At 47.4% G+C, this 71,256-nt stretch overlaps 2 protein-coding genes and 1 long non-coding RNA gene across 4 annotated transcripts; 2 read left to right on the top strand and 1 right to left on the bottom strand.

Moving 5' to 3' along the window:
* The first annotated feature begins 16,719 nt into the window (after nt 1–16,719).
* Nucleotides 16,720–24,507, top strand: LOC127493097 (uncharacterized). Of its 2 annotated transcripts, XR_007923074.2 has the most exons (3): nt 16,720–17,128; nt 18,838–19,201; nt 22,746–24,507. It is a non-coding gene; the product is annotated as an uncharacterized lncRNA (long non-coding RNA). The 2 variants fall into 2 exon arrangements; XR_011389052.1 differs by lacking the exon at nt 22,746–24,507 and having other exon boundaries at nt 18,838–19,203.
* Nucleotides 24,508–30,162: 5,655 nt separating this feature from the next.
* On the bottom strand, nt 30,163–56,318 carry EDN1 (endothelin 1; the record flags this gene model as incomplete). Its single annotated transcript, NM_001101696.1, is given in 6 exon segments — nt 30,163–30,207; nt 51,195–51,919; nt 52,860–52,973; nt 53,120–53,278; nt 54,486–54,654; nt 56,142–56,318. Coding segments are annotated over 5 exon segments (609 nt in total). The 5' UTR covers nt 56,206–56,318.
* LOC127493278 (uncharacterized) lies at nt 56,259–58,656 on the top strand. The gene is made up of 4 exons (XM_070074943.1): nt 56,259–56,569; nt 56,654–56,798; nt 57,595–57,706; nt 57,992–58,656. The coding sequence occupies exons 1-4, from the start codon at nt 56,259–56,261 to the stop codon at nt 58,513–58,515; spliced, it is 1,092 nt and encodes a 363-aa protein (XP_069931044.1). The 3' UTR covers nt 58,516–58,656.
* The last annotated feature ends 12,600 nt before the right edge of the window (nt 58,657–71,256 follow it).

The following is a 71,256-nucleotide window of genomic DNA, read 5'->3' on the forward strand; positions in this document are numbered from 1 at the left end:
GAGATAGAGAGACAGAGACAGAGAGAATGATCTTCCTTCCATTGGTTCACTCCCCAAATGGCCGCTACGGGCGGCGCTGCGCTGATCCAAAGCCAGGAGCCAGGCACCTCCTCCTGGTCTCCCATGTGGGTGCAGGGGCCCAAGCACCTGGGCCATCCTCCACTGTCCTCCCGGGCCATAGCAGAGAGCTGGACTGGAAGGGGAGCAGCCAGGACTAGAACCTGGCACCCATATGGGATACCAGCGCCGCAGGCGGAAGATTAACCAAGTGAGCCACGACGCCATCCCCTGCCATGTTATTTTCTAAACATATTGTTGCAAACCATAGTTGTTCAGGATAAATCAGCAGGTGGGATTCTGTCACTGGTACAGCTGGGAGCCCTACTGCTAAGGCCCTTGTCTCCTCGTGAGCAAGGACTCCAAATGACAGAGATTGGCAATAAGCAACATAGTGAAGTTTAATGACGGAGTGCACCTGACAGGCAGGGGAGGCAGCTCGACAAGAAGCCCCGTGACCCATCTGCCCATCGAATGGGGTTTTTAATGGGTGTGGGTGAATTTTTTCCCGCCATTTTTCCACTATCCCCCTTCTTCTGGGATGTAGCTGGACAGAAGGCTTCCTGGGCACAAGATTCCCCCAGGCAGTGTTGTTGCACAGTGTAATGGGACAGAAAAGTGCCCGGTGCTGGGCCAGGAAGACTGCCCTGGGATGTCTTAGGATGGGGGGGGGGGTCAGGACACCCCTCCCCTGGACTGTTAGTGGACAGGAAGGTTCCAGGTGTGGGACCCCTACAGTGTTGTCCTGTGTGACTTTTGATGTGCAATTGCTAGGCTGTCTTCAATTCTTGTTTCTGAGGCATCGCTGGATAGGAAACACAGCCGCTGGGACACAAACTGGCGCCCATAAGGGCTGTAAGCATCACAGGTGTTGGCTTAACCCACTATGGCGCAAGGCTGGCCCCCGAAGCTGGATGATGCACAAGGAAAAGAGGTTTGTTTAGCTTCCAGTTTTGAAGGCTGAAAGCCCAAGATGGGGGAACTTCATTTGCTCAGCCTCTGGTGAGAACATCACAATGGGTGATAACAACATGGTGAGAACCTCACGGCAGATGACATCATCATGGTGACAGCATGTGTGGAAGAGTTCACATGGCCAGACAGGAAGCCAAAGGAACTCAGCGAGAGAAAACTCATTCTTCTGTAACAACCCACTCTTGCAGGAACCAGCTCCGGCAGCATTAATCCCTTTGGAGGCTGGGACACTCCTGGTGGCGCCACATTTCCTTCCATTGGGCATCACTCCTTGATGAATACACCACGCTGATGTCACTACACTGGAGAACCAAGCTTCAGGAATGGGAATCTTTGGAGAACACAAAAGAAAATAAGACAGAAATAAAGCCAGTTGATAGAGATCTTAAGTACCAACTATAGGTTTTAAGATTTTTTATTTATTTGGAAGGCAGAGCACAGAGAGAGAGACAGACACAGAGAGAGACAGAGATCTTCCACCCACTGGTTCCCTCCCCAAAGACTCACAACACCGGCTGCTAGGCCAGACTGAAGACAGGAGCCAGGAACTCAAGATGGGTCTCCCGTGGGAGCGCCGCGGACCCCAGCACTGGAGCCATCACTGTTGCCTTCTCAGGCACATTGACAGGAAGCTGGATCAGAAGCAGTGCAGGTGCATTCAAACAGGCACTCCTCTGCGGGATGTGTGTGTCACAACAGCAGTGAAACCCACCACACCACAGCGTCCCCCCCTGGACTGTTCGTAATGGAATGACTGACGCACTGCCAATAGCACTTACGGAAGCTTGTGCTGGCAGCTATTGGAGAGACAGACAGATAGACTGGATGTGGGTGAGCTGACTAGGAGCTGCCTCTGCAGTCTGCCTATGAACCTGATTTGGGGGATTGATAGATGACCGTGATCAAGAGAAGGTGAATGCGTGCAGGTGTAATCAAAATTACACCAGAAATGCTGCATTAGACATAGAAACGGAAATAACCACTTGAGGGAGAAGCCGATGGTTTTAATTGTTTGGAGCAGGCATGGTAAATGTCTGGTATTTAGGCACCAAAAAGACTGAACCGTGAAGGAGGAAACAGGTGGATAATTGCACAGCATTTCCTGCCTTGGGATATTTCGAATCAGTCAAGCTAAAGCCGAGACTATTTTATCCCCACTTGTTATCTTCTAGATATTTTTAATAACCTTTTAATATGTCTTCAAGGAGACATAGGAAAAAGATGATTGGGATGCCTCTGTGGAACCTGGGGCCACATTATCAGCCAGGTAGAGGGGTCTTTGCAACACTAAGGTTTGGCTGAGACCTTGTCACAACTGTGTGACAATCCCTGATTCGGAGCCAGCCATTGAGAGCAGTAGAATCCCTCCAAACTGCACATCAGATTTCAATAACATCAAAAGTTAGACAGCAGATGATCATGTTTCTTTAAAAGGTTCCATGGGGCCGGTGCTGTGGCATAGCTGGTAAAGCCCACCACCTGCAGTGTCAGCATCCCATATGGGCACCGGTTTGAATCCCAGCTGCTCCACTTCTGATCCAGCTCTCAGCTGTGGCTGGGAAAGCAGTAGAAGACAGCCCAAGTCCTTAGGCCCCTGCACCCACGTGGGAGACTCGGGAGAAGCTCCTGGCTTCGGGTCGGCACAGCTCCGGCCGTTGTGGCCTTCTAGGGAGTGAAGCAGCAGATGGAAGATCTCTCTCTCTCTCTCTCTCTCTCTCTCTCTCTCTCCCTCTGATTCAGCCTCTCTGTAACTCTTCCTTTCAAATAAAAATAAATAAATCTTCAAAAAAAAAGGTTCCAGGTGTTTAACATCTTATGTGTAGATGTGCCGACAAAGATGAACACACCCATTCTGCAGGTGAGAAATTCTGCCATCATCCCATACCCTGCACAGCTGGACTTCATAATTGTCCAGACACATAACTGGTGCTCTGCTTTTCCTGAATGATCAGATAGTGGACATTGCTGGAGGCAGCACAGCAGAACGGAAGGGGTAATCACAAGGTCTGGCATGCCCATTCTCAGACAGGGAGAGTGGGCGGGGAAGCCCTCCTCTCGGGGCTCTGAGCAGTGGACCGTGCACGTCACAGGGCTGCAGCCCGAGCAGCTTCACCACGCTTTAGAGGGAACAAGGGAACATAGCATTCCTGTGCGGCAAAGAAGATGGCACAGGAGAACCACGGCCTTTCCTGCCAGGAATGTCTCCAGTTCATTGTTCAGGTCATTGATGTCGCTGGAGTATATATACCACTTGTCATTCTCCAGACAACAAAAAAGAAAGACACAACCCCTCACACAGAGAGAAAATAAGTAAAAGAATCCAAACAGAACAAGTAATGGTCTCTGTAATAAAGGATTTCAAATACATCATGTTACCCTGTGATGGCTTAAAGAGAGATCAAGGGCAGCCGGCCTCTGTATCCAGGGGTTCCATATTTACTGGTTCTGTATTCGTGGATTCAGCCAACTGTAGATTTTGTGGCCTGGAGTGAGGCCTTGGATGGCTGTGCCTGTATTAAACATGTGCAGACTCTTTTTCTTGTCATTATTCCCTAAAGATACCATATAACACCTATTTAATAGCATTTACATGGTACTAGATATGATAAGCAATCCGCAGGTGATTTAAAGCACGTGGGAGAATGTACACAGGTTATGTGCAAATGCTACACTTTTATATAAGGAACTTGAGTATCCACAGATGTTGGGTTTCACTGGGTGGGGAAGGGGTCCTGGGAGCAAGCCTCTGTGTGTATCGAGAGGTGACCATGTTTTTCCTGTAATATAATTGAGCCCACGCTGTAGATGTTAAAAAGAAGAATGATGTATAGGCACTAAGAAATGACTATTGTGTATTTTATTGGGACATAGTGTTTCCCTCTTTCTCTGTCTCTTTCAGCTACTCCATAATAAATGCGGGACATAAATGCAAGGTGAGGACGTTCAGAAACGTTCACTTTGCCAGGATAATGTCATAGCCAGGCACTAACTTCTACATGGAAATCTACATGGGTCAACCACATGGAATAAATGATACTGATAACCTGTGTTCACAATAGGTGATGAATTCCGTATTTGAACTCAGAACATGCAGCATAGAAACGTGCAAAAGGAATCATTTGGGGTATACTTTGTCTTGCGTAAGTCAATCTTAGACTCTAGTTGGTCACACACATCTGTTACAGTTGAGACAATATTAGAAGACCTGGCAAAAATATAGGCTTCCAGAGGACATCCTGTGAGGGCTTCCCAGTCAGAGGTGACATAACTGAAGTTGGATTGGCCCCACAGGATGTTGTAGAAGAGAAGAGGGGCTTCTGGGCTCGCGCCTCTCAGGGGGCATCATTTCCAGGATCTCAGTTCATGTTCAGATCATCTCCACCTTCGCCACACGCATGCTCAAATTCTGAGGTTCAGAGCATGAAATTGGGGCATCCGTCCCCAGTGCCATAAGAGGGTGCCAGTTACAGTTCTGCTGGAGGGCAGGAAACATGATCTTGATCCATACGGGTGACTCGGTTAGGATTTCTGCTAAACCAGGAATGTTTCCACGGCCTGGGAAAGACCAGGCTGGAAATACAAGCAGTCTTCAAAAATCTCATGGAAATATTCATCAGTCTTCGTGGAAAATATGCATGAAGTTCAATTTCTTTGCTATGAACTTAAGTACCCTAGATCATCTGAGGTTCACTGTCAAAGTGACTACCCTTACTAATCTGATATGAGATGTGTGCAGCAATGACCAGGAATGGATGTACGATGGTGGCATTCTCAGAAGAAAAAATATATATATATAGAAATGGCCTTTTAAGTGGCATTGCGGGAGAACAAGAGATTGAGATGGAGCAAAGAGATGGTGACCGTGCAGACCAGGGCAGGGGGGGGGGGGGGTGCAGAGAGCTTGGTTCCAGAGGAGCTTTACAGAGGATGAAAGACAAAAGTCATCAGTAGACTGTGTTCAGAGGATCGTTAGTGCAGAAGAACTGCCAGATAAATCACAGGGCCCACTTGCCAATCAGGATCATAACTATGGTCTCTACGACAACAGAGGATCACGGAGAAATGACAACAAAGCTTGCTCACGGGCACACTCAGGTAAGCACACACTCTTTGTTCCCGGGGATCCGTCTTTGTTTCTTCCTCCTGCAGAAAGATTATTTAAGTAAAGGTGGAGAGGAATGCGCCCTCTGAGCTGGAAGTTACAACAGAAGTCTTTTCTCGCAGTGGTATTCTTGACATTCCTTGTGTTGTCGTGGAATGCGTTTGGGGGTGGCTAGACTGTGTGGGAGTGCATCATTTCTTAAGTACAGGAATCCTTCAGCAAACAGAGATGGTGGAGGCAATTTATGCTAAGGGCTTTAGGGATACGAGTCAATGCTTACTGAAACTACCTCTGCAACTTAGGCTAAAAGAACCATAAAAGCAAAAATGAGTGACCAAACCCACTTTACAGGCAGTGTTGTGCAAGTCTTTCACATAGAATAATACACTGGGCAGGTTCCAGTGCTTGCTCATAAAGTTAAGGTGGGGAGCAATGTTCTAGCTCACTCTTCACCAGAAGGGCCCAATGGGCTATTACTAGTAATTCAGAGATACTCGAAACCCTTATCAGAGTCCAGAATAGCTCCCTGACTTAGAAGTTCATGAGTTCTGATCCCACTTCCTGCTGTTCAAATGCACGACTGTTCCAACTCGCCAAACCTATCTATACCCAAAGCCAATCTCATCCGCAGCCACAAATTCTTTCGTTGACTCACTTAACAAATATTTATTGTGCCTCCAGTGTGAGCTAGGCTCTCGGTTATGCTTTGAGGGTGTAGAGATGAAAGGACACAGAATCCAGGGTGGGAGGGACGTGTAAATTGACAATTAAGTGTAGTGTGGTGGCATGCTGTGATGGAGGAGTGCCCAAGGAGACCACACAGGGAGGGGGCACCTCACTCAGCTGCAGGACGCAGGGCAGCTGGGAAAGAGCATTCCTGGCAGAGAGCTCTACAGGTGGAAACACCCACAGGTAAGACCGGAACCCAGTCCTCAGAGACAGAGACATTCAGGACGTAAACTGCAAGTGGAAGGGAAATGAGTGACAGTGTCATCAGGCTTAGGGGGTGTTAATGACCTTGACGAAGCTTGCGATAGTCCAATCTGGAAAGTCTTTGAATTAAGGAACAAGGTTCTGTTCATACGGAATTGCTTCTCTACAGAGAAACAGTTCCTGAGCCTGGTTAGCCACTGGTCGCAGCATCCAAGTTTATGGCCAGCCTTTTCAGCAGGAAGGTGGGCTACGACACTTAAAAAAATGAGGAGCAGAAGAAGCAAAAAGGACCTTAACCCCAAACAACTCCCTTAGGACCAGCTGTGTGCAGAGGTGTTGTAGCGCCGGAAAGCCCTCGCCCCTCGCCACAAGCTCCCAAAGTGCCCTTCTTTTTTTTTTTTTTTACAGGCAGAGTGGACAGTGAGAGAGAGAGACAGAGAAAAAGGTCTTCCTTTGCCGTTGGTTCACCCTCCAATGGCCACCGCGGCCGGTGCACAGCGGCCGGCGCACCGCGCTGATGCAATGGCAGGAGCTAGGTGCTTCTCCTGGTCTCCCATGGGGTGCAGGGCCCAAGTACTCGGGCCATCCTCCACTGCACTCCCTGGCCACAGCAGAGAGCTGGCCTGGAAGAGGGGCAACCGGGACAGAATCCGGCGCCCCGACCGGGACTAGAACCTGGTGTGCCGGCGCCGCAAGGCGGAGGATTAGCCTAGTGAGCCGCGGCGCCGGCCCCAAAGTGCCCTTCTGAGAGGAATGGCCACTCAGGTGGTTCCAAAAGGCCATGCCTGTTCCACAACGCGCAGACACAGGCCAAGATCATCAGCAATGCTTCCCTGGCTTCTTCCTGCCGGGCGCGCGGTCTGAACGCCACGACGCGAGACTGCAGCAGGCACACACAGCAGTGGGGGATCCTGGTCAGCAGATGCAAGAGACGGCCAGAGAACGTGCGATTCCCAGTCTCCTAAGGGACCCTGAGGCCAGTCCTCCAAAGGCCGCGGTGGCAGTTGCCAGCGCCTAGAAGGCCGACCCCTCTGACACTCACCTCTGCTCTCCTGCCTTCCTCCCTCGGCTACTGCCTTAGCTCAGCCCCCTCAGCGTCTCCTCCGGGGAAAAGCTTAGGCTCCATCCGTTCTCTGTGCAGCCTCAGGGGGAACACGACCGTGCCAAATCCTGCTCAAGTCCCCTATGCAAGAGAAAGATCGTCTTTTCTAGCTTTATTTTTTGTTTTGTTTTGTTTTGTTTTTGACAGGCAGAGTTAGACAGTGAGAGAGAGACAGAGAGAAAGGTCTTCCTACCGTTGGCTCACCCCCACAAATGGCTGCTGTGGCCGGCGCACTGCGCTGATCCGAAGCCAGGATCCAGGTGCTTCCTCCTGGTCTCCCATGCAGGTGCAGGGCCCAAGCACTTGGGCCATCCTCCACTGCACTCCCGGGCCACAGCAGAGAGCTGGACTGGAAGAGGAGCAACCGGAACAGAATACAATGCCTCAACCGGGAATAGAACCCGGTGTGCCGGCGCCACAGGTGGAGGATAAGCTTAGCGAGCCGCAGCACCGGCCTCTAGCTTTGTAGCCAGATTCTTTCAGATCTTGGAATATCAACACATATATAACGAGATATCTTGGGAGTGGGACCCAGATCTAAACAGAAAATTCCTGTTTCATAGACACCTACATGCACATAGTCTGCAGGTGATTTCATATAATCTTTTAATAAGTCTGTGCATGAAACAAAGTTCCCACATATGTGAGCACCCAGAAAATTTAAATTTGGGGACATTTTGGAGTCTGGAATTTCAGAATAGGGGTGCTCAGCCTGAAACATACACAAGCAGCTGCCCTGGTAGAAGCTGCACACAAAAGCATAGATTCGTGAGTCTCACTTGTCCAGCTTCCCCTGTCCCTAGCACTCTAGCTCCATGAAACCTCCTTGTGTTTCTGGTTCTGATGAGCTGGGGCCTTGCAACTAAGTCCAGAAACCCTCATACCCCTCTAGAGAGGTCACTGTCATTTTCCTCTTGGAAAATCGAAGGTAAAATTGCCTCCTCCGTGAGTCTGGCATTGTGGCACCGTGGCGAAAGCTGCCACCTGAGGCATCAGCATCCCATATCCGAGTGCCCATTGGCGTCCCAGCTGCTCTGCTGAGATGCGGCTCCCTGCTAATGCACCTGGGAAAGCAATGGAAGACAACATGAGTACGTAGGTCCCTGCCACCCATATGGGAGACCCAGATGGAGTTCCAGACTCCTGGCTTTAGGATGGCCCAACACTGGTCATTGCAGCCAATTGGGGAATCCGCCATGGATGGAAGATCTCTTCTGTGTGTGTATGGCTCTCCTTCTTTCTCTGTAACTCTGCCTTCCAAATAAATTAATCTTTTAAAATATTTATTTTTATTTATTTAAAAGGCAGAGAGAGAGAGAGAGAAAGCGCGCGATATCTTCCATCCACTGGTTCAATCCCCAGACAGCCACAACAGCCAGATCTGGGCCAGGCCAAAGCCAGGAGCCAGGAGCTCCATCCAGGTCTCCCTCATGAGTGCAGGCCATCTTCCATTGCTTTCCCAGGTGCACTGACAGGGAGCTGGATCGGAAGCAGAGCAGCTGGGACTGGAACTGGCACCCATATGGTATGCCGGTGCTATGGACCGTGCACCACAGCATAGGCCCCCAGTTAATTAATCTTTAAAAGAAATATGTCACTCATGTAGATTTGTTATGAAAGTGTGCCATGTGTCCATCTTTATACCTGGGTTCTATGTCATGACTATGATTTGGCCCCCAAGTTGGTGCAGACATTTAAAGGCCAATGTCAAAGTTAACGGTACTAAGAGGGTGTTTAGGAGGCAGAGCCTGCTGAAGTCCTTAGATCGCCCAGGAAGTGCTCTTGGAAGACACGCACTTGGCTCCAGCCAGCCCCTCTCTGCTTCCTGACCTGACCCACCATGTGGCTCTTCAGACGTGCTCAGCCACTGCCATCTACCACCCTCATCAGAGGCCACCTGACCTTGGACTTGACCCTCCAAAATGGTGAACTCAGTAAACGTTTTCTCTTTCTAGTTAGTCACCGCAGGTATTTTGCTGAAGTAAAGTGAAGCTGACAGGGCCTGGTGTTGTGGTGGAGAGGGGTAAGCTGCCTCTTGTGATCCCAGCGTCCCGTAGCAGAGTGCCCGTTCAAGTCCTGGTTGCTCTGCTTCTAGCCCAGTTGCCTGCTGACACACCTCAGAAGACAGGGGGTGACAGCCCAAGTACTTGGGCCCCTGCTCTCCGTGTGACAGACCAGATGGCAGGCCTGGCTCCTGCTTTCAGCCTGGCCCAGCCATGACTTTTGTAGGCATTTGAGGAGTGAACCAGTGGATGGAAGATTCCCTCCTCTCTCTCTCTGTCCCTCCCTTTCTCTCTATCGCTATATTTCTTAAATAAATTTATAAATCTATTTAAAAAAAAGAAAGGAAGACTGCTACACTGGGACACAGTTGGTGCTCAATACGTGTTCATTCCACTTCTCTCGAAACTTTCCCCGCTAAGCACAATGGCTCACCCACTGTTACTGGGAGGGGTAGTACATTGGTCTTATCAGTGGGAATGAACCTGGTTTAGGTTCTTTCCTGGGAGCAGTTTTGTTTTGGTTGTAGCTAGGGATTGCCCCACCCCGAGAGTGAGAGAGAGGAAAGGGGGTGGGTGGAGAGGGAAAGAGCACCTAGGGAAGGTGCCGAGCCAGATGCACAAACTACGGGGCCCAGGTCACTGACAGGTGCATGAATTCTACAGTATTGCTCACCACCTGTCCGGTGGCTTCCGTATGCATCACCACAGAATGCCTGGAAATCTTGCTAGAAATTACCAGACAGTGATCGTCACTGCATAGCCAGCGTGGCATGGATTTGAGCTCCCCGGGAAAGTGTCCAGTTGTGCTTGCCCCACAGAGCCTGTTTATGACGGCAGCAGCCGGGGAGGAAGCGTGTTCATTCCACCTTAGGAGTGTTGCATATGGGTGCGGGTCCTGTCCCCTGCACTACAGCACTTGCTACTCAAGAGCAAAAAGAGGAAGGGCTGGCGCTGTGGAGTAGGAGGTAAAGCTGCCGCCAGCAGGCTGGCATCCTATATGGATGTCGGTTCAAGTCCCAGCTGCTCCACTTCCGATCGAGCTCTCTGCTATGGCCTGGGAAAGCAGTGAAAGATGGCCCAAGTCCATGGGCCCCTATACCCAAGGCCTTGGGCCCCTGCACCCATGTGGAAGACCCAGAAGAAGCTCCTGGCTCCTGGCTTCAGATCAGCCCAGCTCTGGCTATTGTGGCCATCTGGGGAGTGAACCAGCGGATGGAAGACCTTTCTCTCTGTCTCTTCCTCTCTGTCTGTAACTCTGCCTCTCAAATAAATAAATAAATATTAAAAAAAAATTTTAAAAGAGCAAAATGAGGACGCTCTCTGACTTAAAATATTTTCCTCATCCACATCTCTCTCTCTACTTTTCATCCCCCACCAGGGGTGAGGAAGCTTCCTTCTGCCAAGGCCCGTTTGGATATTTATGACATCATTTGCAGGCCATAGATACTATCAACTTAAACATCAGCTTGCTCTAGATGGATTGAATTTCGAGTCCCACCTGTGGTCACCTTGGCAGGGCCAGGCTGAAGGATTTTGCCTGCCTTATGGGGCCTGCAACCCTCGTTCCCCCTCACCCCCAAAGGACTGCCACAGGCAACCTCAGCTGAGACTCTGGACACCTTCCTGGCATGGCTGTTCCCCAACTCTGCAAGACAGACAGGTTGCACAACAGGCCACAGGTGCCCTCAGGCAGCCCGCAGGAGTGGTCCAAGCTCTACGTGCAGAGGCCGCTTATTTTCTCTACACAGGACAGCTCTGTGTGAAACCTGAGCCCCGGCGCCTCGAGGTTCCCGGTGTTCTTTCAGGAAGCCAGACTGAGGACAGGCCCCTCTCCCTGCCCTCCATGTCAAAGCGTTTCCTCCTCAGGACGCGGGCAGGTCCCAGGGGTGGGGCCACCCAGCAAATCGGAGGTCCCTGGGGGGGCCCCCAGGAGACAGCCAAGGAGAAGGTCCTATCGGGCTGCGGCATCTCAAAGCCCCCTGCAATGCAATTAACATGAAGCCGTAATCTCCCCAGCAGAGTTAATAATTAGTTACAATCAGTTTCCAACCAAAGGCATCCTCAGCTCCAGTGGGCCACAGGGAGGCAGTGGGAATGCCAGCCAGCTGGGGGGTTGGCAGAGCAGGCAAAAAAGGGCAGACAGAAAGAAGCAGCCAAGGCCCCAGACCCCTGAGGCCGTGCGTGCTCAGCAAGGCTGCCCACATACCACAGGCATCCATGCCCTCTTGCTCTCTCCTCCTGGAGCTGTGTGGGTGCAAGAACTGTGAGCTGTCGTGCATTCACGCGCAATGGGCGGATGGCAACAAGCCCACAGACATCCCCACAGGAGCAGCCAGCTCTCCCACTCTCCTGGATGCTGGTGTGCGGAGGAATTTGCTGTTAAGATACCCTTGATCTAAGAACGGGCCTGGGCAGCTAACCAGAGACGCCACCAACCCCCAGGGCAGGCATGAGGCACAGGGAGCCTTGGATCTCACCTTCACGGAGCCTCACGCAGCCTTAGAGGCAGAAGCGTTGAGAAAGGACCCTCTCTAAGCCCTGCATCACTCACGGAGGGGAGCATGGGAGATTTGGAATTACCTTCATGTGGTTAGCTTTAAAGGCCATCTCGGCTATATCACCCTGCAAGAGTGTTGTTAACAGACCCAGAAGTGTTGCGTTCATTTGTACTGCTACGGAGTCGATGAAAGTGTTAGAGAATTGATTTATGCTCCCGGAGGTGCCAACATTTTTATAGTATAATCACTTTTTAAAGTATTTATTTAATACAGGGACAGCTAGACAGACAAACAGAACCCCTATCTGCTGACTCAACCCCCAAATGCCTGCAATGACCAGGGCTGGGCCAGGGCCAAGCCAGGAGCCAGGAACTCCATCCAGGTCTCCCACGTGGGTGGGTGGGTGGCGGGGACCTAATTACTTGAGCCATCAGCCCTGCCTGCCAGAGTCTGCATTAGGAGGCATCTTTAGAAGCAGGAACCAAGACAGGCACTCTGATATGGGGTGCAGGCACCCCAACCACTGGGCCGAATGCTCCTCTCGATATTGTAAACGTTCCCATAGAATGCTTCTGAACTCCCACACGCATCCCTGCCTTCTTGTTTAACAGCATCCAAAACGTAAATAACCTTTACACAACGACAACTACAACGATTGTTTCGTGGAGACAATGAAGACTCTTGCTGCACTGGAGACAAAGTGCCCCCAAGGCCAAGGACAGGTGTGAGTCCCTCTGTCTCTCCAGTGTCTGCACAGGAGCTGTGGCTTCTGAATTCTCAGCCTGCTCGCTGGGGAGTGGGTCTTCCCTTCACATGCAATTGTCACTCCTGGTCGGCCTGAGGGGGCTGCAAATGGAAAATTCCAGGCTTGCTCAAATTGTGTTGACCCTGAGCAGACTGGCTCCCCAGTTAAGGGCTGGGTAGCCGAGCACATGCCAACAGCGTGCTGTGCACGGATTTAATAACGCGGACCTCACGCTTGGGGAGATGCCCTCCATCTCAGGGGCTTTGGCGGTGTCGAGCTGCTAGACCAACTTCCCCAGGATGCATGCATGCTTCTGCACCGTCCAGCTGGTTAAACAGCTGGGATCCGTCATCTAACAAGCTGGTGCAGACTTCCTGAGAAGCAGTGAGAAGACTGAGGAGCCCACGTGCACCCATGGGAGACTGGTGGAGGAGCCAGAGACCTGCAGGGCCTCCTCATTACTGGAAGAAGGGTGGAGAGGAGTAAGACCCACGGGTGGCCAGCCCCACAAGCAGGGCCAAATGTACTGTAGGGTGGGGACCAGAGTGGTAGAAGTTACTGTGTAAAGGTCAAAAGTAAGAAAACAAAAGACAAGGCTTGTCACTCCTAGATTTTAAAAAATTATAAGATTAAAAAAAAACAGGACTTTTTACTTCAGGATAAAGTTCAAACTCCTCAACACGGAATACAATTCCTGATCTAGACTTTTTTTTTTTTTTGAGAGGTAGAGTTACAGAGAGAGGAAGAGACAAAGAGAAAGAGATCTTCCCCAAATGGCCACTATGACCAGAGCTGGGCATATCCAAAGCCAGGAGCCAGGAACTTCTTCTGGGTCTCCCATGTGGGTGCAGGGGCTCAAGGACTTGAGCCATCTTCCACTGCTTTCCCAGGCCATAGCAGAGAGCTGGATCAGAAGTGAAGTGGAGCAGCCAGGACTCAAATCAGCACCCATATGGATGTCGGCACTGCAGGTGGTGGCTTTACCCACTCCACCACAGCACTGGCCCCATAGTTTTTTCTTAATGCAAATTTTTCATGAACTTTTAAAAAAAATTTATTTATTTGAGAGGAAGACAGAGAGGAGGGAGAGGCAGAGAAAAAGGCCTTACATCTGCCAGTTCACTGCCCAGATGGCCACAACAGCCATAGTTGGGCCAGTCGAAGCCAGGAGCCAGGAGTTTCTTCAGGGTCTCCCACATGGGTGCATCTTCCACTGCTTTCCCAGGCCATAGCAGAGAGCTGGATCAGAAGAGGAGCAGCCAGGACAAGAACCAGCATCCATATGGGATGCCAGCACTGCAAGTAGAGGCTTAGCCCACGACGCCACAGCACTGCCCTGGTCTAGCCTTCTCTAAGCCTCTTCGCCCAGCTGAAACAATGCCATTGCCTCTTGCTGGAATGCCCTGCTTCCCTCCCCGGCCCCCATCATCCCTCTTCCATTTCTCAGGTGGCCCCCACCCTGCAGCGAGTGCTGTGTTCCTCTTCTGGGGTCCCAGACATCCAACATTGCAGCTGATGGAACCGGCCCCTTACAGGCCTGACCATGAGGGAAGGAGGACCCTCCCTAGTGCCCAGCCCAGAGCCCGCTACACAGATGCTGAATGAATGAATGAGTGAGTGAGTGAGCAAATGAATGCAGCATTCACAAAAGCAGCCTTAGGGAGATGTCTGGAATGAAGACAGGGCAGGCTTCAGCCTTTACCCCAGGGGGAGCTGAAGGAGGGGTTGTGGGAGGGGACCTGTGGGCTGCTTGTTTACAGATCAGGGATAAGCTCCTGGCCCTTTCAGTAGTGAGGACAAGAAAGCAGACAGCTCCTCCAGGGCAGCGTCCATTGGGTAAACTGGCAGTCGGCTTGGCCTTGCCCTTCGTAGGAACCATGAAAGACGGTTTCTTTTATAAAGAAGTTGTTAGCAGCGGCCTCGTCCAGTGCTGCCGCTGGAGACCCTCAGACCACGCACTTCTGATTCATGCGGAACGTTTCGATGTCATCTCCAGGAGAATTTTGAGTTGGTGTTTTTGCTGCCTTTCTTTGTCTTTTTTTTCTTTTTTCTTTTTTTCTTTTTGACAGGCAGAGTGGACAGTGAGAGAGACAAAGAGAAAGGTCTTCCTTTTGCCGCTGGTTCACCCTCCAATGGCCGCCGCGGCCGGCGTACTGTGGCCGGTGCACCACGCTGATCCGAAGCCAGGAGCCAGATGCTTCTCCTGGTCTCCCATGGGGTGCAGGGCCCAAGCACTTGGCCATCCTCCACTGCACTCCTGGGCCACAGCAGAGAGCTGGCCTGGAAGAGGGGCAACCGGGACAGAATCCAGCGCCCCGACCGGGATTAGAACCCGGTGTGCCAGCGCCACAAGGCGGAGGATTAGCCTAGTGAGCCACAGTGCCAGCCATCTTTGTCATTTTAATTGATTGAAGTATGACTTAGATACTACAAAATGCACAGGTTTTCATGTTAACAATTCCTTGGCTTTTGACAGATGTATACGCCAGCCCCAACCTACACCCCTAACAGGCCTGTCACTCTGGAAATTTCCCTCATGCTCTCTCCCAATCCAACACCACCATTGGAGAGTTTTGAAAAAAAAGTAAAAAAAAAAAAATATGGTCCTGGCTGTTAACAGAATAGGCATGCAGGTCACGGCAGACTGGCCTTTTGTGAGTAAAACAATCAGAAATGAATGCAATCCACCTCGTGATCCATACCAAATGGCATGCTTCCGCTTACCACTCAACCTGCATTGAAAGAGAAACGCATTAAAATGTCATCTGGGGAATTCGCTGAAAATTCAAACACCTGGGCCTGCTCCAGCACCACTAAATCAGAAGCATTTTGGCACAGGCCTCAGGAATGCAGGTTCATAAATGTCCCCAGGAATTCTGGTGTGGAGCAGGGGCAGAGGGTGGCATGAAGCACAGCATGGAGTCCTTGAGGATCTGGTCTGCTGGACAGAGATCAGCACTGGCCAGGGATGAAGTGGAGTGCTGAGAAGTGTGGGGACTTGATCAGGGTCATATGGTGAAGTCGTGGCATAGCTGGCATTTCTTGGGAAGCAGCAGGAAAGGCCAGGGTCACAACCAACTCCATGGGGACATTGGTCCTTGAGTTGTCGTTGAGTTAATAGAAAGCACATGCCCAGAGCTAGGCTGCCTCCCAGACATCACCCTGCTTAACAGAGCCACAGGAGCAGCAGGTGGGGACTGGGTGTCTGAGAGGAAGCTGGAAAGGAAACTGCCCCTTGGCTGGCACCGCGGCTCACTAGGCTAATCCTTTCCTTGCGGCGCCAGCATCCCAGGTTCTAGTCCCGGTTGGGGCATCGGATTCTGTCCTGGTTGCTCCTCTTCCAGGCCAGCTCTCTTCTGTGGCCCGGGAGTGCAGTGGAGGATGGCCCAAGTCCTTGGGCCCTGCACCCGCATGGGAGACCAGGAGGAAGCACCTGGCTCCTGGCTTTGGATCGGCGCAGCGAGCTAGCTGTAACGTGCTGGCTATAGCGGCCACTTCAGGGGTGAACCAACGGAAAAAGGAAGACCTTTCTCTCTGTCTCTCTCTCTCTCACTGTCTAACTCTGACTGTCAAAAAAAAAAAAAAAGAAAGAAAGAAAGAAAGAGCCCCTTTCACCCTACAGTCACTGGCCTGTGCAGCCCCCCAGCCCTCAGGACAACATAATCGATCCCTGCCCTGAGTCTTCTCCCAACCTGACAGTGAGTTCTAGTGCTGGAGCTGTTTCCCACGAAGGCAGCAGACTCACTACTGGCTGAGAAAGGTCAGTCCAGAGAACTCATCACCCAGTGGAGTCCTTCTTGCCATCCGCTGAACATGTAAACCAGTAATCAGAATCACTGATGCCATCGATCAGTGGTACAACTGGGAGCTCGATCAGAGGCTGTGCAGTAGCAGGTCGGTATGTCAAGTAGCATTGTCTTTTCTCCATGCAGACAACTCCAAACAGCTGGAAAATCACTGGAGAGAATTGTCATGCATCCAATGAACTTTTGATCCACCCAAGTGTCAATTTGTACCCAGTGAGCAGGCCTCCTGTGCACAAGACTATAGACGTGGCAGAAAGCCAATACTCCCCAGAAAAGCAGGGTCCCATTACTTCTCTTCCTCACTTCCCTCAACCAACGGTAATGCTAACTGAATGACCAGAGCCCCGGGTCCTGCTTAAAGGGTGGGCCAGGACCAGAATCCAAGGGGAGACAAGACTCAACAGCAGCCCTCTGACCCTGCCCAATGTCCCTGCCCCCAGACAAGGGCTATGACTTGCATCATAGTCATTACCATGGCAACAGGCACAGGTTCTCGAGCCTCTAGCTCCTACCCACCCCATGACAATTCCTGCTGCTCCCAATATGGCTCAGTGAGATGAGATTCCATTCAGGGGTCTCCATACGCACCCTAGTGACATCTAATAGACCTGCTGTAACAGGAAGCAGATGGTGAGGTGTCAAGAGGCTTAGGACCCCTCTCTGGACCCTGTTGGGATCCCACTGCTCCATGATCCCTGGCAAGTCACCTCCATTTTGGGGCTTTGGTTTCCTCGTGTTAAATACTCACGTGTTAAATACAGTTGCCTTCCAGCTCAATTACAGAATCGTGGATTACAGCCTGCCCCTCCCAAACCAAGGACCTTGGATTTGTTTTGTTTTCTTTCCTGTTGGGTGCATATCCATTGGGCACACGGCCAAGATGGGTAAAGGTCTCGCAGTCATTCAGGTATGAGGCTGGACACCTGTGTGTATATGATTCTTAAACGGTAGAGCTCTTTCCTTGTTTATCTTCCCATCCTGAAGACAAATAGGTGTTCAATAAATGCTTGTAAAATCAGTGGGCAATCATAAAAGAAGCAGGGTTCCGTGTGACCTCATCCCATTTGGCTCCCTCTTCAGCAGAATAGAGTACCCACCAACAAAAATTAAAACCTCATTGCCATCATTACTGTACTCTGGAGAAAGTAGTAAGGGTCTAGAGAGAGACCTAATCCACAACCCTCAGAAACCCCTCTTACAGTCCCTGTCCTCTGCTCCCCAGCTATCTCCCACCTACTGCTCTTGCTGAACCTCTTACCTTGGAAACCCTCAACGAATTCACCTTCCTTTATTTGACATCACGAAAGCCACGTGTGGGCCAAGGAAGACTGAATGTTCCTTACAGGCAGGGGAGAAGTAGAAGCAAAGACAGAACTGCTTTTAGCACCCCAGAGCTAAGATTAGGGTGGGAGGAAAAGAAGTCGAAGAGGAAAGATTAAGAAGCCTTATTTATTAACTGTTTTCTTTATCACCAGTAAGTGTGGTAGTGAGTGAATGAATGTTGGGGTGCTGTCTGCACCATCTGCTTTGTAAATCATTTCCCCACATGTCCACGGTTTCGAAAGAGTTACCTGGGTGCTGGTCTTGGCAGGAGTCAGTGTCCACAGCCACTGAATGCCAACATACCGGCCGTCATTCCAAATATGCACCAACATTGCTCTCTGTCACGGAGACTCAGGGCTTCAGTGAGTCAGCAAACAACACAAGCAAAGTGGCCAACGACTCTGTGACCTCAGGCACCCATCCAACATCTGTAGGATTCTGTTACACGGAGAAAGTTAGGCATGTGAAGCAAGGATCCCACCACAGGGCCTGGAAGTGCAGAGCCCATTCCTCCATCAAGTGCAGGTGATGAAGGTTGTGGTGAGTTTTAAAGGACATAATAATAAAACACAAAAATTGGGCAAAAATCTTGGCCAAGAGCCAGCACCCAATGATTGTCATGATTGCTAATGACACTGTGACTCTCCAATGTTTCTCTGAGCTTGAGTAGCCCAGGAATCTCGGAGTGTTGTTTGGCTTAAACTGGAAGTTACTTAGCTGCAGAAGGTTAGTACACGGAGGGCTGTCATTTGACAGGGTCTGGAGTGGGAAAGACCCCATGGAGCCCCTGTTTGATGAGCTAAATCCATCAGTTCTAGTTGGGAAGAGAAAAAATACGTGTACTAGAACTACAAAAGAGGAAACAAACATTTCCCAATTCAAAAGAGGGAATCAACAACATTCACTATTGGGCTGGAGGACTTCCCCCTTCACCTGTCAAGGGGCCAGTGTTTCGCTGCAGGAAAGTGATAAGGGAGAGCCCTTATCAGTTGGCAACTGATCCTACAACACCGCTTAGGTGAGAAGGCTGGGACCAAGGTCTGGAGACAAACCCTGCCTTCTTCCCCACCGTGTTTAAGGCCATCTGTATGACCCTGTGCCTCGCAGGTGGGATTTAGTTGTCTTCAGTAGCTTCAAGGACTGTTCTAGATCTTTCCCAGTTTAAGGCCAGCAAGGCTGCATGAAAGCAGAAGCAGTTTCCAGGGACTGCCAGGTGTCCAGCTGCTTCTCTGTTTGCTCTTGTGTTATGTCTACTAGTAACAACGCCTCCTGTGTGTGTTTGTTCCCCTGTAGGTATGTGAGATTATGTCAGCCCTGCACCAGACTCAACCCTGAAAGGACTTTGCAAGGAAAGGGGTCAGTTGACCAGTCCTGACCTACCCCGTGCTAACTTCTGGACATGGGCTTTTCCTCATTCCATCCCAACTAAACAGACGGAAGAAACATACAAAGAAGGAACTTTCGAGAGCAGCAAAGACTCAAGGATCAGCCTATGAAAGTGGGGCTGGGGAAAAACAAAAGCCCGGACCAAGCTCATGGCGGAAGAGGACAGCTCTGCGATCCCTGCCCAGGGCAGGTAACCTCGGATGGGAGCAGCGCCAGCTCCCATGTGTTTTCTCCAAGCTGTTGACATACCTCCCGACAGGTAGCTCCAGGAGTGAGTAACCCTTAAGAGACCCAACTAATCTATCTACCCAAGAGAAACCCTGGAAGTTGAAAGGATTTGTTTTTCATTGTGAGTGAGGGTTTTAAAGAGCCCAGAAGGGCTCTCATAAAAACCCACTATCAGCCCTTGTTGACTTATCCAAGTTCTCCTATCATGAGATAAGAGAGCCTGGTGAGGGGAGCTGGGCCTTTGGAAGCTGTAGTGCTTTGATTCCTCTGTTTACTACTTCAGTGAGCGATGGCAAATGATTTAATTTCTCTTAGGCTCACTTTCATTACCTGCAAATAATAATTAGACATTTAAAATATAATAAGTGTATTATAGGATTGTTGTGAAAAGTAAATATGAGATAATAGGTGTCAAGTTCTCAGCACCCTGTTTGCCAGAACAGCCCTTCATAAAAGTTACCCATTGCTCGCCAGCTGATAAATGGCCCTTTCTGTCTAGGCCTTCACCTCTGATGCCCTTTGCCTCGCAAAAAGTGGTTGGTTGGGACTTTGCTTATGGTCTTCCAGGAAGGAAGGAGTCATGTACCTGCAGTAACTGTCATAGGAATAAACACACTGGGGCCAGTGTTCTGACACAGGGGGTTAAGTCTCCACTTAACCATTTGTGGCACCGGCATCCCCTTATCCGAGCCCTGGTTCGAGACCCAGCTGCTTTGTTTCTGATCTGGCTCCCTGGCATCAGGGAAGGCAACAGATGATGGTTCAAGTCCTTGGGCCCCAGCCACCCATGTGGGAGACTGGGATGGAGTTCCTGGATCCTGGCTTCAGCCTGGCCCAGCCCTGGCTGCTGTAGACATTTGGGGACTTAATCGGCAGCTGAGATCTCTCTCACTCTCTGTCTCTCTCGGTAACCCTTCATCTGCCCCCGGCCCCCAACTCTGCCTTTCAACAAATAAATCTTAAAAAAAAAAAAAAAGACATACTATTATTTGTGCAAATCAATCAGCAAAGCCTCCACCAGAAGCACCTGAACCTTGAAAAGAACAATGACAGCACGTGGAACTCAAAGACCTGGCTGTCCGTTAACCTTTGTGGTTACTGGGTGAATTCTAGGCTTCAGATTCCTCCATCACATCAGAATCCAACATACGCAACCTGGGAAAGTGAGACCTGAAACAAATACATTTCGAAGTGTGGGCTGTTTCCCCCAGAGATAAAGTTGCTAAGGGGTGATTTGGTTCCTGGCTTCAGGGAGTAAAGACTCTTTTCTGGAAGAACTGCACAACCAGATTTTTTATTTTACTGTTCACAATATCCTCCGTTAGTTTATGAAATAGACAAGCATCGGGTAGAATGGGATAAAGTGGGAAAGGACATGAGCAAAATGCTGAGCTAAGGGGAGTGGAGGCCTCCTCTATCCCAGGGCTCTAGAAAGACTTGGCTGGGTAAAAAATCACTTTTGAATTGTTTCTTAAAGAACAAAGGAAGTTTGTTAGAAGGAAACAAGAAAATAGTGCAAAGCCAGGTGGAGAAAGCAGAAAGAAGGAATAAAAGCATAACAGGTGTTTCAGGTGTAACAACAGCAGAGGAAACATATATGTGTACACACAACACTCACACATCGAATAAGATGCAGCCAGAGTCTACTGTGGAATGTTCAGAATAAGAAAGGAGGAGGAAGGAACCAGTGTCAAATATAAGAGTGGAGACAGGTGCATCAAAAGGAGGAATTTTGTGGCCGGCGCCGTGGCTCAATAGGCTAGTCCTCCACCTAGCGACTCCGGCACACCGGGTTCTAGTCCCGGTCAGGGCGCCGGATTCTGTCCCGGTTGCTCCTCTTCCAGTCCTGCTCTCTGCTGTGGCCAGGGAGTGCAGTGGAGGATGGCCCAAGTGCTTGGGCCCTGCACCCCATGGGAGACCAGGAGAAGCACCTGGCTCCTGGCTTTGGATCAGCGTGATGCGCCGGCCACAGTGCGCCGGCCATGGCGGCCATTGAAGGGTGAACCAACGGCAAAGGAAGACCTTTCTCTCTGTCTCTCTCTCTCTCACTGTCCACTCTGCCTGTCAAAAATAAATAAATAAATAAATAAATAAAAAGGAGGAATTTCTCTCAAGACACAAATGCTTGCCCAGCACATTGGCAAATATTCAAAAGAGGGAGTAGGGAGGTAAGAATTAATTCCTTGAGGATCCCAAGAACCAGAGATAAACTGGGCTATGCACTTGCTTGCCTTTGTCCCCAACATATGTGTTTGAGATTTAACGGCAAGTGAAAAATTAAAGTCAACCCAAGGGAGTAGATGACTCTAGTGGTTTTGCCCATGTGATGACGTGAGATGTTGGGGAACAAAGGTGTACCTTTTTGCCACTTTGGTTTAATTATTAAAAGAACGTTTTTGTTTTTTTCCTAATTTCAATAGACATATTTGTTGTTGTTTATGATATGGAAATGAAAGCTTCAAGACAGGCATAAAACTTGCTATTTGTGTTCTATAGGGAACACAATAAGGGGACTGGCTCTCGGCCTGTCCATTTGTGCTTAGAAATCGTTGCACACACAGGGGATCAGACAAAATGATTCTCCTATAATTTTTATGATTCTTATATGAATATGTTTTAGGCTTTCCGATTTAACTCAAGTCCACATCAAATTTATTTTTAATGAGTTGTTGCAGGTAAAGTAGAATCCTGGTGCATTTATGACCCTTGGGTCTCTTTTGCCATTAAGCTACTCACTCCTTCATCTTATCGTGAGTTGTGCTTTCCTGTTTGTGTAGTTAACAGGCTTGTGTTTCCTGGGTGGTTTTCGTGCAGTCATAATAAGGTGCTCATGCTAAAGCCATTCCTTCAGTTCTTGTTATTTCTGTCCCCCAAACTAGCTAGCAGGGCCTTGACTTTCTGTCCTACCAGCCACTTCCTTGCATTATTGAGTCATTGCCAGTTACTCTGAAACTCTAAGCATGGCCTGGAAAAAGTGCGCCCCACGCATGCACACACACACACACACACACACACCCCTTGGGGTCCTCTGGGGGTTTCTATCCAGGCATCTGTGTGACACATCCCTATACAGGATCTCCGGAGCACCTGCCAACCTGAGGGTGAGGCGAGACTAGCCTTAAAGGTATCAGCAGTCCCCTCCCACCCCTTCACGCCGACAGACCTTCACTCATGCCTTGTGCAAACATTGTGCTCCAGGATACAGAGATGAATTAGACACATCCCCTGCCCCCAGGGCTTCTCTCGCCCTTCTAGAACGCTCCAGAGGAGCCGCCTGGTTGAGTGACCTCATGGCTGACATCATGGGAATCTGCCCAATCTCATTTGGTTTGCTCAATAAATATTTGTTGAGCTCGTACTATTTGCCAAGAACCGTGCTGGGTGCTGGGATACAAGACCTCAAGGAGCTTACTGCTGAGTGGAAGACAGATAAATACATGGGCAGTTACACCACAGTGTGATAAGAGTTAAAATAGGTGAAAGCATCAGACCTCAGATGTTATACGGAGGTTCTGGGTTATTTATTGATCCCCACCTGCCAAGGAGTTATCAGCTAAATTCACCAAAGCATTTCTGTTATCTTCCAGGTAAAAACAATCTAGCTCACCTGAGTGTCTTCACAGTGGCCCTAAACTACCTTCAGACCCGACTTTCAGAGCAAACCAGCTGGGCTGGCTGGAGGAATGAATGCAGATGTGTCTCAGGATTCAAAGAAGTGCAGGACAGGAGAAGCTGCCTGTCCTGTCCTTCAGGAACTCAGTCAACGCCAAGAGCAGCAGCCTAGGAAGAGACAACACAGGCCAGGCACCAAAGAAATGTCTTTTCCTTTCATCCCAGTGACCCAAATCCACAGGCCCCACTAATGTTTGTTTTGACTTCTTGGATCTGGAAGCCTAGGGCAGTTCATGTGCGGTGGGCTGTTTAGCTGACAAATCTTTTAATGGACGAATTAGCAAGCTTCTTATGTGGTCACCTGATAGGCCAGACTTCCTGAGACACATACACACAAACAGAGGCTCCCGACACCGCCCCAAACTGCACCCAGAGCTTGATCACGCTGTGATAAAGATCTGGGATAATCTTGAGTTCCCGCTAGCTGGGTGTCTGTTTTCATACCAAGGAAAAGATTCACAGGGAAAGGCAAATATGCATCATGAATGCAGCTCATGTTAGCAGTGTTCTCGGAGGAAATTCAAGATGAGAATGGGGGTGGATCTTCCTTTCAACGTTTCAAGGGCACCTGCTTGTGCTGGGCTTGATAATGTCAAATAATCGAGAGTTGGTGTTAGAGCAAACCTGTCCTCCCTCATGGTCCCCTTATTCTGAGATGCTCTTTCCCACTCTCCTTTTTCACTCAAACAAGTGCCTGCAAAGCGGACCAGAGTCATTGTTGAACCTCATCCTCCAAGGAAATAAACCCCTTGCTCTCTGATAATTCCTGCCGATGCACTGCATAATGCCGTTACCTAACATCAGAGCTGAGTGTGGTGGAGAGTTACGCACAAAGCACTTCAAAATGTTCATGGAGAAACAGGAAGTAAAGCAGTCTTTAGAAAGTTCATATAAAAAGTTTATTTTATTGGAAGCACATGGATTTCAAAATATCTTGCACCAGAGTAAGCTTACCTTTGAATTCGATTTTCTATGAATGTTTTGAAGACTCCTTGCATGTGTGTGAGCCCCTCCTGTCGCTTTCCTGACTGGACGCGCTCACCACCCACCTGCTGGACATTTGTAAAGTACAGTGTCACACACTACATTGTCAAAGACCATTAGAAGAGAATTCTTGTAGCTTTTCTGCTTTCCTTTAGTTCCTTGGGATTGAAGTACAAAATCCCGCTGAGAACTCCACTCAAGGCTGCAGGCGAGCTGTTGGGGGAGAAAAAACAGCAAGAGAAATGTTTCCAAGTGACAGAAAAGTTCTGGATGCACTTTAGCGTTTCCAAAGCCTGCATTTCGTAGGATGTAAAATGTGCTAATCCCCACCTTGTGATGCTGTTATTAGGGCTGGAGAGAACACAGGGAAAGGACCTTCTGCTGAGCTTAGGACGTACAAGGCACTCAAAAACTAGAAGCCGGGGCTGGTGCTGTGGCTCACTTGGTTGATCCTCCGCCTGGAGCATTGGCATCCCATGTGGACACTGGGTTCTAGTCCCGGTTGCTCCTCTTCCAGGCCAGCTCTCTGCTGTGGCCCGGGAGTGCAGTGGAGGATGGCCCAAGTGCTTGGGCCCTGCACCCCATGGGAGACCAGGAGGAAGCACCTGGCTCCTGGCTTCAGATCGGCACAGTGTCAGCCATGGCGGCCATTTGGGGAGTGAACCGGTGGAGGGGGGACCTTTCTCTCTCACTCTCTCTCTCTCTCACTAACTCTGTCAAATAAATAAATAAATAAAATTTAAAAAAAATTAGAAGCCACTATCATTATCATTGCCGTGCGTATCATTTGTAGTTTCTTGTTTTCTGTTTTAATTGGCAGCACAGGCACTCCTGATCCAGCAAGATACAGCTCCCAACACTGCTGTATTTGCTCATAGTTGGTGATACAAGAGGGGCAGGCCAGAGGGAAGGGCGTTGGGGGTGGTACCACAGTGAAGAAAAGGCACAGGAAAGCGAGCTCCCGGTTCCTCCTCCCGCCAGGGGCGTTTTTATACGTTATATTCTATGTGTTCCAAAACCCTTTCTTACACCACTGCCCATTTCCCTCTCTCTCCTCACTTTTCTTCACTCTCTGCCCTGCTCTCTGAGTTGTCACCACTGCAACTTGCCCTCTAGGTTCCCAACCCAAAGAGGCGCTCAGCTACCTGCCCGAGAAGTCCAGCACCACAGCCCAGAAGGATGGGCAACCTCGCAGGCATGACCATGCTCAGTTGCCTCCGTTGCCTTCCCAGGGCTCCTGTGGCCTGGAAGTCTGTTTTCCAGAGCCCAATTTTGTATAGCCAGGAAGGGATTGGACCCACACTCTCCCGCTGTTCTTCCGTAAGGAAAGGCTCATCGATAACACATTCACTGATTACATTACCTCTCCTTTTCAAGCCAAAGATAGAATGACTATGTTGTTTACAAACAACTTCCCACCACAATGGTGAAAACTGGAAGGGGCCCTTAGTTGCAGACTAGGTTGTCATTCTAAAGTTCCATTTTTACTTATGGTTTCCTTCTATACAACCTCACTCATTCCTTCAATGTGTATTAATTATTTTTCAGCTTTTTATTTAATTGCTTTCATTTTATTGGAAAGGTAAAGAGATGGAGAGACCACTCACCTACTGGTTCACTCCACAAATGCTCACAACAGGCGGGGCTGGGTCGTGCCAAAGCCAGGAACAGGGAACTCAATCTGGGATTCCCATGTCAGCAGTAGGGACCCAGGTACTTGCACTATCGTCTGCTGCCTGCCAGGAACATATTAGCATGAAGTTAGACTAGAGACAGAGTAGCTGGGACTTGAATCAGGCACTCAGATATGGGATGCAGGCATCCCAAGCTGTGACTTAGCCTCTGTGCCACACACCCACCTACTGTGTATCTATTAGTTACCCACCTGGTGCTAGAGACCATTCTAGGCTCCTGAGGACTTCTGTTCTCACAGGAGAGAAGCAGAGAGTAAACAAACATGGAAACTGCAAAGCGAAGAGACTCGAGTCAGGGGAGAGGGACTGAAAGTGAAGGAACCCTCACCGAGAAAGGTGGCAGTAGATGGTTACCATCAAGAAGGCAGCATCTGAGAGGAGACTTGAGGGCAAAACCTGAGTTAGATGGGCATCCTAGGGAAGGAAGTTTTCTCGTAATAGCTTCTGATGAACTTTACTACATATTTGGAGCTACCTGGGACATGTTGGTCTTGTATGCCTCCAGGATACTCACTTTCTCTAGTAAATTGTCTAATCACACTAAGCAGAAAAGGGATGAATGGCTGAATCCAATAGGTACCACAGAGCGGTAGCCTCTGGTCACACTGCTGGCAGGAAAGGCGCCAGTGATCTACTGCTGATTGCTGTCAAACAGTCTGCTTTTACTGTCTCCCTGTCCACATCTGCTCGGAGTGGAGCTGAGCATGGAGGACAGTCACAAAGGCAGCAGCATGGTGAGCCACCTCATCTCACCCTAGATGGATCTGGCTCACCAGTTAACATGCCCATCTCATAGTGCAGTCTGGGTTCGATTCCTGGCTCCAACTCCTGACCCCAACTTCCTGTCGATGTGCATCCTGGGAGACAATGCTGATGACTCAAGTGGTGGGTCCCTGCCAACCACATGGGAGACCTGAATTAACTCCTGACTCAAAGCTTTACCTCCCAACCCTTGGAGGCATTTGAGGAGTTAACCAATGGATGGGAGCTTGCTCAAACTGTCTCCCTCTCCCTCTCTTTTACTCTGCCTCTTAAATCAATTGATCCATTCATTTTTTTAAAAAAAAAAACCTATAAAAAGCAATGAGGGACCTCAATAAATTGTCATTGAAGTCCATGGAAGGCAGAAAAAGAGCTGAAAATGAGGGCTGAAGGCTGGAACCAATTTACCTTATTGTTCTAGAACAATCTTGCACAGTGCCTGTTTTATGGCAGGTGTTTAATTAACCTTCTGAGTGGTTGAACAAATCATTCCCTGTGTGTTTCCTCCAGGCTGGCTTTTCATGCTAATTGTAAAGAAATTATGTCTCACTGTGTTCTTTAAGATAGCCAGGGAATGAAATCTCGTTCTATTGTTTAGTCTTAGCATCAACTGCGTAGCAATTCTTGCTGGAAGTCTTTATCAATATTTTTGAGGCCTCAGCAGCTACTGTAGGTTTAAAAATGATCATATTGTCACCTCATCCCCGTTTCTTTTTCTTAAACTTCTAATTCCCCCAGAAAAATCCTAATGAGATGCTTGGATCCTGAAACAAAGCCTTAATGAGTGAGCTCTTGTTACCACCCTCGGGATGTTGACAAGGTCCCTCCTCTGCTGTGAGTCTCCCACCAGGAGCTGGCAGGGCTCCTACCACCCAGAAAGTGATAGACAAAGCTACTTGAAGATGCCTTGCCCGTAGGGGGAATACAAACCAGGAAGGCAGGGCCACCTCCAGAGTAGTGAGATAACCTGCTAGCCTGTGGGGAGGGCTCCTCTCCCTGTGTTTCCTAACCACAGCTCACTGGAGTGGCAGAGGAGAAAGCTCAAGCCCCAATTAGTCACCTGAAGCCTGCTGACTTTATGTTCTTGATAATTGCATAGTAATAACTCAAAGGGCAGATACCCCCTGTTTCCTAGACCAGAGTAAAGGAGAAAATAGACCAGTATGGAAGAAATGCAGTTGGCCAGAGGAAGCATTGATTTAGGCTCCATTCTCTACTGCTCAGCATTTCTAAATCCAGATTCTATGAGCAATGACAAGACAATTACACCCTCCATGGTCTGTGACAGAGCAGGTGCACCAAGACGAAGATTCTGACCTCTTGACTTAGAGATCATTTCTTTCAAAATCAGAATCACACACTCCTATTTGGTAAGCTAGGCTCTCTGCTGATTGAAGGTGCTACAAGGATAGCAAATACGGAATGTAGCCTCCTTAAGTTCACATAACGAATGCCATGCTCCTGAATCACACCCGGGACACACCCAGGCCCCATAGAAACAAGTCACTCCCCGCTGCGTGCCTTCATCCGTGTGCTTCTTCCGTAGGCTGACTTCACTAGAGATTGGGTTTCCCTTCTCTCACTCCTATGGTCACTGGGAGGATCATTTACAGAAACCTATCTAGGAGGCCAAGGCACAGAGCCCAGCTGGAGACAGGTGGAGTGAGGTGGGATCTTCCTTCAGGGTATGTTGGACGGGAACCAGCAGGTGCTCCAAATACCTTTTCCTGAGACCTGGTAATGTATCCTTAGCTCAATACCAGGACTCTTAAAACTACAATAATTTTAAGAAAGTCTAAATCTCACAGACTCAACGGGAAAAAAATTACAGAGAAATTAAGAGAGAAAAAAAGGAAGTTATCAAAAGGACGAAGAAAACACATTTCACCCATTCGCGTGTTTTTCATGATTTATTGCTCTGAAAAGCCTTTTAAAAGAAAAGGAAAAAGTGGTTGGCACTTTCTCATACAACCTAGGGCACAAATCTGTACCTACACACATAATTTATGTAAATTGTTTGAATTAGAATATATTTGACAAACATTTCCTCACTAACTACTCAAGCCTCAGTGAGAAGGCCTGGGGACTGAAGCACAATCATAAATCTTTCATTTGCATATGTGCATCAGATAACTAGAACAAAAACAAAAACCAGCAACACATGTCAGCTTTGCCTACAGGGCGGCTCTGTCTGGGTTAGTTGGTGGTGAGACTTGCATCCTGTCCACCAAGAGTCCATGAGCTGTACCTTTTCTTCATGTAACTGGCAAAGTAAAAATACCAAGTTTCAGCAGGTGAGTGAAATGTATTCATTCATCAACACAATAGCGGACTTGGTTGTCTCTCTTTTTCCTTTTTGGATTTAAGACTGTTGTAGGCTATTGCTTTCAGAACAGCCAGGATCATAAATATTGATCCATGTTTAGTGACTCAAAGGATACGTGATCTTTCTGTTGACCATGACCCAGCAAGCCATTTGGAAGCTAAGTCCATGCAGTGAGCAATACATTTCCTCAAGGCCTAAGAAGGGCCTCCCCTAAGAGGCCAGGAATGAATGCAGAAATGAGTGGGTGATTCTGAAAGGCCATCCAGACCAGGTGAAGACACTTGAATTCATTACTTTCAAGAAGCAGAACACAACTGTCTCAACTCATGGGGCGCGTATTTCAAAGACTCTGGGCCTGTGACTGACACTGAAGTGCTCCGGGAAGGGCCTCATGGAAGAAGCCTGTAGGGAGCAGGTGGCACCCTCAGCTGACTCGCCACATCATTCACCCGCTCCTCCCTGCGTGCATTCCTCCAGCAAATGTTTACCACCGTCCCCACCACAAGGCTCTGTGACAGGAGAGGTGGAGGATCCTCTCGCTCACCTCCGTGGCATCAGGAAAAGAGCGCACACATGCTGCTGTTCTCTTCCGCTCCCTTTTTGACGCATGCAGCAGCCACCTGATTCAGGGGAAGCAATGACTGAGTTTGCTGTGGGGATTTATTCATATTCCCGCGGAACAGTGCTTTTCCCTCTCAGCACCGTCCCTATTTTAGACCAGCTAGTTCTTTGCTATTGCCTGGCCCACTCACTACAAGATGGCTGGCAATGACCTTCATCCCTACCATTCGATGCCAATACCACCATCGCCCCAGGTGTGACCATCAAAAATGTCAACTGCCCCTTGGAGAGAAAGCAATCATCCTTGGTTGAGAAACAACTGACATAGAAGAGGTGAGCCACGGAGGTGTGATGGACCACTGGGTAGGGAGGGAATTAGAGAGTTTTGGAAATGGGGTGGGTATGCACATGTTTTAATGGGTGGTGTGGAATTTCAGCTGCTCAGTGATTTTTTAACACTATTTTAAAATATTTTCTATTTGTTTGGATATAAAAAGTAGCAAGCAAACAACTATCCTACATTTACAGCAAGACACAGGCTACATGAGAGTAGTTTACAGAGCCCCATCCGAGAACTGAGGATGTAAGACACCTGAATGAAATAATTTCAGGAGACAGAAGACCACAGCTGCTTTGAACTTGATCTGAGGGTGGATGAAGGAGAAGGCTGTGGGTGAGTGAGTGTTCAGCTGAACTTTCAATGAGCTTTTGACATCCACTGAGATGAGATGGAAGTCTCCAAGGGCTACAGTTGCAAATGCAGTCAGCACCATTCTCCTACTGCCTTAGGGGGACTTGCTGAGAACACAGAGGTAGTTCACAGTCAGCTGGGGGCAGGAATGTCTACCATGAGAGACATGGGGCCTTCCACAAGTGCAAGGCTGGGGTTACCAAGGGCTGGAGACAGGGCAGGAGCACTGATAGAATCCCAACAAAGCCCTCAGGGCCTCCCTTGGAAGCAGAGCAGAAGTTGGGATGGGCCCCAGAAATACTCCAGGTCCTTGCCAAGGACAATACAGGACCTGCTGAAGGCTGAGACCAGGGTCGGAGAATGAAGAGAGATCCTTTTAGATACACTGGGCTTCCACCAAGGGCAGCCACTAACTGCTAGGTACAGGTCAAATGGGAGGAGAAAGACCTTCTAAGGTGCAGGAATCTAAAGACTGAGCAGAGAGAAATGTCTGATATAAAAAGCCAGCAGCCAGGAGTAGGCATTTTGGCACAGGAAGTTCACCTGCCTCTTGGGGCACTCACATGGCACATCCAAGTGCCAAGTGCCAGTTCCAGTGCCAGCTCCTCCACTTCTCACCCCACTTCCTGCTGATACACCTGGGAGACAGTGAAGGACCTGCCATCTGCACATGAGCAAGAGACCAAGAATTCCCCCAGCACCCCAGCACTTAAACTAAAAGGAAGTGTATTCCAGGGAAACCTGAAACTAGGGGTTCCTGACTCAACTAGACTGCGGATTTTATTGATCAAACCCTCATACTAATAACATGACCAAAGATAAGGCCTGGCACTTTCTGAGTGTAAGAGCAGTCTCAGAATCGTGTCTTTTTAATACACAGTGTCTGGCATTGAATCTGAAATTCAGAAACACATGAAAAAGTCAGAAAATATAAACAACCAAAAAAATGTAGTTGATATTAATAGATTCCAAGATGGTCCAAATGTTGGTAGTTTCAGAAAAGGGACTTTAAAAATATATCTTAATGAAGCATTAACAAACAAAATCCAGCAGCACACAAAGAATCATAATTAACAATAAATCATGACCAATTAGGTTACTGCCAGAAATGTAAAAAAAGTCAGTGTCACTTTACTAAGAGAATAAAGGAGAGAACTATCATCTCATTAGATGTTGAAGACAAACTGGATGAAATTCAACATGAATTTCTAATAAAAAAAAAAAACCTATTGGAAAACTAGAAAAGGAAGAAAATGTTCTCAGTCTAATAGATTATTCCTTGAACTAATACTATTGAATGTTTTCCTTTTAGACTGGGAGAAAAGCAAGAACATCCACTGTTTTATTTTTAAGACTTATTTGTTTGAAAGGCAGAGTTACAGAAACAGAGAAGGAGAGAGAGAGAGACAGAGAGAGAAAAGGAGAGGGAATTTTCCATCCCCTGGTTCACTCCCCACATGACCACAACATCCAGAGTCAGGCTAGGCTGAAGCCAGGAGCCAGGAGCTTTCCCTGGGTCTCCCACTTGGGCTCAGGGGCCCAAGCACTTGGGCCATCAGTAGAAAGTTGGATCAGAAGCCGAGCAGCTGGGATTTGAACCAGTGCCTATATGGGATGCTGGCGCCACATGCAGTGGCTTTACCCACTACACCACAACGCCGGCCCTAAGAACATCCACCCTTAACATTTTTATTCAGCACCATTCAAGAATATCTCTTAATTTTGAAAGGATGCAATAAGAAAGCATAAAATGCTAAAGGGAGAAATCAAACTTGTTATTCAAAGAAAATGTGACAGAAACTCCATGGAATCTGGATAGAAGCGTGTGTCTGTGTAAAGGAATCAGAAAGGAGATGAGAGATCTTTCTAGGTGATGGTGATGATTTATACTTGTATCTTGGTTTAGATGAGTGTATGTCATGGTCGACTCTTACCAAACTGAATGATTAAGCCCTAGGAATTTTATTGTGTATCAATTATAGCTCATTATAATTATTCTAAAGAATAAAGAGCCATAATTTACAAAATAGCTTAAAAAACCAAAGGTAAAATATTTACAGGATGTAAACAAAGCGAAAGCAGCAGGGAGGGCACTTGGCACAGGGGTTAAGACATGGCTGGGGCCGCTCACCTCCCGACTGGAATGCCTGGTTCGAGTCCTGGCTCTGCTCCCTATTCTCCATAGGCAGTGGTGGGGCTCACATAGCTGAGTGCCTGCCACCCACATTGGAAACCTGGATTGAATTCTCAGCTCCTGACTTCAATCGGGCCCGGCCCTGGATGTCGCGGGTATGTGGAAAGTGACCCAGTGGGTGGGAGATCTGTCTGTCTCTCTCTGTCTCTATGCCTTTCAAATAAATAAAATTATTCAGTTTTTGAAAGTCCTGAAACCAGTTGACGGCAACAGCATTGAAATACGACAAAAGCATAATTCTGTGCATCTGCTTCCCATGTACATCAGTAAAAGCCTATTTGGTGCAGCAATTTTGTCTCAATTAGCAGATCTGCTCCATTTCTCTGGCCCTGCATCAGAGAATCATGGACTTGATGGAGCAGAAGGGCCAGTGGAATTGGACCAAATGAAAGCCCACGCTCAGTCCAGCCTTGAAGTAAGTGTCCACCAACGAGCACGAACATTTGAGGCTCGTTGTCCTCAAACTGTGAGATTCAGGCTTCAGATGGAGAGAAATGTGTCTCCGGAAAAGATGACTCGGGTCCATGAGTTCCAAGAATCAAATTCCATGAGCCGCTCAGAAAGTCGACAGCCACAGAGAATTGCCCACACCCTGGCCAGTCTCTCCTTGATGTTCTTTCTTTTCCCGGCTATTCTGTTGAGAGGCCTAAGCAAGCAAACAGGGCCCAGAGGGAAAACCAAGCATGAGTGAGAAATTAGAGTTGACACAGCGCTGTGGAGTGGGTGGGGAAGGCGGAGGTGGGGACGGCCTCTCGCGCCCCGTGTCATGCATCTTTCCCACTCATTACAACACCCCTGATTCTTTGATGTGTCCTTTCCCATAGATGATGTTCTCTGTGAGAGAGGGGGAGGTAAGCCAGCTCGTGGGAAAAATGTCTCCCAGGTTGTGAGCAGTAAATTGGCTCCTGCCCAGGTAATGTCCTCAAGGTGTGCCCTGAGAGATGAAGTCACTTGGCTCATCTTACCAGCTTCAGGATGGCGTCAAGACCTGACAAAGCCGGGCAACACGTACAAGGAAACTCCTCCGAGGCAAGGCCATGGCACTGGAGAAGTCTTCCTGGAGAGGGCAAGGTGGAGACCTTGTTCAAGAAAAGGGAGGACAATGAAATCAGCTTCATGCGGTGAAAATGCACATCTGATGCCCACGCCATACCTGGGCACTTGAAAACGTTTGCAGAAAAGTGAGATTTAAATATAGGTTTATTTGGCTGCAGAAAAAAAAAAAATTGAAATCCTTGAATAGAAGAGGTTATTCAAAAGTTCATGGAAAATTTGCATTAAAAAACTATGCATAGACTTGAATGTCTTGCATTTAAGTACACTTATCTGTTGATTCCATTTTTTCAGTTTTCCATGAATTCTTAGAGGCCCCTATGTATGTGTCTATGTTCTTGGAGGCATGCTTTAATTCTGGCACCCCTTTCAAGCTTTTATTCTTTTCATATTTGTTCAGCGTTTATTTAATGAGGAAAAGAAAGCAGCTTTGTTCCTAGGGGAGAACTAGGCTTTCTTGAAATATAACCCACATGCAAGAAAGAGCGTATATCACAGCGTACAGCTTGAAAAATCCTCACAACGTGAACACACCCCGTTTGCAGCACCCAGACAAGAAATAGGCCAGGGGTCCTTCGGGCTCTCCTCAACAATACCACCACCGAAGCAGCTTCTTAATTCGTGAAGTTATAAAATTCTCTACTTTCACACCTTATTAGATTTATTGGGAACTTTCCTTCTATGGCTTGCTTTGTACTCATACTCACAGAGCAATTTGTGCTCAAAATCTGAAGTCAAGGTCAAGGACACAGAACCATGGCAAAGCACTGTTGCCAAGATATGGCACCGCATCATCACGACTTACTTGGTTTCAGAATAATGTTGACTGCCCGTCACTGCTGACACTGAGTGACTGTTACTTGCATGGATGCAGGTGCTGGCAACCTTCATTGCCCCTAGTAACACACAGCATTCCCCCTTTTCCGTGTGGGATATGTTCCAAAATCCACAGTGCATGTCTGCCATCGCAGATAGCATCATACGCTATAATGCAATCGCTTTTCCATCATATCTAAGCACTCATCCCACACTGTGGCTGTGGAGATGCAGCCTGAGGTATGACAGTAAAACTCGCAGAATTCTCCTTTTCTTTCTTCACAATTTCAGACAAAAGGTTTCTCCTGACCGTAGATCTCAGCAACACCAGCGTGTGCGCTCCATTCTCTCCTAAGTTGAGAGATTCCACCCTTTTTGCTTACAGGAAGCACTGTGTGGTCTCTCTTCGGCAAATCTGAGTTACTAGTACCACAGCTCCTGTGCTCTGGGGCCACTTATAAGTAAAATAAGAGCTATTTGGATACAAGTACTGTGATGCCATGAGCTTGAGATGGGGTTACCAAGTGACTAGCAGCAGGTAACGTATACAGCATGGCTATGTTGGAGAAATGGGGCGATTCACCTCCCGGATGGAACGGAATTGGTTGGGGAGAGATTTCATCACACTGCTTAGAACGGTGTCCAGGTTAAAACTTCAGAATTGTTCATTTCCGGAACTTTCCAGAAATTTTCAGACTGCAACTGCCATGATTAACAGAAATCACAGAGAGCGAAACTGTGGATGAACAAGAGGATGGGGGAACGAGTGGGGACCATCGTGCTCATGCACAAATATAGCAGAGACAGGGTGTTGCTGGGCAGAAGTGCTTTCTGGTCTACTCAAGGGCACCACCTACTTCGGCAGAAGTCGAACAAAGCTCTCTTTTCCCAGTAGTGAGAGGAGCTGCATGTGGAAACCTGAGCTTGCAGTCATCATTTTTCTGATTTATTACAGCAATGCACTAGCACTGTCGAAGCCGGTATCTCAGAGAGATGCCCAGTCTTTTATCAGATGTATGCATTATAATTTTTTTTTCCAGCTCAGATCTTGACAGACTTTTCTATCTTCTGGCCTGAACCCTTGCAAGACTCTCAGTTCAGGCTTGTAGATGAGCTTAGAGCCAACTACGGGAAAGATTCCAGTCATTCTGCTTGCAGGACTGGGCTGGGGTTGTCATTCCACCAAGCCGAAATTCACAGTGTGCTGTGGTCATGGAGATGACTAAGACCCACCCTCTCCCCTACAAGAGTTCACTGTCAAACAGGGAGTCAGACAAGTAAGCAAACGGCAGAGCCAGATGACAAAGCCCCTTTGGCCTGGAGAAGTCCAAGAAGGCCTCACACAAGGAGAAACATTTGCAGAGTCAAAGAATAAATCAAAAGTCCCCAGCAGACCCGTGGAGACAAGGCTTTCTTTTCAGACACAGTTGCCTAAGAAAAGCCACGGTGGAAAGAATGTTCACAGCCAGGTGAGGAACTTTCTGACATCGTATTTTTCAGAACAATCTAGAGGCGATTATTTTGAGTCAGCTGGACGCTCACTGAACACGCCAGGTCGTATCATGTACCAGATCCTAGTTCCGGGGGTGGGGGGGGAGGGTCTGTGGCCTAGGAATCTTCATTTTGGTAATTCAGAATTTGAAAACCATTGCTCTGCACAGTGCAGAGAGGGGTGGAGGAGGAGGGTGAGGCAAGCAGGAGGCGTCACCACAAGGGATTGGCAAGATAGAGAAGGCTGCTTTCTAGACTTGTGTGAAGTGTTAACTTTTGCAATAGTTCTATTAGTATTGTCTCCAGATCACAGATGACAAGGCAGCGGTCCAGGGAGATGACACAGCTGCCCAACGGTCACAAGGTGATGGACCCTTGGCTGGAATCCAGGCGTGCCTGGGTGCACTGACCATTCTTTCAGCCATTTAACTTGAGTGACTTTTCTTAATACGTTTGAGCTGAGCCGGCTGCCTTTTCTCCACTTCTCCTTGTAGAAAGGACTCAGTGGGGTGCGATGACGTGGCTGGAAGGACCTCCCCTCCAGACCCACGTAACCCCACAGGCAGCCCTTTGTGCTCCTGACTGGAGATTGTGAGACCCAATGTTGAGTCCTACTCCTGTGCTCTGCATTTCTGACCATTAAGAACACAGTACAGATTTTATTTTTAATCATTTTTAGAACTCACTTGATTCACGGTGACAACTTCTTTTGTTTTCTTTTTGTAATTTTAATTTTTAGGATCTATTTTATTTATTTGAAAGACACAGAGAGAGAGAGAGATCTTCCATCTGCTGGCTCACTACTCAAATGGCCACAACAGCAGGCATCAGGGACTGGGCCACACTGAAACCAGGAGCCAGGAGCTTCATCCAAGTCTCCCATTTGGATCAGAAGTGGAGCAGCCAGGACTTGAACCAGCACCCGTATGGGATGCTGGCATTGCAGGCGGCAGGCCTAACTCTACAGCCCCTCTTCTTTTGTTTTCATAGTCTGGGCATTTGATGGGCCCTGTAAACAGCTGATGGTTTGTAGAGAGTTTGTTTTCGTTGGGTGAAAGGTGGCAGAGAATTTCACTTCCATCTCTTTTCACTGTCCACATGTCTATTTTCAGCTCAAATTAATTAACAATGTCGTTCGTCTCAGCCAGAAAGTTAACATTTGGTTGAGCACATTTTGTATCTTTGGGTTTATGCTTGACATATGACTGAAATTTTATTGACATGTAAGCTTTCTCTGAGTGTGTCTGTATATTTATGTATCTGTATTGTAGGAAGGGCTTTGCCTTTCATTGTTTGATTGTGCAATAATTCTTCAATTTCCTGATGATACTAATAAACTAGATTATAAGATATTGTCAAAAATCTCTACTCTGGCTTAGAGATAAGTAGGTCCTTAGATAGACTGGATATCCGCTAAATACCCCAAAATTAATACCTTCAGTGTGGAGGAAAAAAAAGAGACACTCTTGTAGAAACCAACTCAAAACAGCTTAAGAATTCATGTTCACATAATCTAGATATAATTATGCAAACAAGACTAGCTTAATAATTTTGCTTTAATAAAAACAGCTACATTTTCTCTGATTAATCAAGTCAAATGTAGTATAACCACTGATTTTTATTCTGCTTGGGAATTTTCTTTTTTTTTTTAATAAGTGAATTCCTGATTTCCTTCCTAAGACTAGGAGAGTCATTGTATTTATTTATTTATTTATTTACTTATTTGAAAGGCAGAGTTTACTCAGAGAAAGAGGGAGAGACAGAAAGAGATCTTCCATCCACTGGGGTCACTTCCACATGGCCTCAAGGCCCAGGGCTGGGCTAGGCCAAAGCCAGGAGTCAGGAGCTTCTTCCAGGTCTCCCATATGGGTGCAGGGGCCCAAGTGCTTGGATCATCTTTTGCTGCTTTTCAGAGCATTAGCAGGGAGCTGGATTGGAGGTGGAGCATCCAGGGCTCAAACAGGTACCTATGTGGAATGCTGGCATCACAGATGATGGCTTAACCAGCTTTGCCACAACACTAGCTCCATGAGTTTTCTTTGTAAACTTACATAGTTTTACTGATTGACTATGTTAGCATCACTTTTACTAAATATTTAAGATAATGAAAAGCAAATTTGCATTTAGCCAATTTGAATTCTTTTTCTGGCATATTTATTTCAGTAGTAATTGTGTCTTGCAGTGTGACAGCTTGAAGATAATTTTAAGAGCTTTAGGAAACTTAAAACCTTGGAAGATAATAGATTGAGTTAATGAGTGGATATTCATGTAATGCCTAGATCATTTCTGAGAAAGGAAACAAATGGAAACATTAATTGTTGTTGGGCTTCAAACAGGATTTGGCTCCCCCACCCAGGCCGACCTTTAAGCCTCAAGGTCTTATGTTAATGGTTAATGGATGAGTGTTAATAGTTGAAGAATTAAGGGTGGAGATGATCTGATTATGGGTCTTGGAGGTTGGCCTTCTGGTAGGTAGATTTATAGATCATTGGGACTTGCCTTCTATAAAGTAGTTCTCAAGAAATGTTATTTGTTTAAACAGAGCATGTTTCTTGTATCTCTATACTTCCTGGCTAACCCTGTGATCCTTCCACAGTCTACCCTCATCAATACCAAACTCACAGGCCCACTTGATCTTAGACTGTGAACCTCCAAAACTGTGTGCCAACATAAACGTTCTTCCTTCCTAAGATATCTTTTCAGATATTTTAGTTGTGATAGTGAAAAGCTAACTAAAGCAATTGCTATGCATAATGTTAAGTTTATATAACTTAGCTTCTTATCTTGTGTTGCAGAAATATGTATATACCTGTCAATGAATTTCTGGCACTCTGAGAAATTATACTCATAAAGAAATCACACTGACTTAATAGTAAGGAATGCATGTGGACATAGAATGCTGTAGAAGCCTCCTCTCAAAGAAAGAATTTATTACTTGTGATCAAAGCTAGATTTACTTGTAAGATTTTCAAAGAGAGTGTTACAAAGTAAAACAGTTTTCTCCATGCTGAATGAAAATCTTTCCTTGGACTATTGATTTGCTCTTAATAAGAGATTGTAAAAAGGTATTCTTTATCTTCTGAGTAAACTGCTTAGATAACATCTGTGTCTCACTGGAATAACTTTCTATGACTTATGTAGACTTCGCTGTGTCTTAATCCATTTGAGTATCTTACAAACAAGACAAACTTATTTCTCACAGTTCTGGGGCCTGCAACGTCCTAGATCAATGTTTGGTGAGGGCATCTTCTTGCTGTGCCCTCACATGGTGACAGAGGTAAGAAAACTCTCTTGGGCCTCTGTTATAAGCATGTCAATGCCATTCGTGGGGGTCCCCACCCTCATGGTCTAATCACTTCCCAAAGGCCCTGATAATAACCTCAAACTGATGACTAGGCTTTAAAAAAACAACGAATATATCTTTAGGGGACACAAACTTTCAGATAATAGCAATGTCTGATTTTTTAAGAAAACAGAAGTCTCCCACTGTAGAAAAAGCTGAGATTCTTTACAATATTATACCTTTTATTATTATTTTGCTTAAAAAGTTACCAACTATTGTTTCTCAGTAATTCACCATCTTATCTTAGATGTTCAAATCTCCCAACAACTTAATGAGTTTTGCTTTCCCAAATTTGGATCTCAAGGATATCTTTTGTATCTAAAGCTTCCTCTGAGATTTTTCCCATGGACTCTGGAAAATCATCAAGATTTGTCCTTTCATCTTTGTAAATAGATGAAATCATTGAGTTTATTTGATAGGTTACAATTGATGAGCTGACAAATCAGAAGGTTTGCTTCATTTTTCCCTAGGCAAAATGTGTATATATAAAATACCATAAGTACCTCAGAAATTGTGTGTTAGATGAGAAGTTTCTGCAGAAGAGTCAACGTCATCACCGCCCGTGGTATTTCCATTTCTCATAGCCCCAGTTCTGCTTTGCTTGGTGTTAGCCAATGACTCTATAATTCCTCCCTTATCCATGGACAATACCTTTCAAGTCCTCACTGAATGTCTGAAATCATAGTTAGCATCAGACCCCATAATTGAAAGCTTTTTGCATCTTAACTAAGCACATATCATGCACTGCGGTCAGAACCTTTGCAATGTAAGGAATAGCAGGAAAAGTAGCATGAACTTCTTTTTCCCAAATGCATAGGTAGAAGATCTGATGTTACCATAAATCTTAGCACCCTCAGCATAGGCTCTTCTCTCTTTCCTTGTGAAGTTGAGAACTTTCACCTCTCTGTGTATTGGAAGGAATTCATTGCTTTATATTCTCATATCTAAGATGTTAGCATCAGAACACTTGCCTTTAAGGCCATTGTTCAGTAATATATGAGTTACTTGAACTTGAGCACTGCAGTACCATGACCAATGATCTGATCATAGAGTTGGCTACTAAGTGAGCAAGAGTACTATAGATGAAGACCAATGGGCAGGTGAGATGTTGGAACACAATGCGGATGCACTGGACGCAGGAATGATTCAGGTCTTAGATGGGGCTGAGCAGGACAGTGGGAGATTTCCCGATGCTACTCAGGATGGCACACAACTTACAACACGGGAATGACCTGTTTCTGGAATTTTCTATTTGGTATTTGTTGACTGTAACTGACTTCCTGAAAGGGCAGAAAGTGACACTGTGAATACAGGAAGGCTACTGTAGTGCTGTCTGTCAAACTTCAGATAAACTTGGTCACAATTTTACTTCTTTAATTTGACACCAGTATCTTCTGGGCCATTGATTTTCAACAGAGAATTTATTTCACTTAACTATGCAGTTTTATTAACATTTTAGATATTTAGAACCTATCATTACAGATCTTTTACTTGATATTCTTGATATATTATGCCAATATTCCAATTATATGCTTGGTACCCTTATGGTATATTGTGTCAGGATTATTGCACATATTGAACATATTTTTTTTCTCAGTAAAAATAGTGTTAATGTTCACGGGGCCAGTGCTGTGGTGCAGTGAGTTAAGCCATTGCTTGCAATGCCAACATCTCATGTTGGAGTGCCAGTTTGAGCTCTGACTGTTCTGCTTCCAATTCAGATTCTTACAAATGAGCCTAGAAAGACAGCAGATGATGGACTAAATGCTTGAGCCCTTGCTACTCATATGGGAGACCAGGATGAAGTTCCTGACTCCTGGGTTCTGCCTGGCCCAGACCTGGCTGTTGTGGTCATTGATGGGGAGTAAACTAGCAGATGGAAGATCTCTCTGCCTCTCTGTGTCATTACCTCTCTTCTCTGTTGCTCTTTCCAATAAATAAATATTTTTTCAAAATATTTACCTTTTTTTGTAAATTAAATGCAATATCCACTTTTCTTTGAAAATAGAAGAAATCATTTATATTTAGAATTACTTTGTCTAAAATTTTCTAGACTAACCATTATCAAGTTTTGAATAACACATAAATAATGATCTTTTCTCATTAGTTGTATTATTCTTTTTTTAAAAAAAGGCTTTATTTATTTTTTGGAAAGTCAAAATTACACAAAGAAAGAAGGAGAGGCAGAGAGAGAGAGAGAGATCTTCCATCCACTGGTTCACTCCCCAGTTGGCCACAATGGCCGGAGCTGTGCCAATCCAAAGCCAGGATCTTCTTCCGGGTCTCCCACATGGGTGCGGGGGCCCAAGGATTTGGGCCATCTTCTACTGCTTTCCCAGGCCATAGCAGAGAGCTGGATCAGAAGTAGAGCAGCCGGGCCTCAAACCAGCACCTATATGGGATGCCGGCACTGCAGGCAGGGGCTTTACCTGCTATGCCACAGCACCGGCCTCATAGTTGTATTATTCTTGTAGTGAACTGTCATCAGATTTTTCACCTTTGAAAATTACAAGTAATAAGTTAAGACTCTTACATCTTTTGTCATCCACAGTAGATCTTTTGTTTTCCTCTGGTGTATCACAGAAAGCTCCTACACATCAGAGTGCTTTACTTTCAACATGGATTGTCTTGGAGCTTCATAGAAAAGGATGATAGCAGGTACTTTGTGGTACAGGTGGCTGCTGGTATCAAGCTATGTTGAGAACACACAAGTAGACTGATTCAACATTTGCAGAACTCTAGTAGAAAAACAAATGGGTCCATGAGACCACTAACTCAAGACTGACTGGAATAAGAATTAACAACGTAGAACTGAATGAGCAGATAAGGAGTAACTATATTTCCTGTTTGAAATATGCTGTTCTCATATTCTATTTGCTGGATACATAGGAAGTCCTCTTAAGCTATGTGTATAACTCACGTCAATTTAGACTCCACTTCTTTCAACTGAAATGAAAATTGTATAATTGATGTCCTATTTTCTCTGCCTGACTACTTATTGAGTATCTTTATGTTCACAGCGAAATAATTATTTGCATAAATTCAATGACAATCTGTCCTTCTTGTTACCATGACATAATTGAAAATATTGATCGTAGCCGGCACCGCGGCTCACTAGGTTAATCCTCCCCCTTGCGGCGCCAGCACACCAGGTTCTAGTCCCGGTTGGGGCGCCGGATTCTGTCCTGGTTGCCCCTCTTCCAGGCCAGCTCTCTGCTGTGGCCAGGGAGTGCAGTGGAGGATGGCCCAAGTGCTTGGGCCCTGCACCCCATGGGAGACCAGGAGAAGCACCTGGCTCCTGCCATCAGATCAGCACAGCGCACCGACCGTGGCGACCATTGGAGGGTGAACCAATGGCAAAGGAAGACCTTTTTCTCTGTCTCTCTCACTGTCCACTCTACCTGTCAAAAAAAAGAAAAGAAAAAAGAAAAAAAGAAAAAGAAAAAAGAAGAAAAAAGAAAAAAAGAAAGGAAAGGAAAGGAAAGGAAAGGAAAGGAAAGGAAAGGAAAGGAAAGGAAAGGAAAGGAAAGGAAAGGAAAGGAAAAGAAAAGAAAAGAAAAGAAAAGAAAAGAAAAGAAAAGAAAAGAAAAGAAAAGAAAAGAAAATATTGATCATACAAGTAAGGTCTTGGCTAGAATGTCATGTTTGAGAATTACACTCATTGAATCAGAAATGACTGGACACTTTCATGGAACGAAGACTGGTTTTGGTTTTCTGGAGGTGATGCATGCTATTATAGATCAAGCGGGACTTGGCTCCCCAAACTCATGCAAATGCTTAAAATCTGAAGCATCACATTGAGGGCTGATGGATTAATGATGGAGATGCGGTCTAATTATGGTGTCTGAGCTGTGGATTTCCTGGGAGTTCGTTGGGTAATTGAGACTTGCCCTCAGGAGGATTGGTTATTTAAGCCAAGTTCAGTCTAGCTTCTCTCCCTACTCCCTGGCTCATAGTGTGCTGGTTCCTCCACACCCCTTTTGCCATGGTCAACCTCCACCATTTATCAATGGGGCCACCTGATCCTAAACTGTAGGCCTCCAGACTATAAGCCAAGAAGCTCCTCTCAGCTATTTTAATAAAATCTAACACATACAGAAAACTTGCACCAATAGGTAGGGTCATTATTATTACCTATACCTGAAGATGCAGAGGAACCCTTGAACTTGTCTTTCTGGGAAAGGTTGGAAGAGTATGGAGGAGCAGACTAGAGAAAGCCCAGATTCTGTAATCACAGAATTATGCGTGATTCTGATGAGGGATTAGAACAGAAGGCTGGTGGAGGTGTGGACACTAAGAGCCACGCTGGTGATGTCTCCAGTAGAAATGAGGATCCTGTGGGAATTGGACTAGAGGCTACCCTTGCTGCCCTGAGACAAAGACCCGGATTGTACTGTGTCCCTGTCGTGAGGCCCTTGGGAGGCTGAACTTACAGATGGTGACTGGTTTGTTTGGTGGAGGTTTCAGTGCAGCAGGGCGTTCAGGCTGCAGCCTGGCTGCTATGGGCTGCTGTTAGTAAGCTTCACAGTGAGATTCAGAGGCAAAATAGAGCAGAACAGAGAGATGTGGAAAATCTGCAGCCTGGCTAGGGAAGGAACAAAGGAAAAGTTCACTGAGGACAGAACTGTGAAGTGGGAAACTACTTGGTATTATACTGCAAGTAAAAGGAAGCCAGGTGTGTTAATGGGCAAGACTGTGAAAGAAAGATCCTGAAGGCATCGCAGAGATTTGGGGGACAGACCCTCCCACTACTGTCCCATCAGAGGCCTAGAAGTACACATAGGTTTCAAAAAGCCCAGGGTCCAGTGCTGTGGCATGGTAGGTTAAGCCTCAGCCTGCAGCACCAGCCTTCCTTATGGGCACCTGTTTGAGTCCTGGCTCCTCCACTTCCAACCGAGCTCCCTGCTATGGCCTGGAAAAGCAGTAGAAGATGGCCAAAGTGCTTGGGCCCCTGCACCCATGTGGGAGACCTGGAAAAAGCTCCTGGCTCCTGGCCCAGTTCCAGCCATTGCAGCCACTTGAACCAGCAGATGGTAGATCTCACCCGCTATCTCTCCTTCTCTAACTCTGCCTCTCAAATAAATAAACCTAAAAACAAACAAACAGAAAACAAAGAACTCCAGGGCAACCTGCTCACCCAGAATTGTTTCTGGATTCTGGCTTGCTTCATCCAAGCATGATTCCTATTGGTAGCAGACCTTGCTGTTGTCCACACGATGCTAGCATTGTAGGTGTGTATAATGCAAGCATTAAGCACTCATGGCAGCTTCTGCTGATTCCGAAGAGAATCCTAGGAGGCCAGGCAGAGTTGTGCTGTGGGATTAGAGTCCCTGAATGGAGCAATGTGTAGTAAAGCTGTGAGGGTTGCAGAGGATACCCCAGAAAAGTAGAGGCACCAGTAACGTGAGACACCTGCCATGGGAAGTTGCAGACAGTATGCTAGGCAAGCCTGAGAGAGCCACAGACATCAGTGTGTAGCCTCAAAGAGCAGCCCTGTTGGCAAAGACCAATAGAGATATGGAAGCAGGAAAGCCTTCATCTAGAGTTCAAAGGATAGCACCAACAAACTGGGGGCACAGGTGGATATCGGTTCCCTGAGCAAAGGCAATGCCAGGTGGTGTCGGGGCTGTTTGCAGAGTCCCCACCAGGGCAATGACTAATGGAGCTGCAGAGATGAGATTCCCACCTGTGAGGACTGAAGCAGGGGCTGTCACCAGCAAAGCCATAGGAAGAGGCTGTCCAATCCTTGGGAACCCAGTGCCCAGCAGGGCCCAACATGCTAGACTTGGAGCTACAGGGCTTAAAGTGAATTTGGATCCTGCATTGGCCTAACTAATCCTTTCTATTTTCTCCTCTCCACTGGCTGGAATGGAAATGTCCATCCTATGCCTGCCTCACCATTGTATCTTGGATGTCTGTAGCTGATTTTAATTGAGAGAGATCGTCTTGAGTCTTAGGTGAAACTTCAGACTATGGGTATGTATATTGAACTGAGTAAAGACTTTAAAACTTCTGGGGATGGAATGATTGTATGCTGTCTGTGAACTTTAGGGAGTCAAGGGTAAAATGTTATGGACTGAGCAGGTCTTGGCTCCCCAGACTCATGCAGAAGTTAAACTCTGAATTCTTGTGTAAAGGGTTGCTAAATCAAGGGTAGAGACCTGAGCTAATTATGGCATCTAAGGGGTGGATCTGGTGGGAGATCTTGAGGTCATTAATGATTTGCCCTCAGAAGGTAGTTCTCATGAGCAGCTGGGATATTTAAGCTGGGTTCAGCTTAGCTTCTCTGTTTGTCTCCGGGGTCACAAGGTGTTGGTTCCTCCATACCCACTCCTCCATGGCCAGCCTCCCCCAGATGCCAGGCTGATGGGGTCACACATCCTGAGCTATGAGCCTCCAGTACAAACCTTGCGCTTCCCAAGAAGCTCTTCCTGGGTATTTTAGTTAGAATGAAAAGCTGACTAACACACATACAAATAGGTGATGCCTTGTGGGCAAAAGTTCTGATGCCTACTTAGAGATCCTCAGTCTTACAGACAAATAAGGATATTTTGGGGACGTAGAGAAGAGAGGGTTTGTCCAAATTCATAAGTACTATAGATGAAATATGGTAGCAAGTTCTTGGTTGTGTTGCTTTAAGATCGTCAGTATCAGGACCATTGTTGTGGTATAGTAGGATTGGCCACCACTACTTGCAATTCTGGCATCCCATGTGGGCATTGGCTCCAGTCCCTGCTGCTCCACTTCCAATCCAGCTCTCTGCTAGTGTTCCTGGGAAGGCAATGGGGGTGCTCCAAGTACTTGAGGTCCTATACCCATACGAGAGACCTGGGTAGAGCTCCCAGCTCCTGACTTCATCCTGGTCCAGTCCTGCCTGTTGTAGTCATCTGGGGAGTGAAGCAGCAGGTGGAGGATCTCTCTCTCTCTCTCTCTCTCTCTCTCTCTCTCTCTGTGTGTGTGTGTGTGTGTGTGTGTTTCCTTCTCTCACTTTGCATCTGCTTTTCAAATAAATAAAATACATCTTAAAAAAAATTGTCAGTATCATTGAACTAATTATACGTTCCTAATTTTTGCAGAATACATCACCCCTTGATCTTATCCAAAAGGCCGAGAAGCAATAAATCACCCCTTAATGATCCAGTTACCTGTTTACCTTTCTTATGAGTCAATCAGGCAAGCATGTTAGGCTATGTTCTCCTTATCGACTCATCTGTAGACAAAACATTTTACTGGGAAACTCCTTAATCAAAGTGGTTTGATTAAGCTTTGAATCTTTTGAGTGGTATCTTGTTTAGTTAGGGGCTCAGTGCTCATTACTCACTGTTTCTTCCCATGAAATCAACGCTCTTCTTCTGCCTGCCCCCCGGCAGAACCAATCGGTGCCACTTTTCCACCCTCATCAGACTTGATTACCGCATAGTGCAGCCTTTATCACTTCGTGCCCTTTCTTTTTTTTTTTTCTTAGATTTATTATTTATTTGAGAGGCAGAGTTGCAGAGAGAGAGAGAGAGAGAGAGAGAGAGAGAATCTTGCATTCACTGATGCACTCCACAATGGCTGCAACGGCCAGGGCTGTGCCAGAAGGAAGCCAGGAGCCAGGAGTTCGTCTGGGTCTCCCAAGGGGATTCAGGGGCCCAAGCACTTGGGCCTCTTCTGCTGCTTTCTCAGGCACATTAGCAGAGAGCTGCGTCAGAAGTGCAGCAGCTAGGACTCGAATCAACACCTATATGGGATACCAGAGACGCAAGCAGCAGGTTCATCCACTGTGCACAATGCCAACCCCTCACTTCGTGTTCTTAATCAAAAAGCTTGCTTAATGACATTATTACCTGGTTTATACTTCTTAAATAGCCATCTGGCCTTGAGTAAATTATTATTAGTATCTGTCTTTGAGTTTCTTCATCTATAAAATAGGGTAAATAAAAGTGCGGATGTTACAGAGGCTAATAGCAAGGATGCAATGAATTGGTACATGCAAAGTTCTCAAGAGAATGTCTAGTATATAGCAAATACTCTGTAAGTGTTAGCCAGCACATGCCTAACACTAATCTCTGTTGTTATCAAACATTAATTGTTCTTCTACTAAGCTCTAGACCTACATAGCCAATTGATTAATTCACATTTTGTACCATTGAGCACAGCGTGTCAAATTCATTATACCTATACTGAAATATTTACAGATGAGATGATAATGGTATCTGGGACTGGCTTTAAAGTAATCCACTCAGGGAGCACAGGATGTGGGTGGAGCTGAAATAGCAGTCGCAGCCTGACGACTGTTAAAAGAGAGGAAGGTGTATTGGTTTTGTTACATTATTCTTTCAGTTGGATATGTTTGAAGATACTCATATTAAAAAAAAATCTGAAATGTAGTGTGTCCATTACTAAAGTTGTGGTATCTCCCAGCATTTCTCCTAAGGCTCCTTCTTCCCAAATGTTCCCTGACTTGGTAGATGGCCTACTTTATTCTAAAAGCAGAAAATCTCCATGGAAGACTTTTGAGATGAGAAGCATACACAAATTATTTTTTAAGTCTTTAGCGTTCTATGGTCATTGAAATTATGACTGAAGCATTTGGAAAGATGAAGATGATGATGATGACGTGCATGATGTCTTAGAGTTGAGAAAAGTGGAAAGAACTATCCCGTTACGTCAAATCATTTACCACAAGGGCTGAACCTGGGGTAAGAGAATATTTCAGTACGCAGACTCCCAGAAATAGCCCTATCCATGGGTTTTATGAATCTTCTGGGAGCCTGTTTGCCTTCTGGTCAAGGGAGCATCATCTTCACATTCCTATAGCCAAACCTGTGGCCCATTTGCAAATTGATTAACTCACTGAGCAAACATTTAGTGAACAGCATATCATGCCCCAAGGCTGCAGGCACCAGCGAGGGTAAAGGCCCTGCGCACCTGCCTGGTCTGCAGATAGAAGTATGTGGGCACGGAGTCGGCTTCACTGCCGCTAAGCTCCAAGACACCTCCAACAGACCAAGGCGCTTCTGCAAATTTTGACCTGCATCAGGTCTCCTCCTGATTCAGGGTGATCAGATGTCCCGTGTGAGCATGACCATGCACTCTGTGGTTCCAAGGGAATTGTCAAGAGAAACACCAAGCAGTATGAAAAGTGTTCCAGTTTGAGAAAAACAGAACTCCATATTCTCTTTATATAAAGAGGGGCATTTTTTTTAAGATTTACTTATTTATTTGAAAGTCAGAGTTACACAGAGAGAGAGGAGAGGCAGAGAGAGAGAGGTCTTCCAACCGATGGTTCACTCCCCAACTGGCCACAACGGCCAGAGCTGTGCTGATCCTAAGCCAGGAGTCAGGAGCTTCCTCCTAGTCTCCCACGTGGGTGCAGGGGCTCAAGGACTTGGGCCATCTTCCACTTCTTTCCCAGGCCATAGCAGAGAGCTGGATCAGGAGAGGAGCAGCCGGGATTAGAACCAGCGCCCATATGGGATGCCGGCACTTCAGGCCAGGGCTTTAACCTGCTGCGCCACAGCGCCGGCCCCTAGAAGGGAATTGTTAAGCCACCAATTGCAAGGCCTGCAGCCCATATCAGGGTGCTGGTTCAGATCCCAGCTTCCTATTAAGGCGTACTGGGAGGCAGCAGATGATAGCTCACCTGCTTGAGCCCCTGCTACCTACATGGGTACCAGGATGTTGTTAGAAACTCTTGCCTTCTGCCTAGCCCAGCCTCGGCTGTTGTGGGCATTTGGTGTGTGTGACGGGGTAAAGACAGCAGATTGGAACACCTCTCTCTCTCTCTCTCTCTCTCTCTCTCTCTCTCCCATACACACACACACACACCTTTCAAGTAGAAGAAAACTAAAATAATGATAATAAATTATCTCCTTTTTCCTTCTCTAGATTTCTTCCCTTTCATCATAAGGCAATGGGGCTTTCAACGCTACTCTGTGAGGCTATGAAGCAAAGCTTCCATGGAAATGGTTGTGCCTGTTCCACCCAGAACCCTGCATTAAGAGTGCTGGGGCATCTGCTTCTGCTGACCTCAGGATGCCTCTGGGGAAGCAGCCAGCTCTCTGGAATGCCAGTGATCAGGCTCCAGGATGGCCCAGCATGCTGTGTGATCTTAGGGCAGTCAGCTTCCTCCCTGAACCCTGGTCTTTTCACCTGCAAAGATTGCCCTTTCCCAGTGTTAGCAAGAGTCTTTCTGGGAAACCGCAGCTGAGTATGACAGCCCGAGCTGTGTTTTGGGGAGGCACAGGCATGGTCAGAGGCAATGGTTCACACTGCAAAAAACAGCCAAGTCACAGAAGACAAATGAAGCACGCATTGGAGGCGTCCTCAGTTCCCGTCAGAGGTCACCACTGCCCGCCCAAGGTCCACCGGCCCTTGGAGCGGCAGGATGAAAGCCCTGTTGGCTGTTAGTATGAAGAGAGAAATCTGTCCCTCGTGGGCCTGCAGAACTCGGCTCTTCCCAGAGACACAGCAGGATGTGTGAGAGGCTGCCCCGCGGGCTCACCCCTCATGCTTGCACGCCTTGGATGTCATTGAAGCATTTCCCCATGCATCTGCAAAATACGCATTTCCTATGGACTGCTGACTTAGGACCCTGCTAGTGCTCATGCCCTGGAGTAGCTGCTTCACTTCTCGGGAGGGTTACTGTGGCAGGAAGCATGGGGGCAACGGACGTGGGAAACAGCAACTAAGCCTCCTGTCAGTCTGCCTTGCTGGGATGTTCCCCAAACCATGAGACTCGGTGGCTTCTCCCATCGCAGCTTCCCCTTCCACACATCCGTCCCACGTCCTCTAAGCTCTGATCTCCATGGTTTTTTGTGCCACCTCAACACCTTCCTGAAATCTCACTCTCCCCACGGAGCTGTCTGAGAAACTCCCTCACTCTTTTCACGGAACACACAAGGAAGCTCGCAAGGCAAGGGGAACAAAGAATTTGCTCAAGATAAAGCGGTGGCCAAGTTCAAGCCAAGCACGTTGTCGACGCGGACGAACTGTGAAAATTCCCTTGAGGAGCATACCTTGAGAAACCGATTGCTAGATCAAGTAAGATTTATAAGCTAATCCCCAAAGACATTAGGCTGTACCATTAAAAAAAAAAAAAAAAAAAGATGATGTAAAAGACGGAAAAGTGCCAGGAAGGGTGGACGCTCAGCCCTGGCCTGGGCCCTGCACACCCAGAGGCTGTGGTTTGACTTCCTTCTGATGTGGCACTGCTGGCACTGCAGTGATCACCAGTGGTCACCCTGGGCTAATATTTGCAGAATGCCAGGCATTCTTTCGCCTACTGCCGGGGATGGGCGGTAGGGATTCTTACAGGCTGACCAAGCTCGCAAGGGCTTCTCTCTGCCAGGAAGGCCCCTTCACAATAATGTTCTACCCAATATTTTGGCATAGTGGAGAGAATGGGGCTGCTGGGCAGCAGGTGACCTGAAATTAGCACCTGGTGCATCTAGCTCCATGGGCGAGTGGCCAGTCCCGGGCTACCACAAAGGCACCGGGCTGTTCATTGCCCTTTGAAAGAAAAAATTCTTAAACTGAGCAAATAAAAAGCCACAGAGAGCTACTGCTTGCACGAAGCAGGCAGGCCACCTTCTAACAACAACCCTGGTGCGGAGTGGTGTATAATGTGGGTGGGGGGGGGGGCAGGAGTCAGCTTGCATTTGCTTCCTGCATGCACTCACCACGCCATCCGCTTCAGCCATCTGATCTGGCCTAATAGAGCGAGCAGAGTTAATGGATGAAGTCCCTGGGGAGATTCAGGCAAAGGGGAAAGAGAGGGCTGCTATGCGAGGGACGACAGAGGTGTTAGAGCTGGCTTCTTGTTTTCCATTGGTTTCACTTTAATGCAATCTACAAGCAACTTTTAAGATCTACATCAACTCCTTTTTTTTTGATTAGCTTAAACTATTTTCCTTCTGCCACATTTATAAGCAGCCCTTTTTACATTTCTTACCACTTGGTCCCACTCCTTAACAAATTTCAGAAACAATTCAAAAATCAGTTTGATAGGGACAAAAATATTTATTTTCTAAAGTCATTACCTTGATAGGCAAAACAAAGCATTTTCTTAATTTCATTCAGAAATACATTTTTTAAAAAAATACATGGACCAATATGGCCTGCCCAAACATATATTTAACATGGTAAATATAAGGAATGAATTGCTCGAATATAAATATCTATAAAAAAATAAGTACATCAAAATTCAATCCAACCTCTTCCATTACCCGGTTACATAAAGGACAACAATTTTCCTGCTTTAAAGAATAACCAGCAGTGACTTTCCAATATCTTTCATAAACAACCCTACAACCATTTTTTTTTTTCCAGAAATCAAGGTCAGGGAATCTCCTGAATCAAGGATCTTTTTTTCCTGATGTATGGGAGCTAGCAGATTACCATGAGAACGTGAAATCCACCATTGACTGACATGTGGGACCAGACTTCCTTGAGTTCAGTATGGGGGCTCAGGAGGGAGAGAGTTTGGGGAGGCAGTCATGAGTGCAATAGAGGTGAGGTAGACTCATTCATGAAACACATCCTGATTTGCAGTAGTAACAGTTTCAGTTTTGCATTTTATGAATCAAAAAAAAAATACAGAGTCTTTCTTTTTAACTTGAGTGCTTGTCCTTTGAGTGTGTTTTCAATTTGTGCATTCCTTAGCAAAATCGTTGCGTGGACTCTGCAGTGCCTCCCTGAAATGTGCCGGGTGCCTGAGTCAGGCACAAACACTTCCACAGGACCTTCTTCAGCAACTCCACCCTGATCCTGCTGGAGGCTGGCACCCTAGCTCCAAAGGCACTGTGTGTCTCTGCCTTCTGAGAGGTCTACTACCATCCCCGAGCCACAGAGGAGACCCGAGCAGTTCCTGCCGTAGGAAGCCAAGGAAGACAGGTGCGAGCACTCCTTGGTCTCTCCTGGGACGTTCAGAATAAGGACGCTGGTTCTCCACCCGGCTGGAAGAAGATACAGTCTGACAGGGAGACAGCTCCAGCTCTGGTCCCAGGCAGTGAGGGAAGAGAAAGAGCGAGTGAGAGAGTGAGCAGAGTCAGCCACACGGCTCCGACAGGCCCAGGAGATCGGTCATCAATGTGTCCGGTTGTGGGTCACTTTCTGCTCTCGGTGGAGCTGGGCTCTCAGCTGGGCAGCATGAAAAGATGTCTTGATGCTGTTGCTGATGGCCTCCAACCTGTCCACCCAAGACAAGGGAAGAGAACTGTTAGCTACAACTCACTCCTGGACTAAAGAAGCATCTAACATTAGCATCTGACACAAGAATAGGAATCTGTTCCTCTATTCCTGTGTTTACCACTGACCTCCACAGCATGCTAGCAGTGATAAAACCTCAAGAGGTATCTATTACCATTGTGAAAATAAAGCCCGCCCTCTAGGCTTTGAATGGAGGTGAGGGTCTTAAGGTCATGGCCAAGGGGAACTGAGCGCCAAGTGTGATTTTAAAATAGATGCTCTCAATTCCTCTGCAGCCCCATCCCAGTCTCAACCACTGTGGGACCCTGTACACAGACAGGCAGCACAGGTATCAACAACCCCCACCTGAGACTGACTACAAACCCAGAGAGTCTCTGGAATGACATGGGCTGGCCACCAAATGCATTTCCCTAATTTAAAATAAATAAATAAGCAAACCCAAAAGACAGCATGTTCTAAATCTCACCAACCCTGCCTAATGACTTCACTTTCCCTTTGGCCATTTGAATAACTGCTGATTTTTGAAGACCTTGATGATACAAGACACTTTGAGTTTTTCTGTTTTTTTCTTTTATGTCCTTTCCCTGACATGATTTTTAACTTGTCAAGGAAAGAAGTAAATGCACGGACTCCGAGAGGCAACATCTGACTGTGACCAAATGACAGACACATCTCTGACATGCTTTGTTTGGAAAATCCACATGTTGACTGAAGGGGCTGTGCCCCAAGCACAGGGAGCAGCAATCAAGGCTTTGTGAAAATATTCGAGAGGGAATTCTCTACTCTGTTTCATCTCGTGAATTCCAAGATCCCTTTTCTTGCTGTCTTGGAGGTTTTCTGCCCAGCTAGGTAAATGGTTCAAGGGCAGAAAGGATGCCAGCATCGGTGCCCAAAAATAAATTTTGTGCAGAGTCTCTTACCTTCTTATTTTTCTCCCTTGCATCAGCTTTTGAAGAATACACTTCTTTCCAAGCTTGGAGCAGTCTTTGCCTTTCTTAAGGTTGTTCCTGCCTTTCTCCATAGTCTCTTGGGCTCTGTGAAAACACACAGGAAAAACATCTTCAGTTTCATCCTGCCTCTCAACATCAGTTACTCTCTCTCAAGCAAGGAGGTGTCCTTATCCTAGGAAAGAGGTCGGGAGACTTAACCCTGATTGAACAGCAAAGCTGCTCCTACTCACCTGAGTTCCGTTCCTGCTTGGCAAAAATTCCAGCACTTCTTGTCGTGTGGGCTCGTGCACTGGCACCTGTTCTTGTGGTACGCTGCCCTGGTAGGAAATAAATCCTTCAAGGATCGCTTGGACCTGGACGGGCTTCCAAGTCCATACGGGACGATGTGCCTGTGATGGAGAGAAAAGAGCAAAACACGTCAGCATCATCAATAGTCTTTAAAACAGCCACATTCTTTGGGGTGAGTTCATTCCATTGGGCACACACAGAGCTACAGCACTTGGGAGCAGTAACTTAGGAGACTCAAGGGTGGCCACACGCCCTTCCAATGCCCTGAGTGTGTGTACCCAGCCGGGAGAAAACCCCAGCTGCTGATTCAATGAGGCTCCTTTTCAACTCTTAACAAAGTTCAGTTACTTCTCCAGACCAGCAGCTGGTTTTGGTCTAAAATTATGGGATCTTTGCTTTGGTGTCCCTTGTATATTGGGGGGACAGATGGCAGAAAGCATAATGCAAAACCATAACTCATAAGATTTGTAAAACCTACTGTCCTGTGAATCAGGTATGATATAATGTATGTTTCCACACATCACATGACTGCAGGAGACCCTCTGGTACTTTCTAAGGGGACTCCTTGAATTGTCCCCTGAGGAGTAAAAAGTGCCCCCACCCCCAACGCCTTGACAGTTTCACCTCACTAAGTATTAGGCTCTTTGTGGTTGGATCGGATTGGATTTGGGTTTTGGCTGTTCTTTTCCATAATGGGACATGGACGGGATAGACAAGTGAAAGGGTCCCTGCTTATAACTGGTCTTCACTCTGCAGGGGGGAGAGGAACCCACGGGCTGCATGCCTCTCTTCGCCTGGAAATGAGCTTTTCTATGGATAGAAAGGGGACAGGACCCAGGATCCAGTCCTAGCTCTGCCTCATGCCGGCACAGGTGGCCTCCGACACGAAGGTCTTTTCCTAGAAGTAAGATGAAGGGTTTGGATTCTGCTCCCCAGGCGCCCTTCTGCCTGTGTCTCTGCCCAGCTGTGAGAAGCACAGGCTGGGCTAAGGCAGCTAGGATCCGGAGACTCTTCCACCAAGCCCTGTGACAGCCTGCTCAGACAGCTCCCTTCTGGGAGGGTTCTCCTCTGCAGTTCCGCATAGCGGCTCCCTGCTTGGCCTCAGCACCTTGCACCCCGTCTCCCAGGGACCAGTCTCAGCCACAGAGGCCTCAGAAGACCCTGCGAATTGCAGGACACAGAAGGCCACTCTCAGAAGCCAAGCCGGGAGCTCCCCCGAGAAAAGGGTACACCCGGGACCCGCGCTTCAGCTTCCGCGGAGCCAGAGCTCAGGAATGACTGGAGCCACGACGCCCCCTAGGGACTCACCCGGGGGTGTTGACCCAGATGATGTCCAGGTGGCAGAAGTAGACGCACTCCTTGTCCATCAGCGAGGAGCAGGAGCACCGCTTGGAGCGGCGCGGCCGCCAAGGTGCGCTGGCCGGGGGCTTCTCCCCTGGGTTTTCCGCTCCTGTGCTGAGCTCCGTGCCCGAGGCCGCTGTGGAGAGAAGGCGCACATCAGTCCAGATCTGGCGGGGCAGGCACGCGCGGGGGCGGCATAGCACCTGCTGCAGCAGCAGGGGCAGCCAAGGGGCTCTTTACTTTTTTCTTTCCTTGACACCACCTCGCTCTACCCACTGCTGGCTTATCCACCTTCCCACGAATGACAGGGAAGCAGAAGAGACAAACTCCTATAAAAGGGACTTCGCCAGCCCGTCTGCAGCAGCCGTCAAGGCAATGCTGCCAGCTGGGGGCTTGGGTGGGCTTCTGCACTGGCCGCTGACTGAAAACCAGTACATCGCTGCTCTATTCCTGGTACAGGAGCCGCTCCCTCATTGCAGATGAGCCACTTCACACCTTGTGTAAGGGTCTGGGGTCGGTATCCACACCTCTGGAAATTAGGCAGGGGGCAAAGAGCCCTGGGGAAGTGATGGGGAGAGGGAGAAGAAGGGAAGCGAACACAATATCCCCTTCACTGCAGAAGCCAGCGAGCTCCTCCGAGAAGCAGCTGGTGCACCTGGAGAGAGCGCTGCGCCTCTGGAATTCAGAATCCACGGAGCCGCGGCGCCAGGCTTGTGTGGGATCTACCGCCTCCCCCTCGGGGGCGCAGCCCTGCGCATCCCACCAACCATCCAACAGCCATGCCGCTTATCTGCCCGATTCGGTACATTTCAAATGATCAGACACATTCCTGGATTTTCATCCCCTTGACACCCTTTCTCTTTTGTCAGGGTTATGAAAAGTCCCCAAAAAAGTGCGCTGACCCTAAAAAATTAGGGGTAAGGGGGCGGCGGCGGGGAGACGCACCGCGGTACTGCCTAAATCCTTAAGTAACCAAGAATGATCCCTGCTCCCAACCCAGGACAGGTGAACACAACCGAAAATAGAGCTCACACTGTTGGGAGTGCCAAAAATCTGCCAAAAGGAAATCTAAAGTCAATAATGACAAATAATAAAAAAAAAAAAATCTGCTTCACCCCGAAACTCCCCGCGGAGGCGGGGGGAGGGAGTGCTTAATCAACAGACTTTGTTCGGCAAGTAGTATTTTACTGCTCACATATTGCTTGAATGACTTGAATAAAAGTTCTTGGCTGCAAGCTGGAATGTTGAAATATTGCACACTTTCACACAGCTGAAACAGCGCGTGTTTGTTCTAAGTACCTGCACGAACACCTATATGGCAAAATACACCCTCGACTGCGTCCTAGCTTCTCCATACCCGCTCTGCATTATTTAATTTTACAGCCAAGCCAATGCATTATGCAAGAACAACTTAAAAAATCAGAAGTCATTTTCATGCTCCGCTATACTCGGTGGAGGAATTTTCTTACTTTCCCTGGAACACTTGGGCAGCTCCGAGCAGTGCTCGTCAGGCACTTGCTATCTAAGCGTTAGTAATAAAAAGAAAACAGAAGCAAGAAATGCATTCAGTGGAGTAGAGACATTAACCTGCACAGGGGGTTGCAAGTCCGCGTGCGTGCCTACCTGTCTCGGGAGCTCCATGGAAAGCCACCAACAGCAGAGAGACCATCATGGAGAAGTAATCCATTCTGAAAAAGGTCTAAAAAAAAATCTCCGGCAAACTGAACCCAAAAGCAGACGATGAAAAACAGCCTCAGCGCTTCTCGTGGCTCGGATCCTCGGCCCGGGCTCCGGTCCCGGGGAGAAGAGGCCACCGGTGCTCGGAGCGCAGGCGGCGGGCGCGGGGCGCACGCGGCGCGGAAGGCGGCGGCGGAGCAGCGCGGGGACGCAGCGAGGACCCGGGACACTCGCCTCGGCGCAGCTGCAGAGGCGCGTCTGGCTTGGACAGCTCTCGGCCGGCTTTTTATATTGAACCCCTATAGCGTGGGGGTAAACAGCTCCAACTTTATTCCAGCCCCAGACAATGTTATTGTGTTATTAGTCACCGCCAGGCAACGTGCAGCCGGAGATAAGGCCGGGCCCGAGAGGAAATCGCTGCAACTTCAGAGGCGGACGCCCGCCGTCTGACAATTCAGGGGCGGGCTCACAGAAACAAAATACCCATTAGAGACCTTTGGTAAACCTGCCCGTGCGGCGCTGCAGTCTGCTTCCCCTTGTGCGAGCTGCCAGCCCGGGAGTCCAAGAATCAGAAGAGGGACTACAGCAGAAGTCATACCATTGGTATGAAAAGTATGAGCCACGGTTTAAATAGATTGTATTGTTGTGTGCAGGGGGATTTTTTTTCTTCATTGTTGTTCACTTCATTTTCCTTTTATGTCTCGGGCAAACAAGGGGACGCTCTCCTGCTTGCCTCCCCGCCTCCCCCGCCCCGGGGGTCCAACGATCTGGGCCGAGCAAGGTGCATTTCTCTCCCTGCCAGCCCCTACCCCCAAGTCCTTTGGGGATTAAAGTTCTTGCGCGGCGACGGAGAGGAAGATCAGGGAGGGACTGGCAAAGGAGGGGCGTAATAAAAACATCAGAGCTACTCAGACACATGCCCCCTTTTTTGTTTTATTGTCCACCTATTTGAAGACCCCTCCCCCCAAACTCTCTCTTCTGCGCCCCGGACCGGACCCACAGTACCGCTCTTAGAAAAATGGGGCGACAGGGACGCCAGGGGGCGATCAAGAGCCACAGGGGCTGCAGTTGTGTTTTAGGACAAAAAAGTGAAACCCGCGGCTGCGGCCGGCGACGGGGACCGAGGGAGCGCGGGGGGGGCGGGGGGGCGCGGGAAAGGAGCGCGCGCTCCAGCCCCCTCCCCACCCCCCCACTCCCACTCCCCGGCTTCCTCGCCCAGGACCTCGTTCCTGCTTCTCGGTTTCCCCTCGGCTTTCCCATGGGACCACCACCAGGGTGCCCCCACCCCAAGGGGTCCGGTGATCCGCAGGGAAGGTGGCGTTGGGCCGGGGACGGGATCGGATCCTGCCTCTCCTGTTGACATGTTCAAAGCAGCTGCCTGTCTGTCTCACCTTGACAGAGCCCTGGCGGTGCCCACGGGGCAGCCGCCGCGCAGGTAACAGCACGCCTTGCTGAAGAAGGCGAAGCGCCCACGTCGGACGCCGCCCCTTTCAAGGGGCTCCATTTTCCAGGTGAGAAAACGGAGGCACCCAACAGAAGCCAGCGCGCCACCAGGCTTCTCAGAGGGCGCCCCCAGGGAGACCTGCGTGGGTCCAGGCAGTCTTCTTCTCCAGCGCCTCCCCAGCACCCGGGACCCTGCGGGACACACTTCCTCCGTGTCCTCATCTCGTTCCACTCCTTTTCTCCCTGGCGCGGCAGCCCGCGCGGGCCCGTTTCCAGGGGTCTCTCTACCCAGGAGGGTCCCCCGGGGCCACCGCCTCACCACCTAAAAGTCCAGGTTTCCTCCCCGCACCCAGGCCCTCCCTGGAGTCAGACGCAGGCCGCCAAGCCACAGCAGCGGGTTCAGGCTCCTAATGCGCTCTGGTGCTGCCACCCAATCCCCGGGGACCCGGACCTGGGGCGCTCGGCCTCAGCCCAGCCCACTGCCGGCTTCGACTGGACGCAGTACCTGGGGAAGGAGACACGAGGGGACCTGATGTCATGTGCACGAGACCCAGGCCTCCCTCCACTGCCCACCCTGAAGACCCACCTGGCCGGGGGGCTCCTCCCCGGAAACGGCCACCCGCCGTCCCCAGGATCCCGGGGACCCGGGTCCTGCCTAGGCTGCCCTCCTGCTGGGGCGCCCGCCTCGCCCCCACCTGGCCGAGGCCGCCCCTGCAGGTGCCAGCGGCGGCACCGGCGCCCAAGTAGAGAAGAGTGGGAGGAAACCTGCCCGCGCGCTCCCCTCTCGGGCTGTCCGTGTCATCCCCTTGACTCTATTGGATTTGAAATCACAAAATGCGGGCCGCGATCCGCCACCAGCCGGGCCTCCCGCAGCTAGGTGAAATTAGGCAGGACCTCAGATTCGGGAGGGCCACCTGGCTCCCAGGAGAACGTCGCCCGCCTCGCTTGAACCCCCGAGCGCCCTAGACGCGGGCGCGAGTGCTCCTGCGTGCGTGGATTTCATGTCTCTCTGGGCGCGCGCGTTGGGGAGAGGGGCGTCAGTCTTGCTCTCGGGTTTCAGCCTCCTTCTCCTCCTCGGAGAGGAAGAAGAAACCCCGCGCAAGCCCAGGGAAGGCGGCTCCGGCCTCCCAGCCAGCAAGTTCCCCAAGAATCAAGGGACAGGGGGTAGAACCCCAGCAAACCCGTTTTACCAGTTGGGGGATCCCACTCTTCCCTGAGCTTCAGGCCTTGCTGGAGACGGAGGTAGGAGAAGGGGAGGTGAAATGAGCCGGACAGAGGACCAGGTGCTCTGGTTTGATGGCCAAGGAGGTGCCTGCACAGCCCCCAGCCCCAGCCCTCAAAGCGGCAGAGAGGTCACCCCCAGGGGAAGCGGGACTGGAAGGAGTGGAGATGGTGTCTTTCCTGCAGCAGAACGGTTCTCTGTAACTCTTTTGCTTTTATGTTACACTTGCATGCTGGAAACGGGTTGATAAAGCTGCTTTTTATGTATTTCTTCCTGTATCTCTATGTATTAATAGATATCTATAAATAAAGCAGCCTGAGTCCCAAATACAGATGCTACACAGTAGCAGAGTGTACTGCCTTTAGCACTCTTTCCTTTGCTCTCTCTCAACTTGTGCGTAAGAAAACTTGCAGCTTTGCCAAGCTGAGGGATTTGGTAAGAGATGTTGCATTTAGCTCAGTGAGGACCGTAGGCATTAGATTGCCGGGCAATAGCACAGAAAGGGGCACTTGGTTGCTGTAGGCAAGGGTAAGGCCTGGTCCCAGCCCTGCTGGTGACTGTCTTCCATCCTCCTGTATGTCACGCTCTTGTGAAAAATCGTGCAGTACTGTCGTGATGCCTGTGACACGTTGCACACCTCCAAGAGTGCTGAACAAACATAGCTTTTCCCTGGGGTTCACAAAGAAATGGTTGATTCAGGGCAGGAAATACAATGACAGTGACAGTAAAAGCATTGCCTGCGTTTCAGAAACCTAATCTATGCAACCCTATTTCCTTGACACGTACCCATAGGATGAAATCAGACAGGGAGTGTTTGGTTTAAAAGAATATATCCAGTTCTTTAACCTAGCATTCCTCAAAGCTCAGTCATTCGTAACTTTGTAACTGTTGCCACATTTTTGTGGCACCTGTACATTTTATTTAATTTATTCCTTTATTTGAATAACTTTAAGGAAATTTTATATCACTGCAATCCTAAGGGATAAGGCACATGAAATAATGGTTTGTGTGGTTAGATAATGTACATGAAATCATGGTTTAATACATGCCAAACATTTAATTATTATATATTCACTAAACTATTAAAAATAAAAAGGTGCATACATGTTCTAGCCACTTATACCAACACCAGCATGGTCACATCCACTGCACCATGCTGTGCCTTGTTGTACTAATAAACCTGATATACTTTCCCTCTCTGATCTCTACTTTCAAGACAACTTCCAAATATCCCACATTAAAACTCCTATGAATGCCCCTCGAAGAAACAGATCTTCTTGCATCCAGAATCAAAGCACACAGAAGGTTCACAACCAAAGACTTTCCCAGAGGACCTTCCCCCGTGGTTATTGCTTCCTTGTCTGACCTCGGTCTTTTATCTGACTTTCCTTCCCCTATCCAAATTTAAGAGAGAGAGAGAGACAGAGAGAGAGAGAGAGCGAGAGAGAGAGCAACTGGCTGGGGCAAAACCAAGAGTCAGACCTCAATCCAGGTCTTCCCTGTGAGTAGCAGGAGCTTAAACACTCACCTGCTGCCTCCCAGGATAGACACTAGCAGGAAGCTGGTGACAGGAGCCAGAGCAGAGCATATAGGACCCAGTCCAGGAAGGAATGGTGGACATCCCCACACATGTCCCAACCCCTAGATCAAATGCCCACCACCCTTCTTAATTTTGAGTCTATGTCATTTATGACACCTGGAACTAAAGGGACTCTGATGCAGGCAGGAGAGAAAAATAAGACCAGCTGAGAGTGAGTAGAGTGGAGTCGCCTCATCCAATCTACTTCATGGAGTCATTCAAAACAAGCCTTCTGGCTGTCTATCTGTGGTTCCAATAGAGTCACCCCTTCTGATACTCTTGAAATTTGATTCCTGTTGTGGCAGTGACTTTAAGAGGGGAGTGGGTCTCTCCCAGGAGGCCAGGCAGGTCTGGCCCTTGGGTTTTGTGTCTTCCACAGGTGCCCACTTGCTCCTCTGCTTAAAGAAGCACAAAGCCCTTGCCTGATGCAGCTACCTGATCTTGACCTTGCCAGCCTTTCAAATCATGAGCCCAAATGAACGTGTTTCTTTTAGGTACTACTCAGTCTCAGGCATTCTGTTACAGCAACAGAAAGGGGACTGTGTCCAGTTAGTAAAGCACAGGTTGCAAAATAATTTGAGAAACAGGTTGAATGAAGACGTTAAAGGCTAGAAGGGAAGAACTTCAAAAATAGAAGATTTAGGAGCTGGGCAAAGGACAGAGAATGGATAAGAAGGGCCAGAAATTTTACCAGGATGGTTTGGTTACTGTGCTTACAGTTTCAGTGAGAAGAGCTGACTACTGATGATGGAAGATTATATAGGTGGTATACATGTTCAATATTTCCAATATCTTGGGGGCCAGCATGGTGGTGTAGCCAGTAAAGCCACCACCCACATTGCCAGCATCCCATATGAACATCAGTTAGAGTCCTGGCTGCTCCACTTCTAATCCAGCTCCCTGCTAACATGCCTGGGGAAAGCAGTGGAAGATGGCTCAAGTGCGTGGGCCCCTGCCACCCATGTGGGAGACCCAAATGAAGCTCTTGGCTCCGGTGTGCCTATCTGGGGAGTGAACCTACAGATGGAAGATATCTCTCTCTCTCTCTCTCTCTCTGTCCCTCCTCTCTCTGTGACTCTGATTTTCAACTAAATAAATAAATCTTTAAACATATATATAATATATTATACATAAACATATATATATATTTCCAGCATTTCTAGGTAATGTACTAGTAGAATGTACAAAGGCTACATAGTTTTCACTCTGTGAGTCTTGTGTGTTTAGGGTGAGTGTGGAGGGACCAAAGCAAAAGAGGAAGGTAACTCAGCCATGGCTCTATGAGAAACCACTGTGTGGACTATGTCGCCATTAAAAGGTCTGGATTTTATTTGCGTTAGAAAATTGTAAATGAGCTCAAATCATTACCACATTTCGTAAAACTCCTTTCTGGACTCAGCTATTTGCAGGGAGAAAAAGATCATTAGAGAGTTTTAGAAAAGTTCTCTAGTTTTCAACATTGCTTCTCATCTCTTTCTTCTTTGAGAAGACATTTGATAAAAGGGTTATTTTATTCTCCCTACCTGAAGTCCACCTACAAGGAACTCAAGTTTCCCTCCCTAAACTGTAGTCAAAGTAAATACGAAGTAAATTTCTCTTCAAATAATCGTTTTAATCCCAAATAAGAGTATGCTGGGGCAAAGAAAAGAATATTTATTACTGGTTGTCATCACAGGGAAAAACATTGGGGAAAAAAAATGGGTTACTTTTTTAAAGGCGCATTTGGATCCATTTAAAAATGCAAATTTAATTCCACAAGCTCCAAAATAAGTTTAACACAAAGGGTTTTGTTTGATTTGGCATTCGCGCTTTTTTTCCATTTGTTCTTTTGATGAAAAAGAAAAAAAAAGAAACTTGGGGTGGTTATGAGAATAAATTTCCTGGCAATTGATGTCTTTAATATTTATTTTGCTGTGAAGTTTAGAAATCCTTGCATCCTTGGTGTTAATGCTACTTAACACTCACTGACCCCCGGTATTTGCCTAAGTGCCATTCTCACTTGGGGTAGGCACATTTTTGTCCTCCTTCTGACTCAACAAGAGGCAACAATGAAGAGTAGTGATATTGTGTATGTTGCAACCCTACATGTTGATTTATTTTGGGAGAATTGTGGGGAAAAAAAAAATGGAATAGCATGAGAGAATAAAATGGGCGCCTGGGACAGGCCACTGCAGACCATCAAGAAAGCGGTACTGAAGACTGACTTTCAGAGAAGGAACAAGAGGTGGTGGAGGAGAAGGAGCTGAGAAAAAGGATCAGGCCAGGGGCCCTGGCCTGGCCCTCCGCCCTCCCTCTTTCCTGGGCTGCTTGGAGAATTCGGAAGCAGGAAACGTGAGTTAGAGAACTCTGAAACTGAAAATGTTCCCCCAAAGCCCAGAATCTTGCTACAAAATGGAAAAGGGCTGGTCAACTGCAAAATAGCTTGTTTAAACTTCTTTTTTCCAAAGTTGTTTCAAGATTAGTCAGGGAGGGCTGACATTTTCTAGATAAAGCATTTTTACAGTCTTGTTTCTTTCTGACTGTTCTTTCTCCCCCAACGTCCATTCTATTTTTGTCCATTATCTGGAAGAAGCTATCTTTCGGGACTACTGACCAGGTCTCCGCACCAGCGGCTGCATTGCTGTATTGCTCCCAATTCTCTCCCAAACTCCTCCTTGTTTCAAGGGACACTTTGTCACTTTATGATGAGCTGGACAAAAGAAAGTAGGGCAAAGAGCACAGGATCCCAACACACAGAGAAATTTCTAGCCAAACTCTAACTTTTCTTCTCTGACTGGTTGGTCTTTTCTCCTATATTATGTGCAGATCTAGATAGGAACTTTTTCCTCAACCTCCCAAAGGTGGACAGAAAACACCTAGGATATTCTAATTATGCTTTTTATCTCCTTTCAATCAAATCTACACTCACTTTATTCCTTTAAATGAAATACAATATGATATTGCTTCAATAAGTAATAAATTCTTAATGATTTTCCAAGAGCAGACTCTGAATTCATGGGGAAACCACCTTTGGAGAATCTACCCTTCAATCACTTAGAAACAGGAGCAAATTAGCATATGAGTTGAATATGTTCATTAAGGACTTAACTTGCTTAAGGTCTTAACTAAGGAAAGTGACCAATGTATAATTTAACTTGAATACCAAATTGGGTGAACACTCAATTCTTAGGAAAGTAAAACTCTTAATCATGATATGATGTGATCCAAACATAAATGAGCAACTCAGAAGGAACTAACATCTATTCATCATATGGCTTGGAAATCAATCCTCATGCAGACAACGTAATGAACCTGCCATCTGCCCTTTTTCCATTACAAAATCTATTTTCAAATCTCTGCAGAAGTGTTCAGTTGAAGCTGCGCACTCCACCAAAGGCTGGAGAGCGAGCAATGGGAGAAGTTTAGCGAGATAAACTGAGGTCTAAATGCATGTCTTTGAGAGTCAAAGATACAGAAAAAAGACCCAGGCATGGTCAAATGCGGAATGGAGAGAGAAGTATAACGAAGGTCGGAGAAAGAACAGTTTTATACAAGTTCTAATTACTGGGTGTTGACTGGAGGGAAACACCCATTGTCGAAATCAAAACCATGCCAGAGGTGGGTAACTTGAAGAGTCAGAAACATAGAAACACAGCAGACACTGCACAGAGATGGCTGACAGAGGAAGGGTTAGCCCATCCGAAGGCAGATGTGGTTCTGAAGCTAAGCACTGAAGATCTTCCTGATTCTAGCTGAAAATGCTATGAAATAAATCAGCAGTGGGGAACACACACTTTGCAAGAAGATAATTATCAGAGGGTAAAAGTCCCTTCCATTTGAACTATGGTAAGTGTGTTATAGAAATTTCCACTTGGGCTGTGGAGATGTCAAAACAGTCACATACAAAGCCAAGAAAGTACTAGAACATCTTAAGAGGGGCTGGCGTTGTAGCACAGCGGGTTAAGCCACTGCTTGCCCAGCATGGCTGCTCTGCTTTTAAGCTGGCTTCCTGTTAAGTTGCCTGAGAAGACAGCAGAGGATGGCCCAAGTACATGGGCCACTGACACACATGTGGGACATCGGATGGAATTCTGACTCTGAGCTTTGGCCTGGCCCAGCCCTGGGTATTGCAGCTGTCTGAGGAGTGAACCAGTGAATGCAAGATCTCTGTCTCTCTCATTTCTGTCTGTCACCTGCCTTTCAAATGAATGGAAAAAATGAGTCTTAAAAAAAAAAAAAAAAGAACACCTTAAGGATGAAGGTAGAAAAGGAAGAATTTTGAGTTTCTGCTTATGACAAAGTGTAAAGGAAAAATAATCAAACATGTTAAACCAGAGTGTAAGGAAAAGCTTATTGTGGGGGTGATATTATTACTCATAAAAGAGCGCGCTATTTAGAAGAACAAGGAATTATAGTTTAAAAGGAAGACTGTTTTTTTTTCTCCTGGCCTTATATTTTTCTGTTATTAAAAGCTACATCAGTGCTGAAAAAAGTAGGACTGGTGCTGCTTCTCTTCATTGAGAATGTAGCTTCAACAGCTATTTTTTGCCGGCCTCGGCTCTCTCCACACATTTGCTTTTCTTTCCCCCGATTTTATTGCAGAAGTATTTTTATGAATAAATTAAAGCCATCTTTACATCTGGACTTAATTAGATTCCCCTCCTTACATTATTTATGTAGATTTTTACAAACAACTCTAATTGAACTTCTCCCTGAATAGTTATGCTAGTTACACAAATTTCTATCTTTTTTCTTCATGTTCAAAACTGCTTTTGATGGAACTGCTTAGAGTGCTCCTGGTTATTTCACATTTTTAATTTCTCGTTATTCATGAGTACTTTCCCTTTTGGCAGTCTCCAGGAATTTATACCTTTTACTGTAAGCTTTGAAACCTGCTTTCTAGGAATCCGTGGTATCTGTCTGCTTTCATTCTAGATTTTCTTTCACTGGCTGTTGAAAGGAATCAGAAACCAGAGTTTCACTTAAGGCTCTGATCATTTTTCTTTCAGCAGATGTTTTTATTCTGTTCCATTGGAATTTTCCTGATAGCAACTCATAAATGAAAGTGCACAGAAGCCCATGCGCAAGATGGTTGACACAGGAAATGTACCCCCGCACACCCTGACTCAGCAAAGTGTCTCCTTAACACGACCTACCCTGTCTCCCTCTGACTCCCGGCCTGCTCCCTTCAGTTTTCCATTTGTGTCAGGGCTGCTGTTAGCTTATAGGCTCCCTACTCTCCATGCCCAAGCTTCATCTCTTAGCTCCCAGCTCATCCCCTGTTTACAAGTCGATGGTCATCCCCCAGATTGGCTTAGCTACCTAACACTCATTTGCTGGTTAGCTTCAGGAAAGGACAAACCTTATGACCTTCCTAGCCTCTTGTCTGGGGGCCATGCATGTACAACATCCCCCCCCCCCCGCCTTTAGGACCCAGCAATTTGTAGCAAAAAGAGAACTGAACCTGAAATACAAATAGAATTTTCATTGGTGGATTTAAAAAGACATAATTTCTGTCTCTTAAGCTCTACAAGGTAGTAGGAGAGATAGCTGAACAAGTAAACAGACAAATAAAATTGACAAGTTATACAGAGGGCTATATAAGCAGGCTTTATAACTACAATGGTTTTATGATGTCTAAATTGGGAGCTCAGCACAAACACTGCCAGAGAATGGAGAAAAAGAAAAATCTAAATATTCAGGCAGTCTCTTTGGGGGCATTCTTCCCAAACAAGTAAGCTAATGCTAAACATTGTAAAGAACTCAAATATTCAAGCTGTGTTTTGCATATAGAAATTAAAGTAGGAGGAGAAACGTGAGATACAGTGCAGGTCTAAAGATGATATAGAGGGCTGGGAGTAGTGCAAGGAGGGAGAATAGGCAGGCTTTGCCATTAAAGACCCTGAGGGTCCCCCACCAAGGTTGTCAGGACAAAGACCAGCAAGAGCAGCAGGGTCTCATGCAGCCCACATATTTGAACACAAGGAGAGAAAGCGGACAGCTGCATAACGACTTGAGAAAGGCAGAGACCCCCGAAGACCAGGGTGGTTTGCCGACCTTTCCTCCAGGGAAAATATTGAATGAGGTTTCCTTAGCAATGACTGCAAATAACAAGGGTAACCAGCAACCTGTGTGAGTCATAGGCCATCCAGGTTCGTTTTCACAGTGGATCTTCTGGCTATAATTGAGGTCTTCTGCCTCACCTCCTAGATGCTTTCTAGGTGGTTTTTAGTGGAAAGAAAAGAGGAGCTGTAATTTAAAACAAGTAATTTTATGACTCATTAAGTGTTGCAATAAAAGATTTCATAGAGAAGACATTAGACTTGTAACCAACATTATACTCAGGAGACGATCTGAATTTTAAGTCGTAACCAAATCCCAGTCTCTCATTCCTCACCATTTCAGATTATCAGGAGTCCCAAAACTCAGCATCACACCCAAGGGTCATCCTGCCGAGGCTGCCTTAGCCACAGGAGCCCAGCCCCAGGGCCGTGGGAAGAGCGCTCCGTCCAGAAACACTGCTGCCAATCCCAGCTCTGACTTTTCCTCACCTGGAAGGCAGGTGGCAAGCCCATTGCGGTGGCCCTGGGTGTCTGCCACGCCATTGTCTTCCGAGGTCTCCAGCCTCTTGGGCTGAACCAGCTCCATTTCTTCCTAAACTGGCTCCTGAAATATTCCAATGTTGGGTGCTTCCTGTCCTGACTCCTGACATACTGGAAATCCCCCCACCTTCTGCCTCTGGCTCTTCCCTTTCCTTTGCCAACAGATGCTCCCCAGGTTTCCATTTTTTTTGGTCTCTAAGACCTTTATGAACTGAGCACTCCTGAGTCTGTTTCTCACTAGTTGTGTGACCTTTGTCAAGCAATGTATCTTTGTTTTTGAAATTCCTCATCAGGCCAGTGCCGCGGCTCACTAGGCTAATCCTTCGCCTTGAGACGCCAGCACACTGGGTTCTAGTCCCGGTTGGGGCGCCGGATTCTGTCCCGGTTGCCCCTCTTCCAGGCCAGCTCTCTGCTGTGGCCAGGGAGTGCAGTGGAGGATGGCCCAGGTGCTTGGGCCCTGCACCCCATGGGAGACCAGGAGAAGCACCTGGCTCCTGCCTTTGGATCAGCATGGTGTGCCAGCCAAAGCGGCCATTGGAGGGTGAACCAACGGCAAAAGGAAGACCTTTGTCTCTGTCTCTCTCTCTCACTGTCTACTCTGCCTGTCAAAAAAAAAAAAAAAGTCCTCATCAACAAAATGTGAAAATAGTATTTACATCACTGCATTGTTGTGAGAACCAAACGAGTTCACGAATGTAAGGCTTGTAGAGCGATCCCTCCTGTAATGGGTGCTCAATAAGTGGGTGCTGTTGTTTTATCACCATCCTCCAAATTTCCAAAGCCAGATATCCTCAAATCATCCTAGATTCCTGTTTCTCTTCCTCCCGTCCTTCCGACCAGTTCTGTCTCCGTGTAGCATTTCCACTCCTTGAATGACTCAAACAACCTCATAACTGGTTTCCTGCCTCCAAACTCCATTCTCCACATTCAAGACAACTAACTTAGATCAGTTCATTTTATAACTTGCTGATGCTCCAATAAAGGATTTCATGGAGAGAAAATGAGACCAACAAGATCAATCAGAAGATGCTGTGGATGTCCTTCTATAGCCAAATCCCTGACCTTCATTCCTGATCAATTCCAAATCAACAAAAATTCAAACAAAAAATAATGCTGGCAGATTTACATTTGCACAATTAATTCCAAAATTAATTCTTCTCCTCTCCCACTTTAAGTCCTTAACCCCCATCCCACAATCATCAGAATGAACCTGAGTTCTTTAACATGGCCTTGCCTCCCAGCCATATGGATTTGCCAAAGTCCTTGGACTTGTCCAGTTCTCTCTCGCCTTTCGGAGGTCCTGTGTGTTTTTCCCTCTGCTTGCAGGAAAGCTGTGAAGAGCCAAGGTGGATGTGATCTCCCTGGGGGAGGTCTTCCCTCATCCCCTCCATGTAAGTACTGACCTAGCCTGGTCTTGTTGCCTGGACTGAGCCCTGCTACCCTTTGGCTAAGATAAGATGCAGGTGCCCCTCCTCAGTCCTCTTGTGTGATAACCCTGGTGCAGACTTCTTGCATAACGCTTATTACACCCGATTATGATCACCCGTTGTTCACCTGCCTTGCCTTGCAGACCATAAATTCCTTGGTGTAAAGGAATGCACTGCACATTATTCACTTTTGTTTTCCCAACTTTTGCATGGTAACATACTTATAGAAGGTGTTAGGAAAGTGGGCTCATATGTGTAAGCACAAATTGAATTTCTAACATACGCGGAGTGCTCGGACAATGCCTGCACTAACAATCTCGGAGTTTCTTTCCCTTCCCACTATTAGAAAATGCTGGCTGAATGAAAATTCTCCTTTCCAGAAACTGCCCTGGTGTATCAGCATCTTTGTTTAAATAACAAAACTCCTTGTGTGTTCGGATTCTTATTTTTCACTTGTATACACGGATGCACAGGCATACACACACAAACCCTTAATACACAAGCCATCCACCTTTTCTTCAAGGTCCTCGCTTTGCCATCTAGCCAGCTAATTAAGAAGAGAGACTTGGGGTGGGCATTTCCTAGCTTTTTTTTTTTTTTTTTTTTTTTTTTTTTTTTTTTTTTTTTCAGGCAGAGTGGACAGTGAGAGACAGACAGAGAGAAAGGTCTTCCTTTGCCGTTGGTTCACCTTCTAATGGCCGCCGTGGCCGGGCCGGCGCGCTGCGCTGATCCGAAGCCAGGAGCCAGGTGCTTCTCTTGGTCTCCCATGGGGTGCAGGGCCCAAGCACTTGGGCCATCCTCCACTGCACTCCCTGGCCACAGCAGAGAGCTGGCCTGGAAGAGGGGCACCCGGGACAGAATCCGGCACCCCGACCGGGACTAGAACCCGGTGTGCCAGCGCCGCTAGGTGGAGGATTAGCCTATTGAGCCACGGCGCCGGCCCATTTCCTAGCTGTTAAAGTGTTTGTTAGGACATCCTCATCTCCCACATCCCACACTGGAATGCCTGAGCTTGACTCTCAGCTCCGGCTCCTGATTCCAGCTTCTTGCCAACGTGGTTCCTGGGGGACAGCTGTGACGGTCCAGCAGCTGAGTCCCTGATACCCACGTGGGAAACCTGGATATATTATCAACATAAAAATATGTAAAACATCAGTTTTATCTCCATGGTCAAGTCCAAAGTTTGGAAGAAATGCAAATTTTGGTTACAGTAAAAAAAAAAACATACTGCAATCTGCTGTGTCAGGTGAAAGATGTCTATTTTGGAAAGGAATTTTAGCAAAAGAAATATGTGTAAACCATGGCTCTTCCTCCAGGAATGCACACCCAGGCTCTTTCCCATCCCTCTCCTGCTGCCTGAGCAAGAAGTGGCTTCAAAGTCAAACGTGACTCATCAGGACAGTATTCCTGTCTGTCCGGACGACACCAGGAAGCAGGCACACGCAGGAGGGAGTGTGTGCGGTGTTGTCAGCAGGGACCCATGGATACCACGGGAGCTGTTCTCTGCTTAGAAGCTCCTGAGGTTGCCTGATGTGCCGAAGCATCAGCAAACGCTGAGATCTGGAACCAGTCCGCCAGTTGCTTGGCCATTTCACAGCACAGTCTTTGGGGCTAGGTACCAGCAGAAGAATGGAAGATTTCAACACATTTCCCAGCAGCCAAGGCCCAGTGCTCCCACTGGAGAATTGGAATTATTGCCTAAATCCAAGGCAAAGAAGAAAATCATCTTGAGAGTGAAGTTGGAAGGACTGGGCTGGCTCCCAGATCTGGCCCTTACTAGCTGTTTTCCTTAGGGCGGATAACCTCTGCAAACTTCTGTTTGCCCACAGGGGCAAAGGGGACACCTGACCAGGTGAGACAGGTATCTGAAGGCACCTGACACAGTGCCTGGCCCAAAGGAAGTGTGCAGATGATTCCAGTTTGCCCTGGATACAGTTATAGGGAGCCCAGTGGGAACCAGACAGTATTCCGGATGCTGACAATACTGCTGGAAACACCCGTGTCTGCTCTGTATTCTTATACCTAGCTGGGAGAGAAGCATCAGTGAGAATCTGGGCTGTGATGACATAAAAACTTTAAAGACACATTACAACTTTTTCCCCCAGGGAGCTGTCTTCATTTAGTAAGCATATGCTATGATGTGCTAACTAAGCCTGCTATATTCACAACGCCTATTTTGATTACTTCCCAGGGTTCTGTGTCAATATTCAACCAGTTGGAGCCAGTGCTGTGGTGTAGCTGGTAAGGCTGCCGCTTGCAATGCCAGCATCCCAAATGGACGCCACTACGAGTCCCGGCTGCTCCATTTCTGATCCAGCTCTCTGCTATGGCCTGGGAAAGCAATAGAAGATGGCCCAAGTCCTGGGACCCCTGCACTCACGTGGGAGACCCAGAAGTCCCTGGCTCTGGCTTCAGATTTACCCTGTTCCTGCCATTGCAGCCATTTGGGGAATGAACCAGCTGATGGAAGACTTTTTTCTCTGCTTTTTCCTCTCTCTGTCTGTAACTCTATCTATCAAATAAATAAATAAAATATTTTAAAAATAAAACCTTACTTTAGTGAGAAAAATTTGAAATGTATGCAGTTTATTCATAATACTCATTTGTCATTAAAAATTGGAAGATGACTTGTCTGCGTAGATTTCAAATGCATCTTTTTCTTTTTCCTTTTTTATAAAGATTTGTTTCATTTGAAAGGCAGGGCTAGAGAGAGAGAGAGAGAGAGAGAGAGAGAGAGAGGTCTTCCATCCACTAATTCACTCCATAAATGGCTGCAGTGGCCACAGCTGGGATGACACAAAGCCAGGAT

The sequence above is a fragment of the Oryctolagus cuniculus genome, chromosome 5 (assembly GCF_964237555.1).
Source record: "Oryctolagus cuniculus chromosome 5, mOryCun1.1, whole genome shotgun sequence".
In the NCBI taxonomy this organism is placed as follows: Eukaryota; Metazoa; Chordata; class Mammalia; order Lagomorpha; family Leporidae; genus Oryctolagus; species Oryctolagus cuniculus.

Bases quoted from the DNA above. Each gene is read 5' to 3' on its own strand.
- LOC127493278 (XM_070074943.1), top strand. From the start codon at position 56,259: ATGAAAAACAGCCTCAGCGCTTCTCGTGGCTCGGATCCTCGGCCCGGG. The intron at 56,799-57,594 runs GTATGAAAAGTA...TCACCTTGACAG, and splicing joins CAGCAGAAGTCATACCATTG to AGCCCTGGCGGTGCCCACGG. The intron at 57,707-57,991 runs GTGAGAAAACGG...CCCCGCACCCAG, and splicing joins CAAGGGGCTCCATTTTCCAG to GCCCTCCCTGGAGTCAGACG.